At 35.0% G+C, this 62752-nt stretch overlaps 2 protein-coding genes across 3 annotated transcripts; one reads left to right on the forward strand and one right to left on the reverse strand.

The window, feature by feature from the left end:
* Window positions 1-6175: 6175 nt before the first annotated feature.
* LOC125660285 (uncharacterized) lies at window positions 6176-16210 on the forward strand. The gene is made up of 3 exons (XM_056148925.1): window positions 6176-6387; window positions 11415-11627; window positions 15678-16210. The coding sequence occupies exons 1-3, from the start codon at window positions 6186-6188 to the stop codon at window positions 15791-15793; spliced, it is 531 nt and encodes a 176-aa protein (XP_056004900.1). The 5' UTR covers window positions 6176-6185; the 3' UTR covers window positions 15794-16210.
* Window positions 16211-30624: 14414 nt separating this feature from the next.
* Window positions 30625-50220, reverse strand: LOC125659867 (uncharacterized). 2 transcript variants are annotated; one of them, XM_056148923.1, is made up of 6 exons: window positions 49680-50220; window positions 49390-49497; window positions 32489-32914; window positions 32329-32353; window positions 32081-32176; window positions 30625-31732 (listed from the first exon to the last, which is right to left on the reverse strand). In XM_056148923.1, exons 3-6 carry the CDS (start codon window positions 32831-32833, stop codon window positions 31335-31337), a joined length of 864 nt encoding a protein of 287 aa, XP_056004898.1. In that variant the 5' UTR covers window positions 32834-32914; window positions 49390-49497; window positions 49680-50220; the 3' UTR covers window positions 30625-31334. The 2 variants fall into 2 exon arrangements, with proteins under 2 accessions (XP_056004898.1, XP_048747616.2); XM_048891659.2 differs by lacking the exons at window positions 49390-49497; window positions 49680-50220 and adding an exon at window positions 33273-33382.
* Window positions 50221-62752: the final 12532 nt, after the last annotated feature.

Genomic DNA, 62752 nt, shown 5'->3' on the forward strand with positions numbered 1-62752 from the left:
TAAAACGGGCCCAGACGTCTCCATATGAGTGAAATTTTCTTGAGAGGGACTTTAAACAATATAGCAACCAACCAACCATTACTCTCAAAAGGTGAGGATCAATGACATCAATCCCACAAAGCATACAAAACCAAGAGTAGGGCAAACACAGACCCCGGACAGATCAGAGTGGGAACAGGTGTCTAGGGGAAGTAAGGGCATCCTATAGACCGGTCACACCCTCTGTAAGCCCAAAATGTAGATCAAATAAACGGAGTTATCCGTAGTCAAAATCAGTATGTAAATAACGGTATGAAACATGTCAGACAGCATTCGAAGTAATGACAGACAACAAACAGCATTTGACGTAATGACAGGTCAAATTTGTAAATTAGATCATCATAACGATGATAAAATTTGCGAAGTGCTGACTTTAAAAGGATACTATTGAAACCCCCTGCAACTTCAACTGAAAACTTGATCATGCATGCAGAATACGTATCGAATAAGTTGAGAGATATAAGCACTTATGCAGATTCCTTGCAAATTGAAGTAGATAGTTTTTTCCTTTTACTACAACAGGCGACCTAGTCGTTAATGCACAGGAACTGGTAATTTTTGTCTATAATAATGATGATACGGGTCTATACCATATACCACTCATAATACAAACACACAAGGAACGAAACGAATTTTTACTCCAAACTTCAATTCAAATTAATTTTAAAATTCGGCTTTTATCATCACCCACCTCAAAGTTCTTTCTGATCCAGTAATTTCAAAATTGATGCCATTGTTCCAACATCAAAAAATTATCCTCATCGACGTGTATACCTCACAGTACTCGATAGTCTTTTGCGACCACTTTTCGGTCCTTTTGGTCATGAACAACGCCACTTTCAGTAATTAATACTTTCGTTTACATTAATCGAATAAAATTATATTAACCTTTTTATGTTAACACATTTATGTTTGATGAATATGTAAAGAAATCAGTTGTTTTCAATTTTCAAATATAACATTTCACTTGCCTAAACTGGATACCGGAAGTGACGTTGTTCATTAGCTAATACTCTGTACACTTTCTATCAAATCTTATCTCTCTCCACATTGCGTTCATTGCTTTATTTATTTCTTACATTTTTAATATTTAAGCTAATTAGGGTTTAATTAGTAATATTAATTAGTAAAACGTCCCAGCAATTCTTCATCGTAAACACATTTCTTTACGAAATATTATTCGACGTACGACTTGTCTTTCTATCTGTGATCAGGGGCAAGTAATTCGTGGGTCACCTGCTTTTCAGGGATACCATCTAGTCATCACCGACAAACAAGGGAATGAGCCAAAAAGTGGTCGCGAAAAACTATCGAATACTGTGATTTATAAGCGTCGATGACGATTATTTTTTATGGTGGACTATGGCATAAATACTGAAATTATTGGATCAGAAAGAATTTTGGGGTGGGTGACAATAAAAGCCGAATTTCAGACAAAGAGCTATTTAAATCGATTTGGAGTAAAACATTGTTTCATTCATTGTGGTGGTTTTTTTTATTTGGGGGTGTATGGTTAGTTTGCTGAATATTGTTCAACGTACCACTCGAGAATTTTTCATTCATATGGAGAAAGCATCATTGCCGATGAAGGACTGCAAAATCTAGGCCTATGCTCGGCGCTTACGGTCCTTGAGCAGGGAGGGATCTTTATCGTGATACACCTGCTGTTACGGTTTTTGTGGTCTCATTCGAAGGACCGCCCCATGTAGTCGCATTTTACGATAAGCAAGGGGGTACTGAGGACCTATTCTAACCTGGATCCCCACGGGGCGGGGGTGTTAGTATTATTACAGACAAAATTACCTCTTACTATGGTTAATTTAATAACATTCCCAGCTGTTTTCTCTGATATCCTTTTGAAATTTACCCCAAATACTACATCAGCATGTAAATTTCTCACGTGTATGCAAATCTGCAACTTGTCACATGAAATGCCACGTGTATTTCAATTTCAATTTCCATTTCCATGTAGCAGTATTTTGATATGTAATTTTCAAACATAAGGAATCACGGTCTAGATTGTGGAGTCTGTGAGGTGATTTTAGAACTACAATGGAAAACATGATGAAGTCTGTATAACGCTTAATTTATCCAGAGACAGTGAGTGTTTAGGAATATCGATCATGAACTCGAATACTGCAGGTTATCCACATCGGGTGTTTGTTAAAGCATCTTGTGTGGTCAGTTTTGAAATGTTAATGCAAATTTGTACTATTATTGATGAATGCGTTTTATGCATTAAAATGAATACAAATGTTTTGATTTCTTGGTTATTGTTATCCATTATGATCATGTAAGTTGTCTATTAAATAGAATGGGGTGCCAAATGTGCACAGATACGATTTTTTTTTATAAAACTTCTCTACAAGTATGGAAACTACAAAACAAGCAAATGCTTTCTATCACATATTTTTTTCCAGATAAAGCCCACACAGTTAACTACATATTCATTACAAGCAGAGATTACACTTGGCAAGAAGCTCGAGAAGTATGCGCAAGTTTGAATGCTTCACTGATAAAAATTGACACTTGGGAGAAATATACAAGAATTCGTCGACTCTACAATTCAACTGAATACTGGGGAAAATTGACGTAAGTATTTCCATGATGTTCTTTCAAAGTAAAGGGGGGGGGGGGGGGGGGGGGGGGCCCATCTTTTCCGGGTTTTGCTAAAACGCGGAACGGAAAACGGAGCGGGATTTAAGAATGGAAAGAATATACAGGGTTTATATCCCGCCCTCTCAGGGCAAAACGCCTTTGACGCACATATATTTATTTAAACAATGAAATGCTTTATGTGTTGTTTTATCGGATGATGAAGGTAGCAAGCATTGTAGAAAAAAAAAATCATAACTCGCGTTAGCAGGTTATGCAAATCTTTCTGCAAATATTCTTACTTTCATCACCGGATGACCTTAAAATTCTATTCACACTTGAATTTTCTGTTAGCCTTTTAGCTATTTCATATACTGGTATTGTGGAATAAATTTGTTAATTCCTTTTACTAGGGTCATAAACTTCACCTTGGTTTTTATTGGTTCTGCTATAATCGGTTTTTCCCCGCTGTATCTCTTCGATTTCAATACAAATCCGCTAGATACCGGTACACATACGAACTTTCACGACATAAATTGATTCCAAATGAGGCAAGCCTTTTGTGCATATCGGACTCGTTTGCTTTAAAATTTGATATGATATATAAATGTATATTATACCTGGTTCAGAACTGAAATCAAATTTAATTCAAGTTCAATGATCTTAAGAATATCTAGTTCGATTAAAAGCAAATTCGATTTAACTAGGTTTTGTTTGAGGATAAATGTTATATCATATACCTAGTAGTGTATCAGCCCTGATACACCTATCTTGGCTAGGGTGAGACAGCTGCAAGTAAGTAGGGCTGTCTCGCCCTAAGGGCCGAGATATCTCTGTCTCGGCCCGTTGTCAAGGGGCTGTCTCGCCCTCAAATTTCAAATAGCTATTTCTTCTTTAATCTTTTGAAATCTAACATAACTACATGAAAAAATGATGTTAGACACAATTTTTTCATATATAATACTTTCTTTCACGACAAAATTTAATTTAAGCAGAAAAATTAAATAAAAACGTTTTTGAAAACAGCGCTAAATTGTAGCGAGTATCTAAGCAAAGGGGGGTAACCCAAGTAACAATTGTTTATTTAGAACAATAACACGTTTAACTTCATTTCAAAACAATCAACGTTCTAGGTGACAGAAAACAGTAGGAGGATTATGGAGGGTGATACTGAAGCATTTTCAGAAATCCCCGGTCCTAATGGAGATAAAATGTTAATTTACAGCAATTTTGATGTAGAAAACTGTTTTAAAACGATTTCTGAAATCTAAAATCCCGAGGACTTGGCAATAAAACGAGAAAAGTAGAACCATTATCTTCCGACGTATTTCAACGACTTATAGATGCTAAACAGATGGGAAACGGTAAAAAAAACTTACTTCAGTATAAGGTAACATTTCTTAAGCAAAGAAATAGCAGCATCAGATCTGTAAACATTCCCGTTCATACGATGACGCCTCGTAAACAAAGTTCTACAACTCTTACAAATTATATGAAATATTGAAAACGGGCGAGTTTGGTAAATCCGAAAAAATAAATAAAAATCAGCAATGGAATAAAGCTACAAAACCCAGACTTTAGCATGTTTCACAATGTCAATAGTACTGGAAACGTAACCATTAAAGTAAACTCTCTGAAGGAATGAAATAGTCAAATTTCGTTGTACAGTATACCATGTATTTATGTTTGGGTCAATGACCCCCCCCCCCCCCCCCCCCCACCCAATTTAAAAAAAAAATGTTTATCAACTTGTTGTGTTTTAGGTATATGATATAAACAATATCACACTCTAATGTTGATCTCGGACCTGGGATTGCCCCTCGAGTGATCTCAGCCCTCGCCCTACGGGCTCGGGCCGAGATCAACTCTCGGAGCCAATCCCAGGTCCGAGATCAACATTAGAGTGTGATATTCTATATATATTATCTTAATTAAATCTAATCTAAATTATATTATCTTATGTTGTGTTCTTGAGGGGATGGGTGAAAACCTCATAAAATATTTGCAGACAGAATAAAGTGATAACATTTGAAAGGGGTTTAAAATTATAACTCCAGTCTTTTCAGTATTTGCATTTAATTTTTTTAATTTGAGAAACAACATACTGTCACAATCGAAGAAAAGGGTGTCGGAAAATGACAAAGTCGGAAAGAGTGTGGCTTATTACTTCATTGCTTAAAAGTTTTCATTATAAGTTAAAATGGTTTTAGAATGTATATATGCATTAGTATGAAGTATATGAAACGGTGGATTCTGAGGATGACTCCTCGTTCTCTCTGTAATTTCTGTTTTCTTTTTCAAGATTCTGACCTCTTAATTTTAAGGATTATTGCGTAGAATATTTTCCGTTTCGTTCCATTTTCCGTTCCGCGTTTTAGCAACACCATTTTTTGTCCGAACTTTTCGTTACTAGCCCCCTCTTTTCTACCCCCCCCCCCCCCTTTTATCCATCCGCCAACACGAAGTATAGCACTGTTTTGAAATCAATCATGTTGTAATGAATTATTTCAGTTTTAGCATGACTTGTTCGTGTGATTACCATACCTATATAATTACATTTGCTGTTTCCTTAGTTGACAATACTAACGAAATTGACATTCAATGTTTGATGTTATGAAGTCGTTCACGTGATCACAGTGGCGTAGCTTTAATTGAGGCAACCGAGGCAGCTGCCTCGGTAAAAAAAAAAAAACAACACACCTTTTACGTTGTTAAAATGTCGATAGCTTCTGGGGGGCGCAACCCCCCAGACCCCCTGCGTCGGTAATATTCGAACCCAAGCTACGCCTATGGATCAGACTCTCTTACGTATGAATACAATTATTGTTTCAAACGTCAGGTATTTTAACCTGGCTTCTTGCTTACGCAATGGGTGGCGGATTTAGAACCCCTCCCCTGTTTTCTTTCACGAAGTTATCAGGAATGAATTACTCCAACAACACCTCCTGAAATTCTCTGAACGCGCAAGCGCATTTGAAATCTTTCGTATCATCATTAGTCAGGTTGAGGGCTGACTAAACATGTAGAGTAAATGTTGTAAACATTGAGATTCACATTGTATATATAAAGATATTAATTATAATAGGGTAAATTCTGATGAAATATTTGAAAAGAATCGACCGAGAAGTGATGTTATTCTCCCAGAGCAAGTCCTCGCAGTGACATTATTCAATCAAAATACTCAATTGTGGATCAGTCCATAAAAAATAGGGAAAATAGGATTTTGATTAGCAAAGCAAAAACAATAAACATGTAATTTGCAGCGTAAATACTCTTTGGAAAAACTGTAGATTTAGTGGTAGCCTTTTTGTATATTTTTAGCCAATCTATGCAAAACCTTTTCGTGTATCCAGAGGAAGGGACAGGTCATTTCGAAAATTAAAGTAAAGGACAGGCCATCCCGAGAATGGTCTTTACAAAACATTAGTAGAAAAGTGTGCAGGAAATATATGATGGACATCATATTTTTCTTGTCTCATTTTTTTCTACAACTTCTCATGATGACGTTATGCGTTTTGTCTTACTTCAGCAATGACTTTGCGTGGACTGGGATGACAAACACACTGGATGGATATAAATGGCAGGGTTGTGAGCCGTATAATTTTTCAACATTTGTTCACTTCAAAGATTCTGGGAGCATCCCGTTTGAATCTAACCGCCAATGCTATAAAACCAAAAAAGATCTGGATTTTGCCTTGGAACAAAAAGAGTGCACGGAGAACAATGGCGCTATATGTGAGCAGCATATTGAAGGTACTTACATTAACTGTTATGTTTAGCAAAGAAACAGTATGATATACCTTTAAAAATACAGATTCGAATTTTTGGGTCAATCACCACGGTAAACAGGAAATAGAATGGATTTGAGTAACGAAGTCGGACATGGCCTTTTCTATTCATTCACTTATACAAATTACGTTGCACTTCATTTGTTTTCTTTACAATAGTATGCATTTTCGGGAATTACCTCGATATGGTTTGGAGAATATATTTGAAATCAATATGCTTCAAACGAATCAAATTTCACTGTATTCGTCCACTGTTTTAATATGTACTTCAAACGAATCGTTTCATTACATTTATGTTTTCGTAGTCTTGCACATTTGAACCAGATTTAATCGATACGTTTTCTATTATCTCGATTTTGTTGAAATATTAAAAAATAATCAAAATCTATCCTTGATAAGGGATTCAATGAAAACAGAGTTATTGCCCTTTGATTCATTATTTTTGAAACATATTATTGGTTATTTATATATAATTTAGATTTTTAAATTTTTCATGTTTAGCAAGATTTTTTTTACAATTACCATTGGAAAAGACTCCAACAAAATTTATGGTAATGGCATGCATAAATCTAAATAAATCATTGATTTTGAAAAATCTTATGACGTCACAGGAGGGTGGAACTACTTTAAACTTGAATTATCTGTTGGTGTCAACACAACATAAGCAACACAAATCGATCATTACATAAATTAGATACATAATTATGTCCTCTAACACTACAGATCAAAAAAGATTAATACTAGTAATGGATATAAATAATTACCTTTTTGCACTTGAAATACGAAAAAATTCATGATATCAAATTTGAGAGTTTAAAAGGGCGTATTAGGAGTAACGTCAATTTCTAAAATTTCAGATAATCTTTAAGGTCTTGTCTCAAAAGTTAAAATGGAACTTTGAAAAGTGGGGATTAACGATCAAATTTTTAATTATTGGCGAAAATACTGAATTTCTATACAAAATTTCGAGTACATTAATTTAGAGTTTTTAAAGAATCGGTGTGTTTGAATAAATATATCAAGCAAATTGGTAAATTACAACATTTGAACTAGTTCCAAGTCTCAACTACTTGTATCATAAATCTGAAATACACGTATAGAAGTATAAGAAAAAGATGATATATGGGATGAAACAGAAACTGTAATATCATGCAGATTTAGAACGTTTTGATTAGTTAATCCTTCCGCCACAAAATATAGCCCTTGTCAAACCCTTTCAAAATTTGAATTGACACAAAAGTTCTTAACTGAATAACGTTCAATAATATAAGATGTGTAATATATGTATGTTTACACCAATGGGATGGCATCCGCTGATTTTGTTGTCTCCCAATCCATGCCTTTAGCTTTCCCAAAATTCTTGATATTTTCCCAGTCCCAAGTATGTACAACTTTCTACCATTCTTTCCCAGCAGCAATCAGTTGAGTACAAGCATCAGAAATCATTTTTCTGGGATACCTCCTAATTGAAACAAAACGTCGTAGTACCATAATGAAACTGCCCATGTCATATCCTTCTGCTACATCAGTGTACATCGCTCTTGCTACTAAGCAATTGAATAAAACACCATAACCTTTTCCATGGGTCCGTTTCTTAACGGTGCCCTTGATTACGAGAGGTCCAAACAAACGACAGCACACATATAGAAGGGAGTCTTTCATTTGGCACTGGGCCCATCTGGTGAATTTGTGTAATTTTGTATTTCCTTCTACATATCACACACCTTGACTTGATTCTGTTAATAATATTTTTCACTTTCGGTATTCAAAACCTGCTACGGATCTTTGCTAAAGTAACATCAATCCCTGTGTGATCTTCTTCATGTATTGATTTCACTACGTACCCTGTAAATGCATGATTGGTGGGAAGAAGTGCGAATGTTGACTGATTCCAGTTATCCTCAATCCGTTTACTCATTCTTTGTCCCACTGTAATAATTCCATCCTTTGTTTGTTCAGGACCAAAACGTCGAAATATCTGCATAACATTATTTGGGAGGTCCATTTGAGAAAGTAAAATCCAAGACATTTCAGCCTGTCTTATAACTTCAGCTGTCAGTTTTTGTTTTAAAAAATTCTTGAACGAGTGTGCTTAAAATATGAGTTGTAAAATACCGGTGAGTCTAAACAGTTTACTCAAGGATGATACTCTAGTATTGTCTATCAACTGCAGTGTACAGGTTGAGGATGATTCGTTTTGCTTCACTTCAATATTGTCAGTTGACACACTATGCACTAGAAATCTGGAATTTCTTGAACATCAACATCTTGTTTCATTGGCCATTGATCAGTTGAAAGGTATAAGAATTCGGGTCCTTTCTATCACCACGAATCATTATTCAATGCACTAGGATGTGTACTCCTTGTTAGATCCGCTGGATTTTGATCAGAAGGTATCCAAAACCATTCAGTTTTTTTTGTGTTTTTGGATTGTATCTCGGCTTTTTTATTCGCGACAAATGTACCGAAGCCGTAACTTTCCTTTTGAATTTGGGCGCAGATAATGCAGAACCACCAAGATGAATTACTTTTTGAAATGTAAAAGTCGTACTGTTCACAATTTGCTCCATTGTTGTCTCATATTTGAGGATAAAGCTCTATCCCTCTCTTCAGAATTACTTTGATTTCCTTGGCATACATGTAAATTCCTAAAGTGTAAGGAACAATGAGTCCTAATGGGTCCTGCAACTTGACTGAGCACCATTCTTTTTGTCAACATCTTTGGAATTTCCTCTACGTTTTCGGCTAACTTCACTTCAGGGCACTTGTGTTTTGTTCTCCTTGAAAATTTCAATCGCACTCTGAATGTAAATATATCATTAATAGGTTTCCAAACTAGTCCTAACACTTTCTCGGATTCCGCATTCATCAACTTGATTTCTTCACTTTCCTTACGATGGTGTCCTGATATGATCCACTGCTTTATGTTAAAGCCACCAAAGTCCAACACCCTATTGATATTCCCAGCTAACTGCAGTACATTTTCAAATGTAGAATCTAAAGCTAATATATCGTCAATATAGCTGTTGTTTTTTATAACACTAGTAGCCTTTGGGTAAATGTCAGCATTTCAGCCGTTTTATTGAGAACTATAATGGCGATAGCACAACTGGGTCGATCTCCGAATGGAACACTCCTCAGCACATAATGATCCAGTGGTCTGTTAACTTTAAAGTTTCTCAATAAATATCTGTCAGTATGTTGATCTTCTATGGAAAGAGGAATAGAGTTATAAATTTTCGAAATGTCACCAACAAGAACTACCTGATTTTCACGAAATTTCAACAAGATGGAAAGAAGGTCATATAAAACCTTTGGCCCAGTAGTCGTTAATAAAGGATTCCACTTCCATGCAGAATTTTTGGTCCAGCATTTGTTTGTATCATCATGCTTTAACCCCATCTCAATCATATTCAGTTCATGCTCTTCTTCGAGGGTGAAATTTCCTGAACCAACAACACAATGTCCACATCGGCATCCTCCACATCTTGGTTGACAAACTTGCAATGTCTAGAAAGCTATCAAACTGATCTTTCAATGTTTTAGTATTCACAATATGCATGGAACTTAATTCACTTAGTTATAAAGGCTGAATCTGCTGATGATTTACAATATATGTTGAATGATTTTTATATATACTGTACACAGCGGACATTGAATGTTAATATCGAAAGAAAAAAAAAACCAACAATTTTTTAAAATATTCTCAAACGTTCATTGATGAAAAGGTACTTATATTACAAAGGTGGTGTTACAGAAAATGTTAAGGAATTCTAATATCTTGGTATTGTATTTTCTAGATCAGGGTCCTTTTGCAAAGCTGCTAAACATTTATGTGAACAAACCAAGAAAGCTATGTATGGAGTCATAAGAAAAAATAGACTGTTTAATACCAATTAGTTGTCAATGAAAGGTGAACAAACAGTGATCAATCTCACAACTCCTAAAATCAATACAAAATAGATAGTTGGGCAAACACGGACCCCTGGACACACCAAAGGTGGGATGAGGTGCCTAGGAGGAGTAAGCATCCAAATGTGACCTGTTTGACAAACTCGTTTTACTGTGAAATATGTGGGGTATGGAAATTTACAAGTTGTAGAACGCATTCAGTTCAAATTTCTGAGACATATTTTCAACTGAAAACCTCCACGCCCTCATTTATGGTACTGTATATGGTGAAACAGGTCGTATCCCAATTTATATTAATGTGTATAGTAGAATTATTTCATACTGGGCCAAATTATTGCCAGGTTATGTCAATGACTTTAATGTAATTCATTAATTTTTGTATACACAATACATGTATCTTAACGGCACTATTAATAACCCTGGTTTGAATGTATTCATGGAATTTTGAACATGTGTAAACTTTCAAATATATAGCATCAACAAGAGAATGTAAATGGATAACAAATACTGTCAAACAAAGACTTAAGGATCAATTTATTCAAACATGGTCAGACGATTCATAGCTCTTATCCTTGGACGAATTTGGCTCCACTTTTTTGGCACGCTGTTTTTGGCTATATTTAGCTCTAAAACTTCATAGTTATTTCGGATTTCAAACATTTCGGTTGAGCATCACTGAAGAGACATTATTTGTCGAAATGCGCATCTGGTGCATCAAAATTAAAAAAGTTTCACAGTACTTTTAAGGCAGAATTTGGACTTGAAAAATATTCAGAAAAATTGCTTACAAATCACCGCCTTCTAGAAGAGTCTGGCAGATGGATTAGTATTCCGTATAATGATAGATTTTGTGTAACGAATCAAAAATTGCAGACGAATTTCATTATATATTACAATGCAGTGCTATGTCAAATATTAGAAGAGAGTACCTACACAGTAGATAGTGGCTACTACACAAGACCTAATGCTTTTGAATTTCATTTGAGTACACCAATCTTGTAACTTTTCTGCATAGGTAGTACTTGCTTTTGAGTATGCTGGTTTCTTTCAGTACACTGATTTAGTATCTTTTTTGCACAGGTAATACGTGTCCTTTGAGTACGCTGATCTCACTAGAGTTGAAAGACGTCCAATCCAAAACTAAAGCAGACTGCATTAATACCTGTGAAAGCGATGTGACGTGTTACGCCATCGTGTCATACTCCAATGCCGAGTGCTTATTGATGAAGGCAAATGAGGCTAGCGAAGGAAGCTCCTCTGAGGTCAAAATTGCTATTCGACAATGCATACGGGGTATGTTTAAATACTTTTTATGCGATTTTTCTCTCTGTTTGAAACAGTTTGCAGAAATGGATTTTTGTATTGTGGTTTGATAGGTGACTAAGATTATGAAAGATATGTTACACCACTGACAAATTATGAAAGGTGAAGATAACGAACAGTGATCAATCTCAAAACTCCTATAAGCAATAAAAAACAAAGAGTTAGGCAAACACGGACCCCTGTATATACCAGAGGTGGGATCAGGTGCCTAGGAGGAGCAAGCATCCCCTTTTGACCGTTTACATCCGTCGTGACCCCTATATCTTGATCAGGTAAAGGAGTTATCCGTAGTCAAAATCAGTGTACCAAGAACGGCCTAACAAGTCAGACAGCATTTGACCCAATGATAGGTTGTATTGGTAAACTAGATTGTTATAACGACCATAGAATTTAATTTGAATAAACTGGTTGAAAGTACATGTAAATATAATATTTTCTGTAAGTTGAAATCACGCCTCTACCTAGTAAATTGACAAATGTATTGATGTAGCAATAGAATAATCTTAGTACATGACGATATTTGAAATGCATACAAGTATAATTTTATCAATAAAAATATTCATCCCCAAACCAATGTTAAAACTTTCAACATATTTCTATCAAATGGGTATGCTTTGAAAAAGTAGAAAGCAAAGGAGATTAGATTTATATCTAGACTAGTGCTCCAATTGTTCCACAATTGATTGATTGATTTTATATTGTTTGACGCCCCTCTCGAGAATTTTTCATTCATATGAAGACGTCACCATTGCCGGTGAAGGGCTGCAAAATTTATCTTTATCTCCTGCCAGACCTACTGTGACACAGGGCCTCGGTTTTCTGGTCTCATCTGAAGGATCACCCCATTTAGTCGCCTCTTACAACAAGCAAGGAGTACTGAGGACCTGGATCCACACGGGACCCTATATCCGAAGTTGTACCCCATTCTATTCTTATTTGAGTTCTTTACTACATGCGTTTTGCGTTCTTTGCTACATATCATCCCGAAAAAGTGTAGTAGGAAATCCAATAGAAACATAATTTCAAATTTCTCAGTATTTCTTAGCAAATGGTCATTCAGTCCTCGGCAAATTAATATTCATGAAATGCATACATACAGGTCTTTGTTTTTTCTCCTCACATTATCTATTAGAAATTCATGATAAATATATATATATTATTACTACAGTAACTTGATCCGAAGAGTCGGATCACGTCGAGTTGACAGGCGTGGATCATCAGATCACACGAGACGCGAAGCGTCGAGTTTGATCTGATGATCCGCGCCTGTCAACGAGACGTGATCCAACTCTTCGGATCAAGTTACTGTAGTAATGATAAATTTATTATATACCCCTTCTGCCTTTTAAATCCACATTTATAAGATACTAAATGCAATCCAAATTATCAAAAACACAGACATACCATGAAATTATGTTTTGTGTACGCAGTTTCGTTTGTGACGCAGTCAATATTTTCCACAAATAACGTTGCGTTGATGCATTGTGACGTCATTGTGACGGCATCAGTTTCAGAGGATACTGATACGGAATCAGAAAACCACAGTGTGGTGATCCGGAAAACCGGATCACACGCTGTGAAATCCACAGTGTCAAAGAACGATACATTGATGGGTATATAATAAATACCTATATTATAAATTTCCACTTTTTTTTTTGCATTGATAAGAGGGTTATAGTATCAATATTCACGAATCAGAAACAAATCCATCCCATACACAGGGGCTTCTGATCCATTTTGTTCTCAATCTATATATGACTATCTAACAAGGGATGACACGAAAATAGGATACCGGTTGTAAACAAAGCTCAAAATCACCTTAGTTCCAAGAAACAGATAGAATTTTCCTATCCAAAGGGCGTTAAACATCTCGTAATACAAGTCCAACGTAGTTTGATCCTTTCATATTTAATTTAATGAGTTTTATAAACGAAAATATTTCAAGCTGTATGCATTGTGGTCGATCACGCACAGGAAAAGATAACTCCTGCAATGAAACTAACGTAGTCCAATCCTTTTATGTTGGATTTAATGAGTTTTATAGACTGGAGTGTTGTACACTGCATTTAAAATCAGTCTGAAATAAAATATTACCTTCCAAAGAAAAAAAAATCCCGTTTTAAATACCGTCATTTGCGTAAAAAAAATTCTAGGTTTTTCTTTCTAAATATAAACACTCCCGAGAGTTTCCGAAAGCTGGAAGTTAGTTTCATAGTTTCATTATTAGTTTCACTATAGAGTGAGCCAGAAGGACGAATAGCCCCCTTCGGTTCACCGGTAGGGGACTGATAACCAAAATGTATTTTCATGGAGTACAAATCTACCGTAAAACCTTATGTTGTGCTTTCCCATTTTAGCTCACCTGAGCTGAAATTCTGATCACCGGTTGTCCGTCTGTCTGTAAACTTTTCAAATTTTCATGTTCTTCTCCAGATCCACAGGACCAATTTCAGTCAAACTTGGTACACATCACCCATTGTAAAGGGGATTCAAGTTTGTTCAACTGAAGAGCCATCCCCCCTTCAAAGGGGAGATAATCACAAAAATGTAACAATACGGTTGTGTCATTCAAAAATCTTCTCAAGAATCACTGGGCCAGAAAAGTTCAAATTTACATGAAAACTTCCTGACATAGTGCAGATTCAATTTTATTAAAACCATGGCCCTCGAGGGTAGGATGGAGCCACAATAGGGGATCAAAATTTTACATGCGAATATATTGGGAAATTCTTTAATAATCATCTCAAAAACCACTGAACCAGAAAAGCTTCCTGACATAGTGCAGATTTAAGTTTGTTCAAATCATGCCCTCTGAATGGTAGAGTGTGCAACAAAAGGGGATCAAAGTTTTGGATTCGAATATAAAGGGAATTTTTAAAAAAAAAAAATCTCCTCATAAACCACTGGGCCAGAAAAGTTCAAATTTACATGAAAGCTTCCTGACATAGAGTAGATCCAAGTTTGTGCAATTTATGGTCACTGGGGTAGGGTGTGGCTACAATTGGGGATCAGAGTGTTTTATGCTGACATATGGGGGAAATCTTTTTTAACCTAGGGTTTTCATATTTTGAATATACAATTTTTACGAAAAGACATTTAATGTGATGCGATGGTATGTGATCTTATGACCTTGACCTGGAAGTTTCACCTACTTTTAATGAAAATCTGACCTATACAATATGTTCTGAACTATTTAAAGTAGATCTTTCATATCTTGTATATGTATATTTCTTACATGGCAAGACCTTTTATTTCATATCATGATCTTTGACTCTGTGACCTTGAACTCGGAGTTTGACCTACTTTTAAGAAAATATATCCTATTGAATATATTGAGAACTATTTTAGGTGGGACTTTCATATTTTGTATATAGGTTCTTTATGGCAAGACCTTGTACACAATGGTGTTTGATGTTTTTACCTTGAAGTTTGACCAATTTAAAAAAACCACATCTGACCTATTCAGTATCTCCTGGTAGGGCTTTCATAGTTTGTATATAGGTTCTTTATGACAAGATTTTATCATTTTGTGAATCTTGACCTTTTGACCTTGACCTGGAAGTTTGACCTACTTTTAATAAAAATCTTACCTATAAATATCTCCTGAGCTATGTAAGATAGAGCTTTCATTTCTTATGACAAGGTCTTCATATCATACCATGATCATTGACCTTGTGACCTTGGTCTCATCCAGAACAGCAAGATCATTATAGTCATATTGGTTTTGAGGCATATCTGTGTTATGTGAATTCATTTTCAGTTATGTTGTGATCCTTTGAGGCTAGGTTGGGTCACAATATTGGGTCAAAACTTTTCATGGGAATAAAGATTGATAAAACAAATCTTTTAAAAATCACAACAGCTCAACAAAAACAGGGCCAACGTGACCCATGGGTCTCTTGTTTGTTTTGGGGTTCTGTTTTGTTCTTATACTTCTTTTTATTTTATTTTTTTGTCTTTCTATATTTTTATTTAATACTTTTGATTATCATCACTAATGATTCTCTCTTCAATGTACAGGTGAAGTGAAGGATAGCACCGAGGTCATCACGCCAACGGAAGTCACCGATAAAATTCCCCATCTTAATTGTGGCACTGGAGCCGGTGAGTGTACATTCTCGGACATCGGGCATTAACTTCCTCATCAGGTCTTCTAAAGGGCAACAACCCTTGTATGTTAGCTTAAAATTCAATTGGGTTCACTTAGGGGGTAAAACTTCATTCTAAACAGTGCTGTTATGGACTACGAGGGTTGTTCGATATGTAATGTGTATTGTACGATATCTCAAAAGCATTCAAGTAAAATAGTGAAATGAACATTACGTCCATTCAAAGTATTCTCCGCGGTTTGAAATACATAATTTCAATCTCTGAATCCATTTCTGAAATTCGTCACGGTACGCTGATTTATGTAAACCTCTGAAGCACTGACTGATGGCTGAGACATGGCCTTGTCGGGACTTGTAACGACGACCAGATAAGAACTTTTTTTGGAAAAAGGAAAACGTCGCATGGGGGCTAGATCTGGAGAGTATGGTGGGTGTGGCAAGGCGGTAACCTTCTCCGACTTCAAAGATTGTTTCAGAAGCTCAGATGTATGTGATGGAGCATTATTATGAAGTAGACGAACATGTCTAAATCCTGACACAGGACATCGTTTATTATTAATAGACTCCATAATTATATTACGAGTGTGGGATAGGGAAATTCCACCGAGGGGACAAGATTCGCAGTCTAAGCCGAGTCCTAGACAGCGAATCTTGTTCCAGTAGATATTTTCGTTAGGTTCTATATTTGTGATCTTGAAGATGAATACAATATAATATACATGTAATATATTCCAGAGGTGAAATTTCCCTATCCCACACGAGTAAATAATGAAGGATTATTTTTCTCACATTTTACCTACAGTTTAGTGCATAAATTTAGGAACTTTGAGAAATATCAAATTTCTCATTTGAACTTCGATGCAAAAACTAATTAGATAGGCAGAAAGAGCATACTCGAAAATGGTTTACACTGTAAGTGTAAACTTAAACATCCAATGTTGTCCACTAGAAATCTATACTACATTAAAATTTAAAGATAACAACGCAAAATATTTTTACTTCACCGTGTAACGTGAATATTCACCGTGTGACGTGAATCATAGAAATATAGAATATCACACTCTAATGTTGATCTCGGACCTGGGATTGGCCCCGAGAGTTGATCTCGGCCCGAGCCCGTAGGGCGAAGGCCGAGATCACTCGAGGGGCAATCCCAGGTCCGAGATCAACATTAGAGTGTGATATTGTTTATATCATATACCTAAAACACAACAAGTTGATAAACATTTTTTTTTAAAATGGGGGGGGGGGGGGGGGGGGGGGGGTTGGGGTTGGGTTATTGACCCAAACATAAATACATGGTATACTGTACAACGATATTTGACTATTTCATTCCTTCAGTGAGTTTACTTTAATGGTTATGTTTCCAGTACTATTGGCATTGTGAAACACTGCTAAAGTCTGGGTTTTGTAGCTTTATTCCATTGCTGGTCACAATAATTGGATAATTAATCATGGACATCCCCTCATGTGGTCTAGAATCTGGACGTTTCAATAACTGAACTGCTTGGCTGAGAAACTCGTCATATCTATCGCTGTGCTGTTCATGTACATGTATATACTATTAAGCAGCTCCTAGGGGCTTGCTAATGAATACTAAAATTGGAAATAAGTGAATTATTTTTATTTCTTTTTTCGGATTTACCAAACTCGCCCGTTTTCATTATTTCATATAATTTGTAACAGTTGTAGAACTTTGTTTACGTGGCGTCATCGTACGAACGGGAATGTTTACAGATCTGATGCTGCTATTTATTTGCTTAGGGAATGTTACCTTATACTGAAGTAAGTTTTTTTTTTACCGTTTCCCATCTGTTTAGCATCTATAAGTCGTTGAAAAACGTCGGAAGATATTGGTTCTGCTTTTCTCGTTTTATTGCCAATTCCTCGAGATTTTAGATTTCAGAAATCGTTTTAAAACAGTTTTCTACATCAAAATTGCTGTAAATTAACATTTTATATCCATTAGGACCGGGAATTTCTGAAAATGCTTCAGTATCACTCTCCATAATCCTCCTACTGTTTTCTGTCGCCTAGAACTTTGATTGTTTTGAAATGAAGTTAAACGTGTTATTGTTCTAAATAAACAATTGTTACTTGGGTTACCCCCCTTTGCTTAGATACTCGCTACAATTTAGCGCTGTTTTTAAAAACGTTTTTATTTAATTTTTCTGCTTAAATTTAAATTTTGTCGTGGAAGAAAGTATTATATTTGAAAAAAATGTGTCTAACATCATTTTTTCATGTAGTTATGTTAGATTTCAAAAGATTAAAGAAGAAATAGCTATTTGAAATTTGAGGACGAGACAGCCCCTTGACAACGGGACGAGACAGAGATATCTCGGCCCTTAGGGCGAGACAGCCCTACCTTCTTGCAGCTGTCTCACCCTAGCCAAGATAGGTGTATCAGGGCTGGTACACTACTAGGTATATGATATAATGTATGACGTCACAATTAAATGACGTCGCAGCAGTGTGAGACAGAAAAATCTCACATGGGTAAAGTCGATATCACACTGGTGATAACCTGAGAAAATATTTCTTAAGCTTTTTTAGTATAACATCTCGATAATACCGACCTATAACACGTTTGGCCTTCGGCACCGGAATTTGTACGGCTATACCATCACATGAGAAGAATATGCAATAACGAACCTTCTTTGTGCTTATGGTTCTTTTGGTAACTACAGGCCTTCTACCGTGTTTAGTTAGCCATATTTTGTTCCCAATTTTTCTTACTGGTTCGAAATAGTGAACCTATGTTTTGTCACCAGTAACAATGTTTGCAAATTGTCTTTGATTGAATTTGGGAAACATTTTCAGCTATTGCTTAGCGGTTTGTACTCGTACCCGTTTTTGGTCATCTGTCAAAATATGCGGTATCCATCTGGCAGAAATCTTTCATACTTTCAAAATACGCTTCAAAATGAAATGCTCCCGCGATAGCGATATTCCAACAGCTTTGGCAATATAACGAATCGTGTATCTGTCATCACTCTCAATTATTTCCCTGACTTTTGAGACATTTGCCTTGCCTTTTACAGTCACAGGCCGGCCAGATTTTTCTGCATCTTTGACGGACTCTGTGCCAGTCAGAAATTTCTTTCTCCACCTACGAACTGTCTCATAAAATGCCTTATCAGACCCATTAAACCCTCCCCCCCCCCCCCCCCAATTCAGTAAAAATTTGCATTACCGAATTGCCGGGTTTTGTTCGAACTTTTATATAAGCTCCAATTTCTTCAATATTCTCAACCCGTTTCTCAACCATTTTTACAACAGTAGTCAACGAGTGGCTCTACTGAAATGACTATAAGTTTAAAACTATGTGAAACTGAAGGCTCGTGTTTATACCGTTGGAAAGGTATTGAATAGAGCTATTTAGGAGTATCATCATCCACGAAATCGTGTAAGGCGCTATCGCGCTGTGTTAAAATAAACCTATGACGTCATTCTTTTGTTCGAACACTCCATTATTTTTCAGGAATGGAGTGTTCGGAAAGTAGGTCAATCTTTATACAAGTAGATATAAATGCATGCAACAAAAGAATGAAAAACGTAAGACATGATTAAAATGCACAAAGTTTAGTTTTTATTAATGTTTACAGTGGATTTTAAGTGGGTCAATGTACTCGTATCACTCCATTCCTTAAAAGCAATGGTCTAACCATCGGTATGAAACACGTCAGACAGCATTTGACCCAATGATAGGTTGTATTGGCAAACTGTATCATTATAACGACCATGTATAGAATTTGCGAAATGCTGACTTTAAACGACTGTTGAATCCCCTGTAACATCAACTTGTTTGTCAGTAGCTTGCCTCGATTTGGAACCTGACCATACGCAGAACAGGCTCTTGCATATCGAATCAGTTGAGATATATAAACTCCATATGCAGGTGATAATAGAATATTGCTACATAAATATTGAAAGTTGACGATGGAGAAGCTGAAATCATCCCGTTTGTCATAAAGTTGAGTTGTTAGTTTGCCATTATTATATACTTTCAATAAATTATCTAAGTATTCAGAAGTGGACGACTCTGTGGTGTCTTTTATTTCGAGCTCGCAGGGATATATCGAATCGACATATGAATGAAAGTTATTATTGTTAATAGATAATACGTCGTTGATACATCTAAATGTCGAATTGAAGGCCACAGCTAGAGATTTTTTCTTCTCACGTAGAAGTTTCTGAATAAATTCTGCTTCATATGAATATAAAAACAGGTCAGCTAACAAAGGAGCACAATTTGTGCCCATGGGAATTCCAACAGAATGTTGGAAGACCTGATCACCAAAGACCACGAAGATACTGTCAATGAGGAACTTTAGCATATTTTTTATTTCAACTTCAGAGTACTTGTGCGTGGAATCAAAGTGGTGTTTAACAAAGTAATTTTTAGGATGACTGATAACTAGATATGAATATTTCCGTTTTCCATTTTTGTTGAAGAACCAACTGTCTATGACTTCAAAAAGTCTAGTCTTTAATTTGTCGTGAGGAATGGTCGTGTAAAATGTTGAAAAGTCATCGGTTTTGATGTTGTTGATGTGAGAAAAGTTTTTGCGATTTCAAGCTAGTTAAAAGTGCTTTAGAATTATTTAGAATTCACATTTGATTTACACCACGTCTGGCACATGTAGTCGCACAGTAAGTTTGAAGTTTCTCCTTCACAGCTGTTAATATTTTCGTGAGGAGCAAAGATAGGGGCTTGGTAGAGCACTTACGGGATCCAGCGAATGAAATTAATATTGAAGCTATTGGAAATTAATATGTTTAAGGTGCTACCGTTGGGGCAAGCGCAACTAGTGTACACTTTTATGTATAGAATTCTCCATAACAGGCACATAATATCAGACTATTCCGAAGTTATCCGGACGTGTACGAACAACTGTCAAAAGATATCTCGAAACGTCTTCCAACATTTTAGACATTTGATTCGCCTATTCATCTAACGCGAGAATTATAACGCAGTGGAAGTAAACAGTGTATTGTGACGTTATATTTAGTTTTGCTAATTTCAATTACAAAACATGTGTCAAACAATATCTATATCTCAATCTAAATATGTTCAATATAACTTATTCTGATTATCCATGTAGTTGTTCCCATTATGATGTATTTTTTCAGCACAACAATTGATAATTTGGGTTTTTCCAATTAAAAATAACCCGGATAGAAGATATTTAATTGATGCCACGGGTGTTTTTTTGGGCCTAATCTTGCAATGTTTGAAACAAAAATACTGACATAGTTGCCACACATACAGTCAATAATATGTTTTACGGTGTGAACGTTGAGTCGAGCGAAAACCCTTCCCGCGTTAAAAGAATATACAGATTAAATGTCTAAAGTCGTTGATCCAAATTCCCCGTCGAGGCCTCATTACGTCACCTACGAATAGACCTCTCCTATGTGACGCAGTACAATATACAGATTTGTATATTGTGAGTCTGCGATTATCACGCAGGCAAGTAACACTAAAGAAGTAGTTCGTAGTTAAAAGTTTGAAGATATTGACATTAAGAGCATTGATATAAAAGTATGAATTTTATTTTAAACATAAAATGATCAAAAGATCATTGAAAAGTGGGGAGACTCTGTTCAAATTATAGTGTAAGGTAATGAACTTGATGTTTACGTTCTTGTTTTGAACTGTTTACGTTTGATGTTATGTTTTTTTCGTCATTCTATAGTGACGTCACACAGTATACGCGCCGAAGAAATCGCTATCCCATAATGCCTAACTGGAAGAGTTTGGTTTGTAAGCAAACGAACTTTGGCGGAAGTTTGGTCGTTGATCTTGCATTTAACGCGGGAAATATAACGCAGTCGATGTAAACAGTGCATTGTGACGTCATATCAGCTGCAATTTTTTTCTCTCTCTTTCAAACCAAGCAACAACAAAACGTTCGAAGGTATGAGAAAGCTTGTCTAGAATTTAAAAACGGTTGTGCTACTTTTCAAGCTATTTATTTATTTTATTTACGGGGTTGTCATTGCAGTACCGCAGTGACGGAGAAATTTTCCCGGAAGCATTAAGGGTAATCCCCCAATCGGATCACGCGCTCGTAACCGGTAAGAAGCAATCGGAATTCCTCGAATGTCTCGCACTCGATGTCTAGTGCGCGAGACATTCGACGAGTTCCGTTTGCGGTAAGAAGTAATCCCCATCATTTTTCAGCTGAAATCACGTGACTCGATTGTGTAATCATTGAAACGAGGTCGTCGCGTCGCTTCGCGAGCTTTACTCGCTTTTAATTTTATTTATTATCGAATTATAAAATAATTGGTATATTGTTTTTCATTATGTTTTATTACTCATTCGGCAAACTTTGGCAGATTTCGGTACCCTAAATGGAATCGGCGGATTGTGTTTATACTCTGGAAAAAGAAAGTTAAGTTGACAAGTGAAATATTTCGCGTTTTAACATCATAGTTTGTAGCAGCTTGAAACCAACCAAATAACAGTGTGCAATTCTGTTATGTTATAGCGAACCAGCGCGGAGCGCTGGCTCGTACTGCGAACTCTAATGACTAGAGCGCGGGAAATAATCCGAGCTAAATCTCAACCTCTAACAAGAATTTTTTTTTGACGCCAATCCCAGAAGTCCCTCGTACAAAATGGCGAATGGTTCGATTCGTAAAATAATAATAATAAAAAATCTTTGAAGTATTACAAACCTTTCTTATTTGAAAGGAAAGGATGACAATCATATTCTTCCCCCTTTCTTTTTAAAATATTGTCTAAAGAAATGTAAACAGTCACGTCACAACTACCAGGCTACGTCACAACACGCTCGTTGCATTTCCCGCTAAACTGGTTCCTACATTGGCAAGAAGAGCAAGACAGTAATCCTACGTATTGACAGTGAACCAGATCAGTTTTCCTTTTCAACATAGATTTTTTGAAAATGTATTCAGATATGCTGCGCTCGCCCCAACGGTCACACCGTAATCATATTATATGCTTGTTGGAAAAGTCTAAATGTCCTGTTCTTCAACGCTAGTCAATGGGAAAATCTTGGTACGAGTTGCACAGATGCGTTTCTGTAACTTTTCTTGCAAAGTCATGTGACTCGAACGAAAGAAAATGAGAGTAAAGAATGTAGCCTAAACTTTGGACAATTCTCTCTTACACATGTGTTACCACTAAATTGTCCCGAATGTGCTCGCTATCAATTATTTTACTTCATGAGGGAAAAAGTCCCCGCAAGCTTAGTATTTTAACTCAGGTGGAAATTTTCAAGAGATAACAAAAACTCATGCATATCTTTACAGGAAGTGTTGTAGATCAGGCTACCCCTTCATATGTGTATGTGTCAGCAAGTTGTCATGACATCACAGTGGTGGAAAACGTCACAGAGAAGGAAAACGTCACGATTACTGAACTCATAACGATAACAGAACACGCAGCTACAACAGATTACATTACACTGACGGAAAACGTCACAATGACGGATCAAATTGTTATAACGGAAAATGTAACAATGACAGATTACATGACAATGACGGATTACACATCGGTAACAAATTACATAACCGTGACGGAGAATATCACAACGACAGAGTACCCTACACCGGACACCATAACAACCACTATAATTTCCTCCGCACCTTACACAGTGACTGTAGCACTGTCTCCAACACCATCATCCTCCGTCTGTGAAAGTAGAACCACCTATATAAATATAACAAACACAAAGTTTATCAAAGAGTCGATAGAAAATATTTCAAAAGCTCTATATTTAGATAAAAAGACCACTAGTGCTTACGTTCGCCTGAAGACAAGTGCACCGGATGATAGAACGTCTTCCATGACGATGGGGTCCTTGGGAATCGTCTGCATTGTCGTGCCATTTTCTCTTATTTTCCTTGCGGATTTGCGTACAATATACACTCAAGTCAAGAAGACATGCAGGAGTTGTCATAATGATCAACTTCGATCATCTCCGACATGATAATTTCACATGAAAAAAAGGGATTCGCCTACACCGAAGATTCATGCGAGTATATAGATATTCACTGAATCTTTTCTCTTAATTTTTTTTTTTGGTTGAAATTGACATTGCCTTCATATGTGACAATGGTTACATGTTTGTTGCAAACTAGTTTGCTCCTGTTTTAGTTTCACCTGCCCGCGTAATCATTACTAGATATGGAGCGTCGTCGAGGTCAAAAGGTGTTAATGCTGTAAAAATGGGGTCGCAATCTATACACTAAAACTCGTGCACCAATTGGGTTTCGAAAGTTACCTTCTGGTGATCTTAAGTGATTGACTGAAATTCTAACATATTGCACATGTATCATGTCAGAAAGTTTTTATTAAATTATAATAATCAATTAAGATATGTACATATAACTAAGATCTAATATACAAATTTGATAGCCTTTCCATGAGGGTGTTGCTAAAACGCGGAATAGAAAACGGAACGGAACGGAAAATATTGCATGGAATAATGTTATGAGGAGGTCAGCATTTTGTAAAATAAAAGGGTTATCATGAACAAGGGAAGCATAAATAACAGAGAAAACGAAAAGTCATCCACAGAATCCACCGTTTCATATACTTCATACTAATGCATATGCATTTTGAACCTATTAACTTACCATGAAAAATATCAAGCAAGCATCTGTGGGTACCAACCTTTTCCCCCGGCTTTGTTATGTTCTGCACCCCCCCCCCCCCCCCCCGTAGATTGTGACAGTATATGTTATTTCACAAATAAAGAATAAAATAAACATACGGAAAATAGCTGCTACCTTCAGAAAAGATTTTATGATCTTATCCAATGAATAAAAGAGAGGATGGCATATAAATCACGTGTGTTCTTTCCATTTTCTACCCATAGGTGTAGCTGCTCGCCAATACCTCTGTCAATGCCGAAATTTCAAATTCTTGTAAAACGCTTTGTAAATTCTTATACAAACTTTTATTTCGCTTGATCAATTTAGGATGCAGAATTTTTAGATAAAATTGTTTCACTGCTTGGAAACCAAATCCCAAAATCTTGATTTTGATCAAAATTAAGTATTTTCCCCTGATTTGTGGTGAGTTTTTTTTTTTAGCTACATTAATCATTCTAATTCTTAGATTCCGTTCCGTTTTCCGTTCCGCATTTTAGCAACATGCCTACCATGAACCTTGGCCTTGGCAAAAAAATGTACATGTAGGTACCAAGATGTTTAAAGGAAGGTGCTATTCATAAAAGATTTTTTAAAAATCAGATTGGGATTTTAATCAACTTGCACATAAACTTTGTAATTTCCGTTTCATTTACCTTGATCATATATATTCATATTGAATACCATTACAAAACAAGACCTTAGGCTTTATAAGGTGAAGATAACAAACAGTGATCAAACTCTTAACTCGTATTAGGAATACAAAATAGAGAGTTGGGCAAACACAAACCCCTGGATATACGAGAGGTGGTATCCGATGCCCAGGAGGAGTAAGCATTTCCTGTCGACCGGTCACACCCGTCGCGAGCTCTATATCTTGATCAGGTAAACAGAGTAATCCGCAGTCAAAATCAGTGTGCCAAGAACGGCCTAACAATCGGTATGAAACACGTTAGACGGCATGTGACCCAATGTTGTTAGCTTGCCGTTGATATTTAGTTTCAATGAAATATATAAGCACAAAGCAGATGTGGAGGACTGATGTCTTTTATCTCGAGTTCACAGGGATATATCGAATCGAAATGGAATGAAAATGATTATTGTAAATAGATAAAATGTCCTCGATATATCTATATGATCCTGGTTGGTGTTCCAAAGAAAGTCCTGAGCAAGCTCCAACATATTCAGAACACTGCCGCACGTCTCATATCCAGGACCTCTCATTACAACCATATCACTCCAATACTAAGAGAACTACACTGGTTACCCGTGCAGTATAGGACACAATATAAGATACTTACTTATACTTACAAAGCCTTACATGATGAGTGCCCAACTTATATCAAACAATTACTAGAGGTATATAAGCCTACTCGAAATCTTAGGTCTATAAAACAATCAGTCACTTTAGTTATTCCACAAAGTCGAACTGTAAGATACGGGGATCGGTGTTTCAGAATAATAGCTCCAAAACTGGAATGCCCTTCCAGAACATGTAAGGGACTGTAGAACACTGTGTGCATTCAAGAAGTCACTGAAAACACTTTTTTTTTTCCATCAAGTTTTCCAGGACTAGTTTCTATCATTTCAGTCATTCGTGTAGGTTAGATTCTGTGAAAAACTGAAAACTAAAGACTGTGTGTCTTATCTTTCGAGTACCATTTTGTGATGTTTTATTTTTTTTAAAAATGTATGTTTAATGTATTACACCTTAGACATTATATGCTGTGTGTGTATTTCATTATTATCATTATTTTAATACGCCCTGAAACTGATGTTTATTCTTATCTAGCATATTTATGGTATCTTGTGTTTTCATGTTTTATATGTGCAATCAGGATAGGTACAGCTTTTAATGTTTTATTTATTTTCTATGTATTATGTGTATAACATTCTGTTGTAAGGTATATATGCAGCACCTTTGAGCGTACATAGTGTATGAAAAGGGTGCTATATAAATATGGTATTATTATATCCTTAAGATTTATGATACGAAATGTGGTTTGAATTTCGTACAAATCCCTTGATCTGAATTATGAGCCACTTTTTATTATAGTATGACGGTAAATCATGATTCATTCTACTGGGGTACCTTTGAAGTACGAAACAAAATCTAACGAAACGAAACGAAATCTAATGAAACGAAGCAAAAGGAAATCTGACGAAACAGAAGGAACCTGTATAACCGATCTCGTTAATTGTAATAAAAATGGTGGACGGGCATCTCGTGGTCCCTGTAAAAGTTATCACGCACATATTTATTACACATATTTATTATGTGATCTCTCGGGGTTGACTGATACATCTTTAAGCGGTTCATCGGTTAGCATCAAACATTGTCTGAAGAGTCTGGTGTCTGAGAAAGTTGAAAAGCTGGGAAACGTGTAACATCTTATTTTTTATCTTTAACCACAGGGGCTAAGCCCGTTTTGGGCCCGAACTCTGTGATACCATAAATCACAGAGTTCGGGCCCAAAACGGGCTTAGCCCCTGTGTCTTTAACGGCTTAGGTACGAGTACTTTCAATTATGGAAAAATTATATAGTACCATATGATCGGGGCGGATCCAGCATTTGAGATGAAAGGGCGCTTAAAAATGTATCAATCAACCCTGAAATATCACATGATAAGTAGATGTGATAACTTTTACAGGGACCACGAGATTCGATTTCGTTTCGCACTTTACAGGCACCCATTCTACTGAACTTCTGTTTCAAACCCTTGAATAGGTACAAGTCTTTATTCAATAAGCACCCATGTGACGAGAAAATTGTTGTTTGTAATATGACTTGTTTTAGTTGGTATTTTATGCGAACATGGCATTTTGTTTTTTAAAAAAACACACACCATGAAATACATAGACAGAATACTTTCTTAAGCATGACTTGATATGCATTCTATAGGAAAGCATTTTTATGTTTTTGTTTATATATATATATTGCTTGATAGAAAACATCATGCTTAAAACAAAATGAGATATAACAAACACTAGAAGCTGTTTGATTGTGTTCAGAATTAACTTGTAAATTGAAAAAACAAATCTGCTTTAAACGAAACTTTTAGTAATATATCTAACGTATGTAAACAAAAACATGACACGAGCCCTGTTTACATAAAAAAGAATTGTGAGCTCTATATCACTCTCGTAACTCAACGGCTGACATTCAACATTTTGCTGACCATTAGAAATCCTTATACATGTAGTTACGCATTGTAAACATTAAAATTGGAGGGGGAAATTTGAGTTTCTTCAGCTCACATCGTGTCCATGCCCCTTTAAACTTGATAAGAAAGACAACTCCCTTGAAAACAAGAAATGTTTCAGAAACATGCATGCCCCCTTGGTGCCTATATACACTGTACACATGTATCATTTCATTGATAGTAGTACCAAAACAATTCAAGATATTGAGCGGAAAATATCTAACTGTGTCCAGAGCTGATTGACCTCTAACCAGGTGCTCTCAAAATCAATAGGGGTCATCTACTCCACACTGGATGTGCTAGTGTACCAGGTTTGGTGCCAATCAAGCAAATAATTTTCCAAATATAGGAGACAATATAGTATCATGTCCAGTTTGACCCTTGATCATGTGAACCCAAAATTATTAAACCATTTTACCTCAACATCAATAGGAGTCATCTTCTACTCATAACCAACCCATATATGAAATCTGTTCCGTATCATTACGATCAAGTGAATAATGGTTCTTAATTAAGATATTGTGCAACGAGATATATAGTAAAGTAGTATTCCACGTTACATTATATGTTTTTATTCAATTTAACACTATATTCTATCATTTTTGTTTTAAAAGGACTTTTTAACAAAATATATGCTGAAAAATATACATTTTCGGAAAAAAATGCTAACGACTGTGAGTTAATTTGTGTGATTTGCCTGTTGGCCTAATTCAATGAATGGTTTACACTATAGGTAATATCTACAAGTTTCAAGATGAAAAATTCAAAAACTGGCAACTGTATTGTACTATGTCTACCTTTTCTAGATGAATGAGAGAGAGACAGACAGAGACAGAGAGAGAGAGAGAGACGAACAGAGAGATTCACCTTATACCAAAGCATGTTTTAATGAGATGCACGTTTTAAAGCATATCTTAGCATCAACATAATTTATCTATATGTATATATAATATATGTTCTGTATTGCATTCGATTATGTCTATCTTTTCTAGTTGAATGACAATGAGAGAGAGGGTGGTGGAAAGATAGTTCAACACCGTCATACTAAAGCATGTATTCATTTCATGTTTTATTGTCATGCACTTTTTCATCCACATATTTTAGCTTTACATAGTAATAAGAAACATTCTATATATATATATATATATATATATATATATATATATATATATGTACAATGTATATTAAGAAATATTTTTGCCTCTTTGATGAGGTTTTCAAATAATAAAAGACATTGCAACTAACTGCGACAACTTTGTAATATTTGATTCGAGCATATACACAAGTACGCACGAGCGTTGGGAAGTGTCAAACATATACACAAGTACGCACGAGCGTTGGGAAGTGTCAAACATATACACAAGTACGCACGAGCGTTGGGAAGTGTCAAACATATACACAAGTACGTACGAGCGTTGGGAAGTGTCAAACATATACACAAGTACGCACGAGCGTTGGGAAGTGTCAAACATATACATAAGTAGGCACGAGCGTTGAGAAGTGTTAAACATATACACAAGTACGCACGAGCGTTGGGAAGTGTCAAACATATACACAAGTACGTACGAGCGTTGGGAAGTGTCAAACATATACACAAGTACGCACGAGCGTTGAGAAGTGTCAAACATATACACAAGTACGCACGAGCGTTGGGAAGTGTCAAACATATACGTACACGGTACTCCTTCACTCGAGCGAAAGTAATGATAATACATTATGTATTACAAAGCCTAGGAAGCCATAGAAATTTGATATGGATGAAAAGTGGGGGGATATGTACAATATTTTGAAATTGAAAACTTTCAAATTTACTTTGTTTAGTCAAAAAATACAATTTTAGTTGAAAGCAATCTGAGAAAAATTTAAAACCCCTGCCGGACTCGAACACGCGATTTACAGTCCAGTAGTTGACGTGTTAACCTACTCAGTAAGGCGAGAAATTTTTAAATGAATAGACAGATATTGCTGATATTTAAATTTTCCACCATATTTCAAAAGGAAGTCAGCCATTATGACGATGTAGAGTAACTCCTTGATATGTTATCAAAATCATATTTCAATGGCAATACACAGCATCCAGAATTTTACTTTTTATGTCCCACTGTTCTCTCTGTTTGAAAATTAGCAATATTTGCACAAGCGATTTTTAGAATCTATATAAAATGAATCAAAGTATTGTTATGGAAGCATAAAACGGATATAGCAAATTATTCTATTTTTACTTTCTGTTTGTAACAAGACCATGATACTCGGGTCGCATTTCGAGGGAAGAGTAATTAGAATTAACTTTCACGCAACTAATGAGGTGTAAATACAAATGCAGTTTTTGTCTCACTATAACGGTATGTTTTCCTCTTAAAATTATGTTCAATTGAAATATTGCAGTTTTTTTCTATAGGAGCACGACTGTTTTGAAAATTCTAAATAGCTGAATATATATTGGATTGAATTCTTCTCATTAGATGTTTGCATTGATAATCTATAAAGCAACCAGGATAAACTCACTCTCCACAATTCTTTACATTCATAGTTAGGTGATTTTTTTACTCAATAAAACAGATGATTGTGTGAAACGTACTGCTGGATCTTGTACCTTGACATTGGTATGGGGAAATTCTGCTCTTCATGTATAACTGCATGCTAGAGGATAACTTCGTTCCAGGAATACTGACACAGAAGTTGGATATCCAGAGGGAAACACTTAAATCTAAAGTAGGTTTTCTTTAAAAGAAGTCTTATCATTAAACTATTTTCCGGGGGAAATTCTTAAGAGTCATTTTTTTTCAGGGCATCCTAATCTGTGTAAGACCGGCACTTTCGTGGAAAGAAATAATTTTTCCACTGATAAACTTCCTTGAAAATATTAACCCCTTTCAATTTTGTGTCAAATACAAGATTTCCTATTGTACTTCTCAATGCTGTATGTATAACATAATGTATTTTGTCATGCACTTCCCCCAACAAAGCATATTGTGAGACGCAAGTGCCAGATATGAAACCAGGAAACAAAAAACAAATTGGAATTTTTAATTCCATTGCTCATTGATCTTTTTTATATCAATTCTCGAAGTATAGTAGGAACAAGTTCAGCATCCTTGCAAGTGCGTTTGAAATTGAACTCAAAATACACGGCAAAAACTAGAATTCAATGAAACTAACAGTATCTCTCCCAGAAACCTTGACCTTTTAAATTTGAAATTAAAATAAAGTAGATTTAAAATGTAGCAATATAATTGTCCTTACAAAGTCTTTGATAACCTTCAAATGACCTTAAAACCTTAACCTTTCACCTGTAACATTGGCTTCCAATAGGAACCGTGTTTTTACATATGTATATAAGGTACAAGAAATGTTAATCTGGTAAACGACTTGGATTAAAAAAAAAAAAGAGAACCTTCGATGTTGTTGACAAAAAAAATATTAGAATTTTCTCTTTGAGTGACCTTGACATTTCATCAGTAACCTTAAGAATACAATATTTAGTACACGCACGAGATGTGTCTTAAATCTTATACATTTGCGGAAGTACCAAACATGCGAACAAACGAGCAAAGTATTGTATCCCTCTGCAATTCTGTTGAAAGAGGAGAAAAATCACTGTTTGACAAAATGATTTACATCTTAGTGTTCTGATCTTCGATCGGTCTGTAAAGAAATATTATCAACTGGCATTTACACAGCTAGTGTACTCTCAGTATCAAATCATTTCAGTTTCAACTACTGTATCTGGTAGCTATAACTTATATAGCCCGATATAATTTTTTATGGGCGAAGATGCATCAAGAAACACGTGTCCTCTCTGAGAAAGGGAACTTGCGATGAGGAATCCGGGTTCCAGCTTGAACACTCCTGCCAAAAAATTTGTGTGATGTCTGTCAGATTCACGGGATCCACCAAACTTGCTGAAAACGAGGTCCACGTCGCCTGTCTTTGGTAAATAAGGGTGGTACTTGATCAGACTTTGATAGATGGTTTCCACCGTGTCCTGCCTACTATGGTCGAAGGTGGTGGAAGTGTAGATGAAGTAGATTCCATCTTGTTTGATTCTCATGTGAGTTCCATTGACAAGAACTATATCTTGTGCAAATGCAGTCCCATATGTATCGTCAGCTTTCCAACGAAGTTTGTTTTCTGTAAATGAATAGAAGAAACAGATTGATAATTGGCAGATTTAGAAACGCAACGTATCTTTCACGTGTCCTTTCATTTTCTTTCTATAAAGGATGTAGTGACTATAAATGAAAAGAAGAAGGAACAATAATTTCATTTTAAAATGCATCAAAATACACCTTTTTGAATGAATCTTTTAAAAAAATTCTCGGGCGAGACCCTCCGAACCTCTCCTCATGGGAGGGGAATCCAACCCCCTCCCATGCCCCCCTTCGGGCCTCACCCCCTCCACATGATTTACTATTATCGTACAATTTATCAACCCGAGTGGTCAATAGAAGTCATGGGCCGAAAACTTATTGCACTAACCTTTTGATACGGGGATTTCCCGGTCCAGATAGAAATGGGCTGAGTTAGCCCTGTTTCTCCACCAGGCGAAGGAATCCCTAATTGATGAACTGTTTTCTGTAAAACGAGATCTTCTAGTTTGAAAACAATCATACATGTAACATTAATCACTGTTAATGCTTTTACCATTAAATGAGAAACACGACTTGAATTGGCGTTAAATATTTCCTCAAAGCAATAATATATGTGGTTATCTACAAATAACTTACCATTTTTGTTATTTTCATTTTGAGTCTAAAAAGAGATGGAAAACCCAGGTTTATATGAAAACGAAAGTTAAACTTGAACAGCAAAAGTGGTAAAATACGTGTCTACTTTCTTTTTCGGTTCAATGAAAATGTTCTTTAAAAAGCACACAATGCCACTTACCGCTATCACAAAATCATGGATCACTTTGTCTTTTATGCAGCACAGTTTGTGTTTACAATCTGTTGTAACGATTTCCTCGTATAGTGTTTCATTTACACTTACACCACTGCCCAAATAGTCACAAGAAAAACAAACAGAGTCTCTAATCGTTATGGCTTTCCCGCTTACAGTTGCATTTCCGATCATTGATTGTGGAGTCTCCGAGTTTGAAAACCGAAAATAGTTGTCAAGTAATTTGTCCCAATTCAGTCCTACCAACACGCCAAATACTATCGCAAGTACCACATTTACTGCACAGGAAAATATCATGAAGCACTTGCAATTTCGACTCGATGGAGCACTCATCCTGAATGTGTTTTGATCTCTGATTTGCTGTGCCACTTTTCGTCAATGTTTTGTTAGTGGAGCGTGGGTTTTCCCCGCTATCTATAAATACAATTGTGCTCTCCATATTACAGGAAGAACGTCATTTAGAGGTTATTTTATCCAAAATTAGTCCTTTTTGGGAAATAACTATCGGGGGGAAGTATGATAAAAATGCTTTATTTCTTATAAACGGAAATCAATTACAATATACATGTATAGAAAACGTGATGTCAATGTTAATTAAAGAATTAATCGTGTATGTAATATATATAGTCATGCGCATATTGCAGAACCCACGACCGTTAGAATTTTCATCGTATCAAATATCAAATAATTGATGTGTTTCACATATATTGGTATATACATTTGCATAATGAATAATTTCTAATATTTAATAAGATAAATTGGGTTGCCGTACTTATACTGGTCAGTGGCGTAGCTTCCATTGAGGCAACCGAGGCAGCTGCTTCGGTAAAAAAAAAAAAATACGTTTTACGTTGTTAAAATGTCGATAGCTCGGTAATATTAGAACCCAAGCTACGCCTATGCTGGTGTGGCATTTACCGGGTTTTTATTTGAAAAGTCAATCCAGAATGAGGAAGGTTTTGTTCCTGCCAACTCCCATGGGGCACTATTTCATGGAATCCGATAGTCTTACGGGAGATGATGATGATGATGACGACTTTATCCTTCACTACTCACTCATTTAAGAATAGAGAAAACAGATAGTAATGAAATAATGCAACGACTTTCATATACCATCAAGTTACACAACTTTTAATAGTGTCCAGTGTCACTCTATAAGATAATAGAGATTCAATTCTCAAGTGGAATGCAGTTGTCTTCTTGTAGAGATGTGTATCTATGATGTTTAAATAATATACTACCACTTTCTAAAGTTCTGGTATAGGCCTATTGTTGTTACGGTCCGTCTGTCTGCCCGTCTGTCACACTTTCCTCTTCTTCAAACAAGCAGTAACCGATTTATATTTTAAAATATGATAGGTATGCAATAAGGTTTCGGAATTTTCAATTTTACCCTGGGTGCAAAATGGGAGTAAAAAAAACCCCGATTATTCTTCTTTTTAAAAAACCTCTGGTTCCCAGAACTCATACTTAACGCAGTAGCCGTTAGTAGCATCTATTGGAAAATGATTGGAGGTGTCCTATAGATGTGCAGTAATTTTTCGGAATTTTCATTTCCCCCTAGGTGCCAAATGGGGTTGAAAACGACATTTTTCTACAAAAACCCTGGCTCTCCGAACTATATAATAATAATAATAAAGCCTTTATTTATCCAGGATTACATATTTAGCGATAACGCTAGTTTTCAATATGGTCCTGCATATAACATACATACAGACAGATATTAGTAAAATAAACACAGATTAAAAGAAGTAGAATACATATAAACTTAAGAAATAATTATGAATGTAAGATAAATAGGAACAAAATGAAGCTTAAAAAGTATGGTGATAATCTCTAAGATAATTTCTCTTAAAACACGCAACACTTGTTGAGTTTCTTATATTTTGACTCAAGGCATTCCACACTGTGCTCCCTGAAATGCTGAAAGATCTTCTATAATATTCTGTTTTTGCCCTGGGTATATACAATATATTTGAATAAGAATTTCTAGTTTGCCTCTGACTGACTTCTGATACATATTTAAATAATCTGGCATTGAACCATGTAAAACATACAGAACTCCTCTTACATTTTACACAGTAGCTGAATAATCTTCGGAATAAGATGATTGGTGGTGTCCTGTTGATGTGCAATATGTTTTCGGAATTTTCATTTATCCTGGGGACCAAATGATGTGGGAAAAAATAATAAACGTTGTTATTTCGACAATAAACCCTGGTTCCCAGAACTCCTCTTACATTTTATGTAGTAACCAAATCAACTTTTGGGAGATGATTGATGGTTTCCTTTAAATGTACAAGAAGTTTTCGGAATTTTCTTTTTCACCTTGAGGGGCAAATGGGATGGAAAAACGACGAACAAAAACCTGGTGCTCAGTACATTATGTCATGTCCAACAAGAAAATATTTGCATTAAGGGTTGGAATCTCAACCAGTTTAAAGATATTTGAACAACCAAAAAAATGACGGGGGTTGGGATAACCCCGGGGCACTTGCCCATCAGAATAATCAATGCGTCTTGATATGTGCAGCAGGAATATGCATGTATATGGTTTAGGGGTCGTGATCTCAAATACATTATGTCAATTGTTTTAGATATATTTCTACAATTATGAAATAGGATTTCGGTTGACCCAAGGACATTTATCCAACAGAATACTCAGTGCATCTTGCGGCAAGCATATAGATAGTATTTGGGTGAAGATCTCATCTGTTTTGAAGATATTAGAGCAATCATACAATGAGAGGGTGGGGATGACAATGATAAGCAATACACCTTGATATACGGATTATATTTCTGGCAATGTAGCGGTAATGTAGTCCTCCCAGAGCCCAAGAGGTTATACTAACACTGATCATATTATGATAAATTTGATCATGTATATTCAAATTAATTATAAAATAACTATTATGGCTTGTTTGCTACTCATACAAGTACGCAGTGAGTGAATTAGTATATTTAAAAGCAAACACTTGTTTTAAATACATTTCAACAATTAAGAAATATGGTTTGAAGTGGCACCAGGGTACTTGCCCAATAGAATATTTAATGCATCTTGACATATGCAGCAAGAATATATAGGGTATGTAAATGGTAATTAACTAATTGTGACTTCTTTACTAATTACATGTACATCGGTACGACGAAGAGTATATTCAAAGAAATAAATATTAAATTGTTTTATACTGAATTTTATACATTAGTTAGTATTTCCTTTATGTACCTCCCATGTTTCATTGTTTTGTGGCCTTTTTGTGCACCACCTTTTTTATATTATTAGTGTTTTTATATGTATATTGGCTGGGATCAATTTGTGTAATTTACATTTTATTTGCTCATTTGCAAACCTTGTCATTAGTAAACGTTTGTTTGTATTAAGTTGTCCCAGCCAATTAATTTTGTATATTTTGGTCGATTACATCATTTTGTTTGAACTTGTTTTATTACGTCATTTGTTTGATCATGATAATAAATGACATGTTCACTTAAAATGTTGTGTTTTTCATTAGACATTTCATGGATTATCTAATCACAAAAAGTGAGTTACGGAATGCCAGAGTTTTTTGTTTTTTTTTTGGTTTTTTTTTTTTTGCTCGTATACGGGTTTTTCTATTTCAAAATTGCGGAATATAAAAACACTTGCGTGTGGGTATTGTTGTCTCGTGATAGCATCTACCTGTACTACAGGGGACTCCCCAAATACAGGGGCTATACTAAAAAGTCATTCACATAGGAATATTCTAAGAATCCGTTATTTTAAAAACGGTATACTTTATGTATTTTGTGCATAAGTATATTGTACATCTGTAATTCTAGGGGATCAGCATATTGTAAGACCATTTTACATTATCTGATTCGCTATTACTCTGATCCCCTATTATTCATAATTTTCGTAATTTTCATTAAATGACATTTTCATCTCTACACTAGTGTTTATTTAATTGATCCTTACTCCGCAAAAGCAGAGCTGCGGTGAGACTGTGAAGCATGAAGAAAGTTAAGATCAAAACTGATGAAATAGGAGCTATGGCGCATGTTTTTGTTAGGTGTGAAAAATGCAACATTTTTGGAGAAGTGAAGAACGTCTAATAGAGTTGGTTTTAATGCTGTGAATATCTTTGTGATGAAATGCTGGATTATCGAGAACTCTGCACTATTACTCTATATGGACTTGAAGAAAGTGAATGGAGAACAATTTATAAGTTACCATTTAAGTTTACAAAAAACTCAAAATTTCAATGCTTCCAATATAGACTTATTAATAGAATTCTGGCTACAAACACTTTCCTGTATAAAATGAAGAGGAAGGATACAAAAAGCTGTACATTTTGTAAATTGGAAGAAGAAACATGGGAACACCTCTTCTGGGAATGTGTAAATGTTCAACCCTTTTTAGATACTTTGGAAACATATGCTGAAGATGATACAAATCTACAGTTATCTATTACAAAAAGAATTTTTTTTATTAGGATTTCTTGATTCAAACAAATATATTCAAAACACACTTTTTCTGTGGTTAAAGTACTACATATATACCATGAGGTGTACAGAAAAGACATTAAGTATAGTAGTAGCGATATCTCATTTGAAAAAGAACTATGAGACCTTGAAACAGACCTTCTATAAAAATGGTGAAAAAACAAAATTTGACACAACCTGGAATGGATGGAACCTTTTATTCAATTGAAACAGCCTTTTGATATATTTACTCTCTCTCTCTCTCTCTCTCTCTCTCTCTCTCTCTCTCATAATTTTTTTTGTAAATTAAAGATTGATGCATATGTCACTTGTGTTAATATTACAGATGTCACTTGTGTTAATATTACAGAATAGAAGAAAATAAAGAATTATCAAAGAAAAAGAAGAGAGAGGGAGAGGGGGGGGGATATACAGATCCATACATGATCACTCTGAACCATTGATTCAGCTGACAAAAATACACTGACAAAAGTCACAATATGAATAATAAATATTGCATGTAAGGTGTTTATTGATATATAACTCTAAACACTCTGACTTTGAAAAACATTTGTCTGTCTGGAATATATTTTTGGGTTACACAAGATGAAGGTATTTTCATTTATAGTATCTCATTTTGCTTTTAAATATAGACTCTTTTAAATGTGAAGTTGACATAATATTTACATCAAGCCTTTGCTTTGTCTTTTGATTTCTATATTTTCTATATATGATTACACTATTTGTCTAAAACAAAAAGTGGATGTATTGTGAATGTGAACGGGTAGTGAAAATGAAATAGAAACTATTGTTTAATTACATTTACAAATAAATATATGGTCAATGGAGAATGCAACAACAAAAAAGAAAGAAAGAAAATTGGAAAAAAGAATAAAATGTTTTGCAAAATTGTCAGTAATATCGATATTTAAAAGGCATTTGCTGTACTTCATAAATTTTTATCAAAATATTCAAATTCGTTGAGGCGATTTCGTATACCAAAATCTTGTTCATCGAGAATTTCTAGTTTGTATAATATTTTGTATCTATATAATGAAGATTTAGAACATTTGATTTTCACAAAAATAGAAAACTGGGTTCAGTAAATATGGTTAAAAGAAGAAAAACTAATGTGTTGGGTTGGGTTTTGTTTTTGTTTTTTGGGTTTGTTTTTACAAAGAGTGCATCATTTTCTTTCACTCATAGGATTCGCTTACTCTCAAGAGAATCGGACCCTTGACTTGTGAAGATGCATTTGTGCATATGTAATTCATCTTTCTTGGCGAAAATATGCGATATTTTTTGTGAATGCATGCATGCTTCCAATCGGATCCTCTTTACTACTGCAACGTTTTGTCCAAAACACTATTGATATCTAACAGGTACAATTCTAAATGAATTACAACAAAATACATTTCATTTCTCCAATCTTACATTTCACTCCCACCCATCCACCGATCTTTTATTTTTTTTTATGTTTACACGCTCCCCGTGGGCAGCTTCTACATTTCTCTCCATGGTTTTATAAACTAGCTGACTGGGGAAAAAAAAGGGTGAAGGTTCTGAACAATGATTGGCAAACAGAGAACACTGGGGCACATAAGAGGTTTGATCGTGTGTCTGTAAGAAGAGTACACATCCCCTGTTGACCAGTCACATCTGTCGTGAATCCTATTTACATTTTTAATTGCAAATCTCTGATTGATATAAGGAAACAATGTTTATCGCCAAAACAAATACGTTTCAAAAACAACATCACTTTTAAAAAATATATAATGAATTCAAACAAGCAATCTTTTCTAAGAAAATTGTATTCCTTTATAAGAAATATTAATAAACTATGCTCCCCGACCCAATGACTACTCGAATCTAAAATTGCATATGTTGCCTATATCCATACTCACGCGTGCCTTAAAACATTTAGTGATATATTACCATCATTTTAATATAAAATATATGTACTAAATCTCTGTATACAATTGTGTAATTGTGATGAGAAATAAATTCAGTTCAGTTCAGGTCGTGAATCCTATATCTTGCTCAGGTAAATGAAGTAATTATGATCGATACAATGGCCTAGTTAACATTAAAGATCATATATCACATACATGTAGATAATTCATAATTGGAGTCCGTTGTCTCTAACACTTTTAATACAACAGTTGATCAAATTGCTACCCATCTTATAAGTATTTTGTACATGGTAGGTCAGATTATGTCTGCTGCCCATTTTTTTAATGTGTATTTTGTACACGACAGGTCAGATTATGTCTGCTGCCCATGTTTGAATGAGAGATCTAGTACTTGAGAGTAATTTTAAAATATTAATCAATATGTGTGAGAGAAAAAATCGAAACTCTGAAATTGAACTTTTAAAATAAAAACATAGACTTGCACAAGTCTCTATGTTGTTTTTATTACTTTATCATTTCGTTCAAATTTTTCTGTGTTTCAGAAATCTAAATATCTGCTCTCTACCATACTTAATGTCACCAAACTATGTTTGGCATTATTAAAAGTATTAGAGAGAGCAATGATTATTAAACATAGAGACTTGAGCAAGTCTAATAAAAACACAATGGAGGTAAGCTTTGTTTGTGTATTGTTTTACGTTTCACTCGTGTAGAGACGTCATGAGCTTTAGGCGAAGTACCACAATGCAGTGGCGGATTTAAGGGGGCGCAACCGGCGCCCCCCCCCCCCTAAAATGTTCAAATTTAAAGTAAATCGTGGTATCTTGTTTAGAAAAATGTACTAAACAATAAAACAAGCAATAATTTCTTCCACTCCCTGAGAAATAAATGACAAAATCTTTTGATTTCTTCAATTACTTTATTTGGAGAACTTAAATTTTTTTCCAAAAACCCTTAAAAGCGTCATTTTACTAATTTCACCTTATTAAAAATGATAGAAAATAGTACAAATTACTTAAAATAGGAGACATATTTCAAGCCCTATAAAATCCAGGAGCTTACAGGGGCTTCGCCCCCTAGGCCCCCACCCCTGGACCCACTAGGGACCTAAAGGCGAACCCCAGACCCCTTGCCTCATAAGTGGCGCCCCCTGTAACCGCAATTCCTGGGTCCGCCCCTGCAATGTTTCACCTACGCATTGCGCTTACGGCCGTTAGTAGCACAGGCACTCGACGTTTAAAAATATCTATAATAAAAAAAATTGTCTTCGCATAAACAAACTATTGTTTATAGAGAAACATCTTTTTTATTATAGATATTTTTAAAACATCGAGTGCCTGTGGTAAGCAGTGAGAGTTCTTTATTATACCAACACCCACCGTGACAACGGACTTCCGATTAGAATGACTCATCACTTCCGGTGCTTGACAAAGGAAGAGACACTACCAGCATGTACGTCTTAGACTTCCAAGTAAACATAATCCAGAGTGGAAGTGTGTATCCAAATATAGTACAATGGGATGAAGTATTTTAGTTTCTATAAGATGGTGCTTTTTATAACAAATTTACGACTTCAATATACTAAAGGGAAAGAAAATAGTATGATTTTTCTTGTAATATAACCTAAAATGTATCTAATAGGAAAATGGAATGTAAAATTGGGACATAAATTGAAGTGATCATGTTTAATATGATTTATACTTAATACAATTCAAAAATAAAATTAATTCAGTAAAATTAAGTTTGATTAAGGTTTCGCAATATAATTTCTGAACTAAATCAAGTTTCATCACCCATTTGAATTGCAGATATATTAGAAGCACGTAATTCTCATACGTTTTTAAAGAACTTTTATAGAAGAAATCAAAATGAGAAGATTACACAAAAGGTTTACCTATAAAGTCTGACACTTCGGGGGTGGGGTGTTGTTACCAAATTCCACGAGAATATATAAAGTAAAAATGGTTAAAACTACAAGAATCACGAATATATTTGAACAGAAAGAATATATTCACGCAAGGAGCTGACATACTAAGATGAAAAACTATTTTGAATATCTAACTCGCTTAATTTAATTATAGTCTTACTTATTTGAAAAGATTTTCAGTAATTTACAAACATTCCCCATTAGAAATTTGATACCATGTTATGACAGGCGTTCAGATAAATACTGTATGACAATTTTTAACTTTATAAGTGTTTCAAAAAAAACATCTTGATACACCAATAACGAAATAATACTTCCTTTTACAATGACCGAGAGGGTGAATATTTTTCTGCACCGATCTCTCAATTTACATGTAAACATCTACACACATCAGGAAATGAAAATCCAACCTATACAAATCTGTTCAATTAATCTGAATTTCATTTTATAAAATGTGTGGAAATATCCATGAACACAAGTAACATTCAATCTGATTTTGGAAACTGGCAATGCTAAAAATACTGGTACTTGACATTGAGTGTGACAGGTTATTTATTGGAGGACAGGATGGGAATACACGCCATGGTTTGTTTGTACACGTCAATCACGCTTTCATACTTCCTGGTTGCGTTTACTTCCAAACAGTTACATAATGACACATTTCGTGACCCATTGTTTTCTAAAATAAAATGAACGATTTCTATTTTTCCAGTCTCGTATACAGGACATTTCATAACCTTCAATTCCTATTTCTTCCGTAATATCAAAGTTTGTAGATTCCGAAATAGTTTAAGATGGGTGTCCTCTCGATGAGTCTTCTTTTGTTTTTATGGATATTTATTCCAATTTGATCACCTTTATCCAATTCAAAAAGACCGTGGAACGATACCCAGCTGCTTTGTACATCTTTTGTAGTTATGAATTTTTTAGTAAGGAGAAAATCTGCACTCGATTTGTTTATTGTGTGAATGTCATTAACGTTAAAGCGCTTGAGATTAACGTTGAAATTCCTGCTCTCAGGTCGACTATCAGAAATTACTTTCAATGCAGAGTAAACGTAATATTTTCCAGGAACTGAAATCTGTAGATTGTCAGAAAATACGGATATGCTTGAATTAAAGGCGGTACCAAAATTATCTTCCACTTGCCAGCGCACCCAGCCATCTGTAAAATAATACCAAACATCTCTAAATTTTCATTTACAATTCTGTGTAAAAAAAAAAAAAAGAAAAAAAAAGAAAAAGATTTTAGTCACTTTTATAAATAGTCGATGTTGCGTTTAGAAGAAAAACAGACATTGTATAACATTTCAGGAAAACAATCACTTGCAATATGTTATAGGAAAGCTCAAATTAAAATTGATAAAAAGAGAAGCAATAATAATTATGATTAAAATTTATATTAAGGTATTCATTGTATTACAATCATATTTCATATCTAATAAATGGATTGTGGGATTTTTATAATCATGATATCATTTTGAAGAATTTAGTGACCAAAATGATACACATATTTTATTAATGCTTGATTTATTTCACCTTTTACAGTGAAGTCTATGGGAAGAGCATGTTTTATTGATATATTTCAAAAAGAAATCAAATAATCTCCAAATCATTACCAAGAATCTCATGGTAAAAAGTTACATAATCATAATTTTCTTCATAAAAATATGAAATAACCCGCACATAGGTTCAGACAAAAGGCCCCCGGGCCCTTATTGGTGAATATTCATATGAAATTACAATTTTGGTAAAGGTCTACCTACTTCGTCTCAATATCTGTTTGGTTTCAATTTGATATTAATAACATAAAAAATATATTTAAATGTTTTACACATACATGTATACTCTATATATACCAAGTTTGACCCCTCCCTGGATTCTGAACCTCTACCGCGGGATCATGAAATTTACAACTTTGGTAGAGGCCTTGCCCCTCTGCATCACTGCATGTGCATACATATGTGCGGTTGTAGAGAAAAAGAGTTTTGAAATTTGGTCAATTTTATGTAGTTTTAGCCCCGCCCTTAAGGCCCCAGAGGTACACGAGTCCTGAAATTTATAATTTATGTCCCCCTTGTCCCAAAGATGCTTTTTTTCAACTTTGGACATAATTTGAAATTGTAGATATCAAGAAGTTAAAAATGTTCAATTGTTCACACATTTAATCACTGATCACCCCCCCCCCCACCCCCCGATAGCAAAACCCCCTTACCCTGGGATCATCAAATTAACAATTTTGGTAAAGGCCTACCTGCTCGTTCTAAATATCTATTTAGTTTCAATTTAATTTCAATAACATTAAAGAAAATGTTTGAACATATTTTACGCATAAACATTTTATACCAAGTTTGGTTCTGCCCTGGAGTCAGAACCTCTACCCTGGGAATCATGAAATTTACAAATTTGGTATAGGCCTTCCTTCTTTACAGTTTTTCCTAAAGATGTGGGTTCTGGAGAAGAAGAGTTTTGAAAATTGGTCAACTTTTGTCCCGCCCCTACGTCCAAGGGGTACAGGAGTCTTAAAATTTACATTTTATGTCCCCCTTGTTCCAAAGATGCTTCATATACTAAATTTGAAAAGAAATTAAGTTGTTTTTTCAATTTCTTTATTCTCCTTACCAATAGTACAAAGGTATTGAGAAAATACATGTAAGTATTCACAAATATATATATATATATATATATATATATATATATACATATACACACACAAGCTGCAGCAATATATGATGGATAGGGTTTAAGAACTTACTTAATTTTCTTAACGTGAAAATATTGTCAGAATCTAAAATAGATTTAGTTATTACTACATTTAGTAATGATACCTCTTTTCCCATGTAAAACATTGATATCTAATTGTAACAAACCCTCAACATTTAAACAGATAATGGTCTTCATCACCAATCTCATTGACATTGCAAAATGTACATTGTCTTTGAGATCAAAGAAGTTAAAATGTTCAGTTGTTAACGCACGACCGACGTCCGACGACGGACACTGACCAATTGCAATAGGTCACCTGAGTTTACACAAGTCACCTACAAATTAGATTTTTCTTGTTTTTACCAAGGTCGGATAACTCTTCCAAAAAGTCGCAGGTGCAAAAAGATCGGTTTCTAATTATTTACCAGTCATGTGAATTTGATATACTTTACGTTCATCATTATTTGACAATACACATTTATTCTGATTTACATCATTCTAAATTGTTCAATCTCCCTTCGTTATACATTGTACAGCGTGTGATCATTTACTCTCTGTAGATTGCATTACATACTCGTTCCTATATTACATTATCTGTATTAATAAAAAAAAGATTTGATTCGTGATCATATATTATTTTCGTCGGATTGAATAATTGTTCGATTCTATATCATCATTGTATTGCAATCTTAAGTTAAACACTAACAACAGCCTATCCGTCCTTCATAAATGATTGATTCACGGTAAAAAGTCTTTAAGCAGAACAAAAAAGCTACCGTGTGTTTTGTCAATATTACCTCCACCGCTCGGCAACCACTTGCAACAAAGAAACCTACGTAACCAGTAAAATAAATGAATAAATCTAAATGCAAAGATTTGCCCTATTTACCAATCAAATACTTACATTGTTAATTAAAGTTGTGTAAAGAAAGTCATCTAAAGAATGATACTGCGCCGAAAGAAAAAACCCCACGTTGAATCATATTTACTGGAAATTACAATAGTTTCATTTAATGGCCATTTTAATTTTTACCTATCATAAGCAAATTTATGGAAGACATGTTTTAACACTTTTTATCAGTATTTGAATGTCAATAAGCTTTTAACAGAGAATCAATAAAGTTTTAGACCGAAACGATCATGCGAAACTGCTTTACTTAATTTCGTTAAAAAATGGATGGAAAAGATATGATAAAGGGAAACGTACAAGTGTACTTTTTATTGGTCTAGGCCACAGGCAATTACATTGCTTGGGGTCGAATTTACTATTAGAGTTAAGGTATAGAACTCTAAATATAGGGTACCCAAAGTTAGCCAAAAAAAACCCCAATAAACCAAATGATATAAAATTCTACTTTGTATTCTAATATATTCATACAAAATCAATATATATTACTACCAAAGTTCATCTCGAAATGTTCTTTTTAATAGTAAATTCGACACCAAACAATGCAATTGCCGGTGGTCTAAGCAAAACATTTGACACAGTCAGTCATGACGCACAACTTTTATCGTTTATGTATGATATACTTTCAAATGGTTTCATTTGTATCTACACGAAAGATCACAATGCGTAACACGGAAAGGGATCATCTCAAAGGGAAAAGATATTTCCATTGGAGTCCCCAAGGGTTCTATATTGGGTCCTCTGTGTTTTTATTCTCTTTGCGTTAGTGAAATTGGAACTTGGCTAAGCTTGCAAACGTGATGTGTGGCAATACAGTTAAAGTCAAAAGACAGTGCAGACACCGAAAAACTAAACTTACTAGCAGAATCATGTGGTTAGGGTTATTTATTTTAAAAAACCGACACATTAGAAAATGCAGTTGAACAGTTTTCATCACAATGTTTAACATTACTGTGTGAATGTGTACCAGGGGAAAAAACCATACATGGTTTGATTCCCTGATTCCCATTTGAGAAATTCGAATTAGAAATAACCCTGCGATAGAAAAGTGAATTAGTTTAGTCCAAGTGTAAGAATGAATAACATGAAAAAATGCGCTTTACGAACCCATTATGTTAATATGAATACTACTACTAATAATAACAATAACTTCTGTATTGATGACGATAGTAACTATATTGGACGCTTATGAAAGACATTTTTCATTTTAAACCATCATATGGAATTCCATCTATCCACCGACACTGGTGATACTAAGTACTTTTTCAGACTTTGGAAAACTGAATGCAGATTAAATGTTCAATGGCTGATAAAAAAAAACCCTAAATTCATATACTTTTCACCAAGATCCCCTCCCCCTTTAATATGATGAACGTTGAACCTAATCGATTAACAAGTAAAAACATGCGATTATGAAAAACACTCTGCATACCTTTTCTACTGTTTATTCACAAATGAAAGTTTACATTAAATATATTAAATGTTCGTTAAAATATATGATGATGTGGTTTTTAACAGTCGCTTGTCTTTTTCTCCACTAAAGTGTAATCGATGTCGCATGGCAGAAACTTACGGACTATTCTATCCCCCCTCGCCCTAACTATTTGAATTATATTTTTATCCGACATCGATCTTTTGATCTCGCCTCTTAATGAATATTTTACTTCAATATTCAATGTTGATGATGTGGATGTAAATCGTCCAAATAACTAAATACATAATGTAATATGTGAAGATATTCTTTGTGATATTGTTATTTAATAGTAATAAATTTTTGATAGCATAATATCGAATATTCCTGTAAACAAAGCAGTTGAACCTGACTGTATTAGGCATAAAATGTCAATAAAAACTACTTCAAAAATCAGTCTCTGAGCCACTATGCCTATTGTTAAATCGGTCTCTATGAAAAATATATTTCTTTGCTGGTGAAACATGGTTCATAATCTGTCACTTTTTAAAAAGGATGAGCAATTATAGGCCAGTTTCGTTATTGAGTGTGAGTAAAATTATTGAAAGAATTATTTGTAAGCTATTTCCATAAAAATAATATGTTTGATAGATATCAAGCAAGCTTTTTACAAAGACACTCAACAATGTTTCAATTGTTTGAAACATAAAGTGTTGTCATTAGCATAGATGAGGGAACGCCCTGCTTTATGGTCTTTTGTCAATTTTCAAAGGCATTCGATAGAGTGTGGCATAAAGGCTGTTTTTTTTTTTTAATTTACAGTCATATGGAAAATCTAGCAATCTTCTTAAATGTTTTAAAAGCTATTTGTCTGTCAGAAAGCAGAATGTTATGCACAAAAACCCTTTATCTTCTAATAAGACTATTTGTGCTGGTGTACCACAGGGTTCTGTTCCTGGACCTCTACTTTTAAAATTATATTTACGTTAATGATGTACCCGAAGAAATTATGTCGTTGTGCAGACTTTATCTACTCATCTAAAAACATTTCAGATATTGAGCACAATATCAATCATTACTTATTCACTTTGGATACAAATTAGATTTGGTGACAAATGGTGGTGGTGGGGGGGGGGAGGGGGGTGGCATCTATTAACAAATTTAAAGAATATACAAATAAACGACCTTCATTTTTTTTTGTTGTGGAAAATTCCAAATTTAGTCTTAATATTTTTCTTACTAAATTAAGACACAACTTCATTTTATCAATGATTTCTTTCGAAGAAATATCATCGGCCCTCCTCTCTGTTCGTGTGGTCAAGTAGAGGACAGCTACCATTGCTTCTTGTAAATTATATATCCACGCAAAAATGAATCTTTTTGATAAATAACTGCAAATTAATGATATAAATACGATTGATACTCATTGTATGTTATATTGATTGATTGAATATTGTTTAACGTCCCGCTCGAGAATTTTTCACTCATATGGAGACGTCACCAGTGCCGGTGAAGGGCTGCAAAAATTAGACCTATGCTCGGCGCTTATGGCCATTGAGCAGGGAGGGATCTTTATCTTGCCACACTTGCTGTGACACGGGACCTCGGTTTTTTCGGTGTCATCCGAAGAACCGCCCCATTTAGTCGCCTTTTACGACAATCAAGGGGTACTGAGGACCTATTCTAACCCGGATCCACACAGATAGGGAAATGGTTCACTATCAGATGGTGTAAATGAAACTATCTATACTGCCGCACAAAGCTTCATCAGAGGCGCATTAAAGTTTTGAATTAGCAATTTATTTTATTACATGAATATTATCATTGTTATATTTTATTAAAATTCCTTACCAAGTTTGAACAACGTGTTTGTGGTTGAAAATCTTTTGAAATGTAAATTTCATTGTATAGGCCCAAGTTGTAAGAACTTGTATCAAATCCATTTGTATTATATACAATAAAACATGTTCAATTCAACTCAGTTATCTTTGTAAATGACCACCCAACATGTCTGAAACACTCTGTAAACAATGTCTATGCATATATACAACGCATGCTGTTTCTGATAAATCTTTGCATGTGATAGAAAGAAAAGTTACTTGAGGATATTTCAAATTCTATGGAATTAATGCAAAAGAAAATTGACAATAAATTTAAAGAAAAATCCCAATGTTATTAAAAGTAAAACACAATGCATTTTCATAGAAGGTCGAAATGTAGAAAACTTAGTAAAAATGTCAATGGAATTTTCAGAGAAAATGTTAAATGTGCCAAACTTCATTACAACTAAATTTTACGGAGACCGAGTATTTTCCAATCGAAACACGCTCGGCCTTTTAAAAAATTATTATTGTTATTTGTCGGTTACGGAAATGGCCGAGTTGTTACGATTGAGTATTTTCGTGTAAAAGGGAAAAAAGCACGAATAAGCATTGGTTCAACACGTTTACGATTTCAATTATTTACTACATGCAGATACTCTTTGTGTTGTATGTCTTAATCTTCAACCCATCATGAAAACCAAAGCCAAAGTTTACACAATAAATCGGGGGAAACACAATCCATACCTCTGCTTCATATTTATTGAATCATATCTTTCTGCGTTAGAATTTAGTTTTGAACATGGGGATTACTTGTTTTGTGTGTATTTTCTAATATGTCTGTTTCATATGAAGGAAAGAGAAAGTGTGATGCGACTCTCACAAAAGGCCCTCGCAATATATCCATGCTTGCTGTGTCCGATGACTTGCTAAGTTCAAGCCCCAAAAATGAAGGATGAAAGAAGACCTCAATTTGTATCCTTTCAAAATAATTATTGATGTGGAGATTTTGAGCCGATTAATTTTTTCAATTAATCTAACTAATTATAAAATAATATCGACTAATGCTCGGTCTATGCTATTTTTCCACAAAATTACCAACCCTTCAATTATACAAAAAAATAATCTATAACAAAATATAGATATAAGCCGTAGCATACACAAGTCAAATATTTACCATTTGTATCATATATCATAAATGCCATGATTGTGGTGTTCTTTGTGACCATTTTCCCCACAAATTAAGTTGTTTCAAATTAAATAATTATTAAACATCTAATGTTGACTGAAACGTTCACACTATTGGAATAAGTAAATTGTATCTAGATATTGGCAATCTAATGACGCTAAGTTCACGTTACGGTGCGTTACGCTAACCTCTCACTAATACATCAATTATTTGAAAGAAAGCAGAGCATAAACAAGTTGAATAAATGTCGAGGTTGTTAGCATTATGGTGAATACATAAGCAATAGAAACATGGTGGTAATTCCGGTATACTCAGTATCTGTACAAATTAACCCCATGCATGCCATGTTCATATATATTCCTACGATGCAAACAACCCCTTAAATGTAAGATGGCTATTTTTTGTTTTTAATTTGCTTTGTGTATTCAATCGTATTACAAAAATAGCTCGGTCCTGATATATTTTCCTTAAGAAAACCTTTATATATAAAACTGTTTATGGTTAAACAATTGTTATTAAAAAATGTCTATAAATTTGCATGTAGAAATATATTCACCTTTTGATATGGGATTGTGGCTGTCGATATAGACATGGGCGGCGGGATCTCGTCCTCTCCAGAATTGGAATGATTTGTTTAAAGCAGAGATACTGTTCTCGTTTATTTCTGAATTAAGAAATATGTCATTTATATATTTATTCATTAAAGATGAAAGGAGAAATGATCAGTAAAATCAAACCATCTGTTGCCTTGCCTTCAGAACTGACCTGAAATCATTAAAAACATGATGTCAATCGCAAACAAACAAATGAAAAAGATTAACTCTAATTATTATTTCATTCTGCAACCTGTCACTTACTGCTAATAGGAAATCTCGAAGCACATCGTCTGTAGTACAGCACAGACGGTGTCCACAGTCCATCGTTACAATATCAGTGTACAATGTTTCTTTAAGCAAGGCTCCTGACCCAAGGTCATCACAGGAAAAGCAGAATCCATTCTGTTTAAAACTGTCACCAGAGTACACGCGTTCATTTCGGGGGTTTTCTTTATGGAAATCGATTCCTGGATACAGGAAAATATACAAGCCGCCGAAGGTTAGGCCCAGTAGTACGTTGAAAACTAAAGAAATGGTTAGAGTGTTCGGAACTGAGGTCGTCATCGTTCTAACACTGCGGCCTCTGTTGATCGTCCGTCATGTTTGTTGTCCAACTGAGAGGACTTTCCTGAAACTCCACTGTATATTTAGCTATAGAGGAGGAAGTGAAATTCACATCTTCCTGTATAATGATATGCAAATATGCACGTCTTTTAGCATTTCCCTTCACTTTTTATCTCCATTTTGTTCGGCGGTTCTCTGAAAAATGCTACACGAAGGACGGGAAGTTCATATCATCATCCCCATCTCCACTTTCTAACCAGTACACATATCCGGAAAGTTCCCCGGTTCGTCTTCTACATAATATGTCGAAACCTTGCGTCACGGCGTTTTTCTCAAAATCGGTGTGCTTAACGATTTTTTGAAACGTACATTGAAATAGACGATGATTTTTCAGCATTCAGATTACATCAGTGTATCACAAACCAGGAATGGAAGGCGGTCTTGTTTATTCTTCATGTTTGTTTTTTATAAATTGCACTTGAAATCATCAAATAACATGAAAGCATAAAATGAAAATATATAGCTTTATATAGATGGTTCGCCTTTTGTTAGATAGATGCGCATTGTTTTGTATTGGAAATGTCAGTATCTGATAAGTACCATTCATTGATTCATAATTATCTCCGAAAATAGTGCAGTAATGATCTTGAACAAAAGTATATTCCTCTCTAAACAGAGCTTTGTTGATTTCGTTGTTTATCCAGCAAATGTAGAGATACTCATAACATTATTAGTGGTGGCATTTCCATATGAATGAAAACTTCACGAGAGGGGACGTTAAACAATACACAACCAACCAACCATTACTCTATCCAATTTGTTTCAAACTGTGTCAATTTCAAAAGAAATAGTTATCCAGTGTTCCGAATTTCGATTTTTATCACGTCATTTCTTTTTCATCTAAAAACCCGAGTTTTATCCCTACAGACACTGTATTTGCATATGAGCACAGATTGAGTGAATCTGTGGGAGTGGAACTGGTTAGTTCTACATTTATATAGGCTGCACTGTTTTGCTAATCTAAGACATGACTTGGGCATTAGTATTGTCTAATATCTGTGCCTGTATTGTTGTTTTTGGACCTTTGAGAGGACTAAATGCAGGTAAGTTTTAAAATGGATACCATTCTGCGTATGTATGTACGTGTGTTTCAAATTGATGTATAAATTTGCAACATGCTTTATAATTTTTGCAGTTCTCTCAAGCTACATGTATGTTGGTTGCTTTGAAGATGACGCTGCGCGAATTTTGAATGGACAAATGATTGTACGTAAAACGACCTTGACAAACGACCTGTGCATCAGGGAATGTCTTTCTCGACAATTCCCATATTCTGGGACGGAGGTGAAGTCATACTATTGCCATTTGGTAGACAACCATTTTAACTGAAAACGTATATTATATAGTTCGTGTTGTTGGATATTTTCAGTGCTTTGTATAGTATGGTACATAGCACTGGTGCGATTTTTCAGAGAATGTTGTATATAAATATTGTTACGTAATTCAAAAGCACATCATATATTTTTCTCTAAATTGCGCAACTATTTAAACCAAAGTTCAATACATCCTCAATATCTAATTTACATAGTTTACAATATCGGTTGTTGTTTTTTTTTTTTTTTTTTTTAAATGTTCTAATTCTACTGATTGGTTTTGGATACATGTGATAGTGGCTTTATCAAGTAAACTTGCATTGAAAATTAGTCATAGATGTGCATAAGAATTTTACCTTTGGCGAAGAGTTGATTTGTTCAACAATATTTTGCATAAAGATATCTCAGTAATTCAGTAATCTTTTTCTTTTATTTTTGAAAAAAAGAACTACAATTGAATTGCTTATCATTAGCGCTCTTATTGACAAATATGTAAAGTTTAGAGAAGATGCTTAACTTATCTGAATGAAGCATACAAGAAAATTAGTTTGACAGCATCCGGAAATGTGTTTTTTGTTCAAACTTGTTATAGGTCTTCTTTTTGACTGGTAATCACTTTACATGTATGTACAATGTAAGTGCGCTATTGTTAACATATCATGTTTATAGAAGTAATGTCATGATTCAGTTTATTTTCGCTCAGCATCGCATTTTTATCTCCCCTTTAGTATGGATGGCAATGTTTCTGTGGAGACGGTAAACAGTTGACGTCAAACAAAAAGCGGAATGACACGGACTGCCAGGATAAAAAGTGTCCCGGAAACCACGGCGAATACTGCGGAGGAAGCTGGCGGATACTCGTACATTCCACAGGTGTAGTACGTGTAGATACGAAATACAGGAAGCGTTATTTCGTCTCCATTTCCGTTCCGGTTTTGATATATCTAGTATGTCTAACGAGACGTTTTTATTAAACAAACACACGTAGCTATCAGATAATATGTTGTACGGTGTGATCGTTGAGGCGAGCGAAGCCCATTAGTTCTTGCACAAGACTTATAGGCATTTTATCCGCCTCTTCATTTAACGCGGGAAATATAACGCGGTGGATGTAAACAGTTACATTGTGACGTCATATTAGCTGCAATGTTTTTCTTTTTCTCTCAAACCAAGCAAAACCAAACGTTTGAAGCTACGAGAAAGCTTGTCTGAATTTAAAAACGTTTATGGTACTTTCTAAACAATCTAATTATCTTAATTACGGGTGAAGTATACCGCAGTGACGGCGACATTTTTCCGGAAGCATTATGGGTAATACTCATCTTTTTTTCAGCTGATGAAGAGCAAATCACGTGACTCATATGTGTAATCATTGGAGCGAGCTCGTCGCGTCACTTCGCTTCGCGAGCTTCGCTCGCTAATATGTTGTACGGTGTGACCGTTGAGACGAACGAAGCCCATTAACATCTTGCAACACGACTTATAGACATTTTATCCGCCTCTTTATTTAACGCGGGAAATATCATGCGGTGGATGTAAACAATTACATCGTGACGTCATATTAGCTGCGATTTTCTTCTTCTTTCAAACCAAGCAAACACAAAACGTTTGAAGCTATGAGAAATTTTGTCTGGAATTTAAAAACGTTTATGGTACTATCTAAACAATCTAATTAATTTAATTACGGGATTGTCAATGAAGTATACCGCAGTGACGGCGACATTTTTCCAGAAGCATTATGGGTGATACTCATCTTTTTTCAACTGATAAAGAGCAAATCACGTGACTCATATGTGTAATCATTGGAGCGAACTCGTCGCGTCGCTTCGCGACGCGAGCTTCGCTCACTATAATAGTGAGTTCTGACACTTGGCTTCGTTTTGAAAAATGGAAGGGTGGAGGCAAACGGAAAAAAAAGTTGCCATCATATTTTCCTGAATAGCATGATAAGCACTTGTGCCCAAATCCCAAAATCATAGAAGGGGAGGGTGCGGTACTGCGGTATCCTTAAGTGCCCCAGTACATAAACTCAAATCATCGGTTCAACCTAGCATTTCCACTACCCTTAACCGTTAACATAAAAAGTGACCACCTAAAAAATCGAGTTTTGCCTGTAAAAATAACGAACTTCGTATGTGATGATAAGGGAATAAGTACCGCAAAGTCACATGTCAAGAAAAAGTACCCTCTCCCACGTTACATGTACTACAGGCCTGGAGATTAAAGCAAAAAATCTGATTATTTAAGATTGGTTGATTAAGGTTTTACGTCGTTATGGTAATATTTTAGCCATTTTACGATGGTTAATTAATTGAAATATGTTTGGTTGTGAGTGTTTGAGTTTCCCTGACGGTCACCAGTTCGAACATCAGGGAAACGATCTTTTGCGTGGCAAGGGAGTAAAACACAGGACACTCTTTAACATCTCATCTGACGGACATAAACTTAAGAATACATACACAGGTAAAAATAGATTTCGTGTATAAAAAGTTTTATTATGAAAGTATTCAAATTTTTCAGTAAAAATCACATTCTTGTAAAATAAAACGATTTTCATTATTTGTAAAAAGTCCTTGCATTCTCCAACTGCCCTTTCAAAAGACGAAATTCTTCAAAACCATGCTTCAGTTTTAGACACATTTAATATTCCAGTCAATGGGTCGAATGAATATGAGTTACCGTACCTATACTGGATTCCTAAACTACATAAAAACCCTTACAAACAAAGATACATTGCTGGATCCAGTAAGTGCTCTACCAAGCCCCTATCTTTGCTCCTCACGAAATTATTAACAGCTGTGAAGGAGAAACTTCAAACTTACTATGTGACTACATATGCCAGAAGTGGTGTTAATCAAATGTGGATTCTAAAAAAATTCTAAAGAACTTTTAGTAAACTTGAAATCACAGAATTTTTCCCAAATCAATAGCATTAAAACCTATGACTTTTCAACACTATACACGACCATTCCTCACGATAAATTCAAGACTAGACTTTTTGACATCATAGACAGTTGCTTCTTCAACAAAAACGGAAAACGGAAATATTCATATCTAGTGATCAGTCATTCAAAAACTTACTTTGTTAAACACCACTCTGATTCCACGCACAAGTACTCTGAAGTTGAAATAAAAAATATGCTAGAGTTCCTCATTGACAATATCTTCGTGGTCTTTGGTGATCAGGTCTTCCAACAGTCTGTTGGAATTCCCATGGGCACGAATTGTGCTCCTTTGTTAGCTGACCTGTTTTTATATTCATATGAAGCAGAATTTATTCAAAAACTTCTACGTGAGAAGAAAAAATCTCTCGCTGTGACCTTCAATTCGACAATTAGATATATCGATGACGTTTTGTCTATTAACAATGATAGCTTTCATTCATATGTCGATTTGATATATCCCTGTGAGCTCGAAATAAAGGACACCACAGAGTCGTTCACTTCTGCTTCATACTTAGATATTTTATTGAAAGTAGACATCAACGGCAAACTAACAACTCAACTGTATGACAGACGGGATGATTTCAGCTTCTCCATCGTCAACTTCCCACATTTATGTAGCAATATTCCATTATCACCTGCATATGGTGTTTATATATCTCAACTGATTCGATATGCATTAGCTTGTTCTGGGTATAGTCAGTTTTTAAATCGAGGTAAGCTACTGACAAACAAGTTGATGGTACAGGGATTTCAACAGTCTCGATTGAAGTCAGCATTTCGCAAATTCTATGGTCGTTATAACGATCTAGTTCGTCAATACAACCTCGCATTGGGTCAAATGCTGTCTGACGTGTTTCATACCGATTGTTAAGCCGTTCTTGGCACACTGATTTTGACTGCGGATAACTCCGTTTACCTGATCAGGATATGGGGCTCACGGCGGGTGTGACCGGTCAACAGGTGATGCTTACTCCTCCTGGGCACCTGATCCCACCTCTGGTGTGTCCAGGGGTCCGTGTTTGCCCAACTATCTATTTTGTATTGCTTGTAGGAGTTATGAGATTGATCACTGTTCGTTATCTTCACCTTGCATTGATTGCACTAATCTCAGCGAGATTCGTCGAGGCTGGATATTTGGACTGACGCCTCTTCCAGTGTTGAGAAGGTAAAATATGAAATGGTGGCCGTTTGCGATGGCTTCGAAAATAGCCAACTTGAATTACTGTGGGATTTACACCTTGTAAAAAGGTAAGAAATGCATGTTTCATTGTGATAGGGAGTTAATAGGATGTCTAAGGCGAAAAGTTGAAGCGGACAAGAAATTCAATTTAACCCATTTTAATCGCAACAAGCGGCCGAAGCTCAGGCAAGATTTCCCGAATCACTTTATGTGACATTGGTCTGAGATTAGGAAGAGGCGTCGGTCCAAATATCCAGCCTCGACGAATCTCGTTGAGATTATGATTGCACATTATCAAAAATTCTATTTTGACATCATTTCATACCATTTGGTTGTTGACTCGAGAAAATCACAAACTGGGTAAATATTCACATACGGTAGAGGAAATAAGCGGTACTGTGATTGTTTTGGGTGTGTTCTCTTCTGCTACTAAGCATTAGTTTAATCAAATAACTCTCGTTTTTGGTAGTATGATATTCGATTGCGATATTCTGAAAAAAATAATCTCCAAATGAGGCAGATATTTTTGTATCAGAAATTAATCGTCTTTGGCAATCACTAAGTTGCCAAAGTAACGCATAATTTTCGTTACATTTTTTATTCTGAAGAGTTCCAAAATTTTGTAGTTCGGTTATTCCATACACCTACACATAATGACTGTACAATCTAAATCAGCAGTGCTGATGTTCTTGAAAAATGAAAAAAAAGAAAAAAAAGACGCTTCATGTCATTCTAGTAGTAACTCAATATTCTCTTGGTAAATACCATATATTCACCTTGAAAATCTTATCTAATAAAATTCTCCTTTTGTATAATGTACATGTATTTGTGGATAAATCTTCTGAAGTACATGTACTAGACAGCCAGTGCAATCAAATCAAACCCTGACAAGAACGTCTTTACTCAATGACATGACTCAAGTACTTTAGGGAGAAAATGATACCTCATATAATAGCCTGTGTAGTATATGCGCTATATCCTGTTTGTTATTCCGAAATTTTCCAGGAAAAAATCAAACCCACTTTGAAATTAGTTACTCTATGCTTTCTCTCCTAATCTGTCTCTTGAAAACACCCTTGCTAATTAATTAAATAATAAGAGATTAGGTTCCTAAAATGTTGAACGTGCACGAGTACTGAATAAATCTATGAACTTAGGAATTTCAAAATATGAACAATAATAAACAATAAAACTCAAAATGATATATTCTTTCAGAGACATATATTATGTATATATCTCTGATTTTTTTTATTTCAATGATGATATAATGAGAGTAATAATCAAGTTGATTTATGAAATCTACATTTCGCTTTTTTAATTCTTTAAATGAATATCTGTAAAACAACTTTAGACTTTACTGTATATACTGATAGAGATAAGTTTGTCAAATTATAAAGTTGATTTCATCTAATATCATTCCTAAGTCAGTATTTGTTATTGTTGAATTTTATTTTCCTTTGTCAGATAATTCTACAAATATTTTGTCTGAAAACCAACAACAAAATTTTACCGGAAATTGTGCCAGCTACTGCAATTGTGCCCTCCAACAGAATTCTACAAGTTTGAACTTAAGCATGATACAAAACACCATAGAAAAACGCAAGAAAATACTCCAAGTCGATAAAAGAATGACGACGAAATTTCAACGAACCAAAACTTGTGCTAAAGACGAGAGAACGTCCTCTAAGTCTATTGGAATGGTGGGATTCGTCATTATAGCCCTGTACTGTGTGCTGCTACTGTCTTTTGATGCTTTGAATATTGTGATGTACTACTATAATCGTCAGTAGATGGGGAAAATGATCGTAATGCTACAATGAAGGCTAATGTAAAAAAAAAAATACCAGGTTTGCTATCACCTTTCCGTATTTATCTCGGTTAAAACCGGTCGCGGTAGCTCCGTGGTAGAGCGTTCGCTTCGTAACCGGGAGGTCGTGAGTTTGAGCCCCGCCCGTGCGATCAAACCTAAAAAAACGCTCGGCATTTAGAAGTGAGAATCACGGGTCTTTCGGATATGACCTTAAAAACGGAGGTCCCGTGTCGCATTAGGCGTTGGCATGATAAAGAACCCTCACTGTTACGGCCCTGAGCGCTAGGGATAGGTCTAATGTAGTACTTCACCTATGTACAGTGGGTGACGTCTCAATATGAGTGACAAATTCTCGACGAGACGTAAAGCAAAACAAACAAAACAACTTCGGTTTCTTTAAAGCTGTATGGTCCGAATTACAATATTTTTTTTCCATCTCGTCAAAACGCTATTAAATCATCGCACGTATGTAGTTATGAGGCTGTACGACATATTATTAATTATTTCACCTGTTTTAACCCAAATTATTTGATTTTAAATCGATGTTTACAAATAACCGCGTCACTGCCATTTCAAGTGACAGTCACGTGACTAGTTCAAACTTTCAGATCATCGGTGGTCTAATCTGTGTAAAGCTGTGTATTTTGTTATCACAGTACCATACCATAACTTTAATAGAAATAAAAATATCAAATACCTCTTAGTAATTCGTTGTTTTACGCTCTTTCAGCCTTAAAACTAGACAGTTGCGTATGAGTTAATACATCATGTTGGGATTCCCCTGACGCGTGTGGGTCTATTTATAGACGTCTATTATATATGTACCCACTATATTTACTTTCTAAATAATATTCACACTGTTTTCTTTTACATGCAGATGTTTTCAAGCATGTAATTAAGGGAAAGTGAATAACTTTATAAAGTAATTAATCTGCTTTAAAGTAATTATGTACAAAAATAATACATGAACATCGGGTCATACAGCTTTAATGCTTACTGGTCACCCTTAATTTGTGGACAATGTTTCTTATGATATAGAACAACATATATAGGCTACTCCTATCGTTTTTACGGATTTTTTAACGAAATAAAATATAGTATTTAGAGGTATTGAATCATATAAGAATAGGAAAATGATTTTCTAAGTTTCTTCCCTTAAGATAAGATTACAGATATGGAAATTAAAATGGCCCTACGAGGGGTAAAAAGTTCAAATTATCATGCAATCTTATTCACATAGTTTTGAACATCTTCTCTTGCTTTGATTTTGATCGACTGTATATAAGAGGCAATAAAGTGACATCTTATTACGCAGTTGATTCCTCTGCAAATACAGTCCCTTAAAATCCTTATATATAAATGTCCAACATCCGAAACGAATTGTCACTTCTTCGAGACAAAAGAAGATGGCTTAAGATGCAAAGTACATGTTCAATGTTTTTTGGTTTGCTTATCAATATATTTTCTAAGGAATATTTTAAGACACGTCCTATTCGTCCAGTGGGCCGATTTACAGTGCGCGACGTGATTATTGACTTTCAAAATAATGATGGCAGCAGGAAATAGTTTCGAACTATAGGCCCGCTCAAATGGATTTAAAAATGGAGATAACCCATATTTGAAGTGATATTATAAGTGTAGAAATTTTACATGTGTGGAGTAACCGAGTGTTTAAAAATTGTAAATATTTGACTATTACAATTTTAATGTGAATTGTGTTTTGTAGTGCAGCCTTTAATAAATTAATTAATTTTTGATGGAGATAAATATTTTGAGTACTCTAATCTCTATTCGCAGTGTGATTCGTTACTTTTCATACCATTGTGGGCAAAGTGAAAGTAGATAAAAACATGTGATGTATGTTAAACTTCCTGAATTTTCACTATGTCTTTTGTTGAAATACTTGTACAAATGTTGTTCAATATGTACAGTCTACTTATTGTTTTAATTCCGTTACATTTCTGTTGTTATTTTACCTGTTTCCTGTAAACAAATACTGTAAGCTGTAGACGGTTTACTAGCTCACCTGAGCCGAACGCTCAAGTGAGCTTTTCTCATCAAAACTTTCTATTGTCTTTCATTTTCGTCTCCAGAACCACTGGACCAATTTCAACCAAACTTGGCACAAAGCATCCTTGGGTAAAGGGGATTCAAGGTTGGTCAAAAGAAGGGCCGTGGGGAGATAATAAAAAGTAGGATGGGGTCATTAAATAATCTTCGCAAGAAGCACTGGCCCAGAAAAGTTGAAATCTACATGAAAGCTTCCAGACACAGCGGAAGTTTAAGTTTGTAAATACCATGACCCCTGGGGTTAGGGTGGGGCCACAATAGGGGGGAGGTCGAAGTTTTACATGTGAATGAAACCAAACTAAATGGCACAAAGCATCCTTAGATGAAATGTGTTAAATTATGAAAGACCATACCTGTCTACAAGGGCATATAATATTTAATGAATCTGTAGTTAAATTTAATAATTCCGTTTGATAACTAATGCATTTTTAGTCGTTACCTTTGAAAAGATTTTCTGAATCAAGTTTCTTGTTTAATGATAGTTTTGCTCAATCTTGTTTATTGCTAGGAACTGCTGCTCAGGTGAGCGGTGTGGCTCATGGGTCTCTTGTTTATTGCTAGGAACTGCTGCTCAGGTGAGCGATGTGGCCCATGAGTCTCTTGTTCATTGCTAGGAACTGCTGCTCAGGTGAGCGATGTGGCCCATGGGTCTCTTGTTTATTGCTAAGAACTGCTGCTCAGGTGAGCGATGTGGCCCATGGGCCTCTTATTCTAAGTACAATAGTGGCGCAATGTATTATGGGCTATTTCCGTTTAAATTCTTTGATCCGCCAAAATATTCCTACAATCGGTAACGTTTTGCTGGATAGAGAGAAGAATGAGTTTTAAGGTACAGGTAATTGATTTATAATAGTTACGAATGACTTAAAGATCATTTTAATATGTTTCACGAAATTTAATAATGTTTACATATTTATAACTATTGGAACTATTTTCCGTTGATTTTCACGGACCGTTTATAGGTCGGATTCCGTTGGATTGTAACGGACTGTTGAGTAACGGTAGTAATTAAACTCGTCAACGCCTTTTGACGGGGACAGGTCATGTTTCAGATCAGACTTATATTTTTGGCTTCGATAAATTTATTTGCTCTAGCCACTAAATCTAATTCAGTGGTCTATTATGTATCATACTTTTCATATTATATCTAAGGGAAATCTGCAGCATTTAGGTAAAGCTGTTACAATTGGCAATTGATTTGAGATAACATTTGTGAAAGTTATCTTTCATAGTTAGTAATATTTCCAGCACTCAATAAACCATCATTTCAAGTTATTTCAATCTTTGTGTTTAATTTGCCTAGTCTACATTCTTTTTACTTTGATTCTATATCTACCGATATCAAGTAAAATACACATAGATCTAAACGTTAATAGTGAATTAGCCGTGTAGCGCTAACCTGTTACACATTTTGGTGTCAGAAGTGGTATAGACATGTAGATTTGCTCAAATGATTAATGAATCATTCAACAAAAAGACTGAGACGCTTGGTGATATTTTCAAAACTACTGTATCTGAATTAACCATAATCAAAAGAAATTCTCCTGACAATAAGGAAAAATTAAAGACTCGATCAAATAGAATTCATATTAATAAAAGAACACAAAGAGGCCCACTGGTCACCTGAGTACTAGTGAAAAGTATCACTACTCCAAAGGGCTATGGAGTTTAGAAAAAAAAATCCTGTTCTGAATATCTAAGTTAAATTCTAATGTTCAGCAACAGTATAAAACAAGATGTGTTTTTAAAACGTCAATACGCTCAAAAGTGCATACACTGATGAAAGGCTTTCAATAATATGATAGGTGTATTAATATTAAAAGATCTGACTAATTTGGACCCATCATAGAGTCAAACTCTGGGTTGTAAAATCCACCATGTTTTGTACATCCCTTTCTGCTATTTCTAAGTATGCAGCTACAGCTAGTCTATACTTGGATTTTTCACCACCTGAATACAGACTGAACTCTATGACTACGGATGTTGCCTATCACAAGCTCTTTAAATCAGCACGGGTCATGGATGATATTCCTTCCAAATCGTGCCGCCAGTTCCTTAAGCTCAAATTTACAAACAAAGGAATAGATGCTGTCAACATAAGCAACATTCTTCGTTATAAAGGGGTTCAGTCGTGTATTCCAACTTATATCAAGTTCAGGTTTACACCCTGTATTTCCTACAGCTATACTTCTACAATTGAATCCAAACGTTTTAATTATAAACAAACTTTGCAGTGCCTAGATATAGACCATCTTATACGTAATCCACCAGCGTGTCCTTGTTCTTCATTTTCTTTCAACTATAGTCCAGCTGGACTTGTCATTACTGGTGATGTTGATATAGTTGAAAATGAGGACCTCAAATCACTTATTCTAAAAGGTCCTAAATACAGAGAACATTGGTCTTTCAATTGGCGACAGAACTTCATCTCTATTATTAATTCTGTCGAAGATTATGCCAGACGATGGGCTAAATATGAAAAAGAAGAACTTGATACATTGTCAGAATGGGTTAAAAGCATAAGAGGAATATCAAAATCCCGCATTAGACATATTAAAACTATCTATCCTTCTGTGTTTAGTAAACCAGAAGTGATAAAAGAATTAGAAAGGTTACATGAGGAATATGTTTTGGTTCCAGCTGACAAAGCTAGTAACAACATTGTCTTTGTTTGTAAGACTCATTATTACAACAGTATTTTAAACGAACTTGGTATTAATTCCACTTTTGGTAATCGTACTTATACTCCAACTGCTCTTTCAAAAGATGAAATTCTTCAAAACCATGCTTTAGTTTTAGACACAGTTAATATCCCAGTCAATGGGTCGGATGAATATGAGTTACCGTACCTATACTGGATTCCTAAACTTCATAAAAACCCTTACAAAGATACATTGCTGGATCCAGTAAGTGCTCTACCAAACCCCTATCTTTGCTCCTCACGAAATTATTAACAGCTGTGAAGGAGAAACTTCAAACTTATTATGTGACTACATATGCCAGAAGTGGTGTTAATCAAATGTGGATTCTAAAAAATTCTAAAGAACTTTTAGTAAGCTTGAAATCGCAAAACTTTTCCCAAATCAATAACATCAAAACCTATGACTTTTCAACACCATACACGACCATTCCTCACGATAAATTCAAGACTAGACTTTTTGACATCATAGACAGTTGCTTCTTCAACAAAAATGGAAAACGGAAATATTCAAATCTATTGATTAGTCATCCTAAAACTTACTTTGTTAAACACCACTCTAATTCCACGCACAAGTACTCTGAAGTTGAAATAAAAAATATGCTAGAGTTCCTCAATGACAATATATTCGTGGTCTTTGGTGATCAGGTCTTCCAACAATCTGTTGGAAATTCCCATGGGCA

Source organism: Ostrea edulis, chromosome 9 (genome assembly GCF_947568905.1).
Source record: "Ostrea edulis chromosome 9, xbOstEdul1.1, whole genome shotgun sequence".
Taxonomy (NCBI): Eukaryota; Metazoa; Mollusca; class Bivalvia; order Ostreida; family Ostreidae; genus Ostrea; species Ostrea edulis.

Coding starts and splice junctions, on each gene's coding strand:
- LOC125660285 (XM_056148925.1), top strand. CDS start 6,186: ATGACAAACACACTGGATGGATATAAATGGCAGGGTTGTGAGCCGTAT. Junction 6,388..11,414: donor ATGTGAGCAGCATATTGAAG/GTACTTACATTA, acceptor TTTTTTGCACAG/GTAATACGTGTCCTTTGAGT. Junction 11,628..15,677: donor TATTCGACAATGCATACGGG/GTATGTTTAAAT, acceptor TTCAATGTACAG/GTGAAGTGAAGGATAGCACC.
- LOC125659867 (XM_056148923.1), bottom strand. CDS start 32,833: ATGAGTGCTCCATCGAGTCGAAATTGCAAGTGCTTCATGATATTTTCC. Junction 32,177..32,328: donor AAATGAAAATAACAAAAATG/GTAAGTTATTTG, acceptor CTCGTTTTACAG/AAAACAGTTCATCAATTAGG. Junction 31,733..32,080: donor GGAAATCCCCGTATCAAAAG/GTTAGTGCAATA, acceptor ATTCATTTACAG/AAAACAAACTTCGTTGGAAA.